Raw genomic sequence first — 71,642 nt, 5'->3', positions numbered from 1 at the left:
GTATATTTTCCCTCATTAAGTGTAATCTTGGGGGGAAATTACAACATAAATATAATAGGGAGAATATTAGAGAAGAGGGAGTGGATGGGTGAGGGAAGGGTGAGGGAGGGTAATTTGGGATTGACTATAATTAAGGTAATTATGCAGGATAACTCTGCAGAAACAAATATACCATTATTCTGTATAATTAAAATGTGCTATTGAAATGATAAAATGCATATTCAAATAGCATAATAATATTTATATTGTAGAATTGCTCACATTAATTACTTTTTCCTTGAGATTCTCAACACGATCTATCAAATACTGATCATTTGTTGTCACCGTCTTATATGGCATATTATTATTACCTTTTTCTGCAAATGAAAGCATGTTCTGTAATTCAACACAAAAGTGGTGCCAATTATAAGCACTACAGTGTTCTCCTGATACTTTTTTGTTTCTATGGCCCAAAGATGGCATGATGGTATATGGAAATTACCTTTGACTCATAGATGATGAATTTCCACAAGTATGGAGCAAGGAGAGATAGCAGGAAGAAAAATATACAGCAGAAATAGAAAATAAAACAAAAGCAATAGAAAAATAATGGTAGTTTGGTATTTTAAAAGATAAACAATAAGGATAAATCTTTCAGTAGGTGAAAGAAAATAAGAAGACACAAAATCAGAAATGAAAGAAGAGCTATCACTACTGTCATCAGAGATTACTATGAATCATTATATGCCAACAAATTGGAAAATTTAGCAGAAATGAAGAAAGTCTTAAATATATATAACCCACCAAGATTGGGTCAAGGAAAACAGAGAAGTCTGAAAGACCATTATCAAGTAAGGAGACAGAAAAATCCTTCCAACAAAGAAAAGCCCAGGACAAAGTGGTTTTAAGGGTTAACTCTACATTGAAGATGAATTAAATCAATCTTTCTGAATCTCTTCCAGAAAAGAGAAGAGGGGACACTTTCAAACTCAGTGAGGCCAGAATTGATCTGAAACCATGAGAAGATAAAAATGCCACAAGAAAAACAAAACCCAAAAAACTATAGGCCAATATCCCCAAGAACATAACACAAAACTTTTCCAAGAAGATACTAAAAAACTGAATTCAACAGCACTTTAAAAATTCTATCGCAGATGCTGCTCCCCTCTGCCATAGGTCTTCTCTCGGGTGCAGCTGTACCTGATGCTGCTGCTGCAGTTGCCCAGAGGTCTTTTCTCTGAGTGATGCTGCCGTCTACACTGCTGCTGCCAATGCTTCTGCTGCCCCCTATACCACTGCCACCCCCGAGGTCACCTGGAGGTCTTCTTTCTGGGTGCCACTGCCACCACAGTCACTGATCCCCCACCTGCTACCAACATCACAGAAAACTGCAGCTGCTACTGACCCCTGCCAGCTGCCACCAATCCCCACCACTACTGCTTCCACCACTGTCCAGAAGTCCACTGCCAGGGATACTCCAGGTTTGGTTGCATGTGGCCACATCCAACTGGAGACACCGGCCAAGATCTGAGAGGTTGGGATTGCCAGTGGGTTTGCTGCTACCACCATCTTGGGGTGTAGCTTCCCCTGTTCAGGGAATGCTGGACAGGACCTGGAGGTTCAGTGTTGGGGTGTCTTCCTCCTGGGAGTGCTGGTGGCCACCATCTAGTTGTTCTTTCTTAAGATTGCTCATCCCTGGTGTTCTTTCTCCAAATTTTTGTGACATTGAGATCTTGGGACTACAACATGGCAGAATGCAGGATATCTGAAAGCCAGATCTGTGACACAGAGACTGGCCTTCCAGGACAAGTCTGAGCCAGGCAGTCTAGTGAGAAGTAAGATACAGGGCTGAGAAACTTTCCAATGCCAACAGAGAGAGTTGTTCAATTTTCCATTGAGATTTATTTTATTTATATTTTTTCATCTCTAACATCTCTCCCTACCACATTTGGAGCAAGGTATTTTTCATGCATCAATCTGTTGAGGATGATCATATATGCATGATGTTTGTAGTTCTGTTGTATATTCTTGTATTTAAATTTTTTCACTTTATATGTATTCTTCCTCTCATTTGTCTGTTTTCCTGTATTCCTTTTCTATGTTTTCTCCACCTAACGGCCAATGTTTGTTGGATCATCTTCCACTGTTCCTGTGCATTTTAACTTCCAGTTTCTCTCTTTCTTCCTAATGAACATTGCATCCTACACTATTTCTGTTCTCTCTTTGTCCACCATTTGAAACACTAAACCTTTTTTAGCAAATTTTTGGTTTATGTTGTAGACAGTGATTGAAATCATCCTTTCTGTTTATAGTGAGAAAGCAGTAGATGCCTTGGTGGGTGTTCTTAGATTTAAGGCTCTATATTGTTTACACTGTGTGCTGTTGATATTGGTCTCCCTTTTAAAGGTTGGGTATTGGAAGTCTTCAGGACAATATAAGTCTACAGGGTGGAATCTTCACTGCCTTAGATCCATACAACTTGATGGAAAAACACACAATCAAAATTAAAAGACAAGGGAACAAAGTGCCACAAACATACCAAGATGCCCCAAGAAAAGAATTTACTAACACAATAAAAGAAATTTCTGAGAAGGAGTTTAGAATGTAAATTTTTAAGCTGATCTACAAAGTAAAGGACTGTATAAAGACTGAAATGAAGACAAAATACAGAATGTGAAAGATCACTTTAATATAGAGTTAGAGATTCTGAAAACAAAGCAAAAATTCTCAAAATGAATGACTCAAAAAACCAAACTATAAATTCAATGGAAAGCATCACCAAAAACTAGACCATTTGGAATACAAAACCTCAGGCAATGAAGACAAAACATAATATTGAAAATGATGCTGACCATGTAGAGACAATGGTAAGAATCCATGAACGGAACTTCCAAGAGTTTGGGATAATACGAAAAGACCAAATTTAAGAGTTACCAGGATTGATGAAAGAGCAGAGATACAAACCAAAGGAATGCACAATCTTTTCAATGACATAATATCAGAAAATTACCCAAACATAAAGAATGAAATGGAAAGTCAAATACAAGAGGCTGACGGGACACTAAATGTGCAAAATTACAGCAGACCCACACCAAGACACATTATAATGAGAATGACTAAAATAAAAAATAAGGATAAAATCTTAAAGACCATTAGAGGAAAAAAATTATGTATAGGGAAAAACAACTTGGATTTCAACTGATTTCTCAACCCAGACCCCAAAACTAAGAGGTCATGGAAAGACATATTTCAAACTCTGAAAGAAAATGAATGCCAACCAAGAATTTAATATCTTGCAAAATTGTTTCAGATTTGAAGGTGAAATAAAAACCTTTTTATGATAAACAAAAGTTAAAAGAATTCACAATTAGAAAACCTGCCTATAAAACATTCTCAACAAAATATTCCATGAGGATGAAGTGGAAAAAAAAAAAAACAAAAATCAGTAAAGGGAGGAACTACACTAAAGGAATAGTCAATCAAAGGATAAACTAAACTAAATTAAAAACCAGAAACAAATGAAAATGACCAGGAATACAAATCATATCTCAATAATAACCTTGAATGTTAATGGCCTAAACTCATCAATCAAAAGACATAGACTGGCAGATTGGAATAAAAAACAAGACCCAATAATATGCTATCTCCATGAGACTCACCTCATAGGCAAAGAAAACCACAGACTGAAGGTGAAAGGATAGGAAAAAAGATATCACTCATAGGGATTGCATAAACAAGTAGGAATTTCCATCCTCATATCAGATAAAGTGGACTGCAAGCCAAAGTTAATTAGAAGGGGGGAAAAGGTCATTTCATTATGAAATTATATATCAGGAAGACATAACAATGGTAAATATTTATGTCCCAAACCATGGAGCATCTATGTATATCAAAAAAAACCTTCTCAATTTCGAGAATCAAATAGACCATAACACAATAATACTGGGTAACATTAACACACCTCTTTCACTACTGAACAGATCTTCCAAACAAAAACTAAATAAAGAGACTATAAAACTAAATAATGCAATCAATGATTTTGACTAATGTATTAATGCATTATACTGTCCTATACAACTAATTAGAAAGAATAAATTTTTTAAAATGATGGACTGGGGTTGTGGCTCAGTGGCAGGGTGCTTGCCTAGCATGTGTGAGGCACTGGGTTCAATTCTCAGCACCATATAGAAATGAAATAAAGGCCCACTGACAACTAAAATATAATTTTTTTTTTAATTTTAATGAAATAAATAAAAATAAATCAAAAACTAAAATAAAAATAAAAATACTATTTTTAAGGTCAAAAATATAATTTAGACTTGAGACATATGTGGAATATTTCATCCATCAACAAATGAATACATGTTTTTCTCTGCAGCACATCAGTCCTTCTCTAAAATAAACCATATCTTATGCCACAGAGCAACTCTTAGTAAATACAAAAAAAAATGGAGATAATATCCTCCATTCTATCAGATCATAATGGACTAAAATTAGAAATCAACAACAAAGTAAAAAATAGAAGCTACTGCAACACCTGGAGAATAAATAATAGGCTATTGAATGATGAATGGATTCTCAGTAAAAAAGCAGGGGTTTCCATCCTCATATCAGACAAAGTGGACTTCAAGTCAAGTTACTCAGAAGAGATAAAAAAGGACATTTCATGCTGCTTAAGGGAACCTAAATCAGCAAGATATAAGGATCATAAATATTTATGCCCCAAATAATAGCTAATGCATGCATGTCAAAAAATCCTTCTCAATTCAAGGAACCAAATAGACCACAACGCAATAATACTGGGTGACTTTAACAAACCTCTCTCACCACTGGATAGATCTTCCACATAAAAACTGAAAAAAGAAACCATAGAACTCAATAATACAATCATTGATTTAGTCTTAACAGACATATATAGAATATTCCACTCATTAATGAGTGAATAAACTTTTTTATCAGAAGCACATGGATCCTTCTCTAAAATAGACCAAATGTTATATCACAAAGCACCCTTTAGCAAATACAAAAAAATAGAGATACTACCTTTTGTTCTATTAGATCATAATGGAATGAAATCAGAACTCAATGATAAAATAAAAAATAGAAATTACTCCAAAAGCTGGAGACTAAATAATATGCTATTGAATGATGCATGGATAGAAGACATCAGGTAGTAGATAAAAAAAATTCTTAGAGGTAAATGAGAACAATGATACAACATACCAAAATTTCTGGGATACTATGAAAGCAGTAATAATAGGGAAATTCATTATATGGAGTGTATTCAATAAAAGAACAGAAGTCGCCAAATAAATAACCTAATATTACAGCTCAAAGCCCTAGAAAGAGAAGAAAAGATCAACACCAAATGCAGTAGAAGACAGGAAATAATTAAAATCAGAGCAGAAATCAATGAAATTGAAACAAAAGAAGCAATTGAAAAAATTGACAAAACAAAAAGTTGGATCTTTGAAAAAATAAACAAAATTGATAAACCCCTGGTCACACTAATGAAGAGAGGGAGAGAGAAAACTCAAATTAGTAAAATTCATGATGAAAAAGAAAATATCATGACAGACACTATTGAAATACAAAACATAATTAGAAGCTAATTTGAAAATCTACACTCCAGCAAAATTGAAAAGCTTGAAGACATCAACAGTTTCTAGAGGCATATGATCAACCCAAACTGACTCTTCACTCTCGTTAATTTTACTTGGGATGATTTTCACGACTTCTGTCAATCAAGATTTAGTACTCATCAAACCAAAAATTTTCTCTCACCTTCTCTCATAGAAAAACCAAACACTTCAATGAGTATTGAAAATGACATATTGTGTAAAACAAGAATTACAAAGCAGTTAGCAGAGAACTTCACTGCCATCGTCATCCTTGGTCATCGCTGCTGGGTCCACATACTCGACAATGACACAGTCTCTGACAATGCCACTGGGACCCTCAGCCAGGACACCCTCCTGAGGATCTCCATCCCACTAGACTCAAACCTGAGGCCAGAGAAGTGCCGGCGCTTCATCCACCCACAATGGCAGCTCCTTCATCAAAACGGGACCTTCTCAAACATGAGTGAGCCAGACACGGAGCCCTGCATGGATGGCTGGGTATATGACCGAAGCTCCTTCCTCTCCACCACCGTGACTGAGGTAATAGGTTTCATTTTCCTCTCATGAGTGCTTGACCTGGGTGTGTAGAAGCAATGAAAATAATGGACATGCTTTGAGCCTTTAATTGCCATGTGGGTGCTGGTTCTTCCTTCTTTTTTCAGAACCTATTGATTCTTTATGCAACATGGGACACATCCTTACTGTAATGATAAATAATAAATATGAACCAACTCTCATGGTGCTTCTACTCTTGTGAGTATCACAGTTAAAGCAAGTAAATTGCGTGTCTTGTTAAAAATGTTAGGCTAAGTCAGTAATACCCTGCCTTGATTGCCAATTAGATATATCTAGTGGGTTGATCAAAACCTGAATAGACTGAACTCACAGAGAAGTTATAGGAGAGAGCATACACTGATGCTCAAAGTTCAGAAAATTCTTCAGGGTCCTTGAATGGTCATGGTAAGTGACCAAATTTGAGAACTTCTCATCATGGGTTAAAAGTGATCATTAATGTAACCCACAGGTGGAAGGTAGTCTTCCTAGATAAAATTTTATAAACTGAGGACTGGGTGGTATAATTCAAGTATTTTTGAAGTGGGAAGCTGTAGAAGAAGACAGGGACCTGGTCTATTGAAAACTGCAGGTCGTGAGAAGGGGTTTTTGTTATGCTGGTTTCCTTGTCTTTCAGTGGGACCTGGTATGTGAATCTCAGTCACTGAATTCAGTGGCTAAATTCTTCCTCATGGCTGGAATGGGAAGCGTCATATGTGGCTATTTGACAGACAGGTGAGTGTCTCTGGTTCTCAGTTCTCTCTTCCCATGGGTACTCTCATTGGCTTATGAATCACTTGTACATATAAAAATATTATTGCAGATTACACTGTCCTAGAGATAGCTTTGTTCCCAGGGATCTACAAACAAATGCAAAATTTCCTTCAGTGTGATGAGTGCTACTTTTAAATGTCTGAGTCCCGAGTGCAGAACATCACCATAAGTTGTGGAGGTGTTTTGCCACAGAGTTTGGAAAAAAGATGCCTCAACATGGGATTTGAAAGGTCACACGGAGTTAACAATGGAGACAGAGGAAGATGTATCACCACACTGGATCCAGCCTGCTTGAGTGTGCTGGTAGGGAGAACAATGTCAATGATGCTCAGGAGCATTGTGCTCTGTCTTTCCTGAATACTGCACCAAATGCTTCTGGTGCCCAGGGAACAGTCATCGTGTCTGAGTGGCCAATGCAGGATGGGTGGAGAGTCCCATTCCTTCTGCAGAGTCCATAGCAACACGTCATTTGTGGTGTGTGGGAGGTGATGCCAGTCACCTTCAATTTTGCTTCTGCAAAAACAGCTTTTTAAAGATGACTTTTTCAATCATGTAGGGTATTTAAGCTAATGGCAACTGGTGTCCCAATTTGTGGTATGAGAATCTTGACCCTGTATCTTTAAATGTCTGTTTTGAAATGACAGGAAACCATTGCCCTCGTTCTTTATTGCCTATTACTTACTTTTTGAGGCTATGGCATAGTCTTTTGTAGCTTTAATTGCCTTGTACTAATCACTGCTATGTAGAATTTGTTTTTTTAAGGAATTAGAAATAAAGTTATTGAATACTAAGAGTATTCTTGGCGGTTAAATAGTCACTCTTTTATGTGTCTTATTAGATCTTTATCATATCCTGAGGTTATAGGCATCTTATATTTTTAATTTCACAAATGAAATTTGACATCGGTCAGTTCTAAGCATGTACAATAAATAAGGTTGAAATCTTCAAAATAAAATGTCCTCAACAGTGGCCCATTATTGCATATAGGCAAGCATTTGTGTGACTAGAGTCATTTCTTATGGATCCCAAGCATCCTTTTTCTATATTTTTGTCTAACTTTTTATTCCTTGCCTTATGTTAATAAATACTGTTAAAATAGAATTTCACTTTACTTATATACTGACTTTGTGAACTGCCTTCCTGAGAAATTCACAAATGAAGAACAATTTCATAAAGAGAAAATTCATGAATGAAGAATATCCAACCTGAAGAGCTAAAAAGTAATACAAATTAAAGGTAAATTTTAAAAAGTCACTAGCATGCAAGGTACTTCCAGAACACCAAGGAGTTCATTCACATATGAACTATTGGAGTCTCAGAAGGAGAAAAGAGAGAGTAATGGACTGAAAGAGTATTTGAAAAAGTCTTACAATATACAAATATTAGTAGTTCTGGAGTTTTACCTTAGATCACTAAAATTTTCTGTTATATTATTGTATCATCTTCAGATAAGATTGTTTAACTTGATTTTGCATCTTTGCATCTTTGCATCTTTGACTCTTTTCTCCACAGTAGCTAGGACCTACAGAACAATACTAGGTGAAACTTGTGAGAGCTGACATCCTGGTTTTCTTGATGATCTTCAGTAAATGCACTGTGCTTTTCCATCCTGAGTGTGACATTAACTATATAGAGGTCTAGTAGTTTCCCTAAAGTTTCAGGAAGACTCATTTTATTTCTAGTTGTTGAGTGCTTTTCTAATGAAAGATTTGGGATTTGATATCCAATCTTCTTTGGAGAATAATGTATCTTAATCCATTCTGCAGGTCTAACAAAATACCTGAGACTGGGTAATTGATAAATAATAGAATTGTGTTTCTCACAGATCTGGAGACTGGAAAGTCCAAGGTTGTGACACAAACTGATTGGGAAACTGGTAGGGACTTGCTCTCTGCTACTTATATGGCTTCTTTTTGCTGCACCTTCACATGGGACAGGAAGCCAAGAAGGTATTGTGGAAGGGGCAATATCTCATTCAAATGGGAAAAACTCCTAGAAATGATTTCTAAGGAAGCTGAGGCATCAGAATTACTAGAAAATCCCTCAAATAAATGGTTTACATCATCTCAAAAAACAAGAGATCATGGGAAAAGAGGTATAGAAAGTTAGCAAAACAATGTGTGGTAAGTGAGACTATCAATAATAAGATAGAAATTATAAATCAGGGAACAAACAGAAATCTGCAGGTGAAAAGTTCAATAAATGACTAAGAATCAATCTGTGAACTTGAATAAAGAACAGTAGGAATTATCAAGTCTGAGGAGCCCAAAAAAATTAAATTATAAATAACACTAGATTGAAGATAGTGGCTGGCATGCAAGGGACTGACGGAGCACCATGCAGTATGGGAGTCTCAGAAGGAGAACAGAGAGAATAGGGGACCGAGAGATTATATGACAAAAATCTCACAATATACAGATCCCATTGTCTCAATAAAATGTAGGTAGGTGAAGCCAAAGAACTTCACTATGACACATTATAATAAAAATGTTTAAACTCAGGGTAAAAGAGAGAATCTCCAATGAAGCAACAAAGGAGTGTTTTTTCACATACAATGGATCCTCAAAAGAATATTGAATGATTTTTCTTCAGAAAACATGGAAGCATCTCAGCCTCCTCCTCTCACTAAGGGTCATTCTACTGTGTTACCAATGCATCTGTGAAATCATGTTTTATAAAACTAGACGGTTGAATTTATGCATCTTAATTTACATATAATTTAAATGTGCTCTCTCTTTCTCTCCTTTGGTGTTCTTACCTCTATGTTTTTGGGATGCAAACACGTTGCTCTTTGTATTTTTAGTTCACATTTCTAATTGCTACACAGTGCTCAAAGGTAGGGATCCATAACAGTGTTCATGAGCCTTCTTTTGGGAATGGACTACCAGATTACCACAGAATGTTTGCCACTCTAACCTAAGGAAAAGGTCCATTTATATGAATTTTTCCTGTGAGAAAACACATGTTATATTTTTACATATCCATTTGTTGCCCAAGACCAACAAAGCCAAACTCAGCAGATAGGGACTCTTGACCAACCCATCAGCAACTTGGATATACCACTTTCAGATGTTCCTATTATACCATGCTAGCCATAACCTGTGCATTTCTAGAGTCCCAAGGGCTGATTTCAATACTTTATACATGACATCAGTTCTCCATAATGCTATGTGTATAGTTTAGTGCAAGAGGTATTTGATGAGTTAGTATCTCTAACACTGCAGGATCTCTTATGCAGCTTGAACTGGTGTCAACCAACTGGTAACAAATTGAAGAAGTTTCAGTCACATGGTATCTATTAAAGAGGGAGAGTTGCTTTTGAGAATATCTGCTGTTATTCCTTTGTGGATTTTTTTATAGGTGTGAAGTGCCATCTTTGTCCCAAGAATTACTAATTGTTATTGTTCCAAAATCCCATCTTTCCCTTTTCCATAGGTTTGGGAGGAGGTTACTTAAGACATGGAGTCTATTCCAGCTGCCTGTTACCTGGTAGTCATTCTGACTGGGATAAGATGGAATCTCAGTGTAGTTTCAATTTACATTTGCCTGAAAACTAAAGATGTTGAGTATATTTTCATCCATTTATTGGTCATTTGAATTTCTTCTTTTGAGAAGTGTCTGCTCAGTTCATTTGCCCACTTATTGATTGGGTTCTTTGGTTTTGGGTTGTTAAGTCTGAGTTTATGTATTTTATACATTAATTCTCTATTAGAAGAGTGGCTGGCAAAATCTTTTCCTATTCTGTAGGCTCTCTCTTCACTCTGATAATTTTCTCTTTACTTCCTTTACTGTGAAGAAACTTTAATTTGATAAAGTTCTATTTATTAATTCTTGAGATTATATCCTGAGTACTGAAATCCTATTTAGGAAGTTGTTGCCTGTGGTTGACTTGAAGTGTTTCTCTTGAAGTTTTTCCTTCTAGAAGTTTCAAAATTTTCAGTCTTATTTTTAGGTGTTTAATCCATTTTTTAGTTGATTTTTTGTTCAGGGTGGAAAAAGGGACTGTTTTAGTCAGAGTTCTCTAGAGGAAAAGATTAACAGGAACTTTGATTATAAAAAGGGGATTTATTAGAGTGACTTAAATGACCAGAAGCTTGATAGTCCACAAAGGCCATCTGCAGGTTGGAGAGCTGAGGAACCAGTAACTGCATAGTCCAAGATGCTGAAGCCTCAGAAGAAGAGGCATCAACAGTGCTACCCTAGTCCAAGACCAAGACTTCTGGAAACTCACTGGAGAATCACTGGCAGAGCCCGATTTGAAGAGTGAGGAAGCGAGAATCTGATATCCTCAGGTGATGGTAGCAGAAAACAAGAATGGTTTCAAGAAGAATGGAGTTCATATCTGCTGCTGCTTCCTTGTTCTTCCAACTCTTACTTCATCCAAGCCACCATCTTATTGGATGGTACTACCCACACTTAGGGAGAGTCTCCAGTTCAGTTTGCTATCCCACATGCCAATTATTCCTAACGACATCTTGACTGACTCACCCAGAAGCCTCTTAATCATCTGCATCTCTTGATCCAATCAAGTTGACAATTCAAATTAACCATTACAGGGACCAAGTTTCAATCTTCTACAGGTGCAAGTCCCATTTTCCCAGCACCATTTGTAAAGAGATGGGATTTTGTCCAGTGCATGTTTTTGACACCTGTGTCAAAAACCACGCGATTGTAACTGTATGGGTTTGTCCTTGTTCTCTATTCCATTGGTCAATGTACCTGTTTTTATGCCAATACCAGGCAGTTTTTATTACTCTGGTTCTGTAGAATGTTTTGAAATTGGGTATTGTAATTCTTTCAGCATTGTTTATTTTGCTTAGGAATTATTGAACATTTGGGATCCTTTTTGCTTCCACGTGAATTTTCTCATTGCTTTTTCTAGATCTGTGAAGAATATCATTGATATTTTGATGTGGATTTCATTGAATCTGTAGATTGATTTTTGGTAATATGGCCATTTGACAATATTTTCTCAATCCATGAACATGGGAAGTCTTTCCATAGTCTAGTGTCTTCAGTCTTTCTTCAGTGTTCTATAATTTTCATTATAGAGGTCCTTTGCCTCTTTGGTTAGTTGTATTCCAAGGGTTTTTTTTTAAAGCTAGTATAAATGGAATTGTTTTCCTGATTTCATTTTTTGGCTGGTTCAGTATTGATATATAAAAAAGCTGTTGATTTTTGTATGTTGGTCTTGTATCCTGCACTTTTTTGGGTTTGTTTATTAGATCTAGAAGTCTTCTAGTGGAGTCTTTAGGATCTTCTAAGGATAGGATCATGTGATCTGCAAAAAAGGATTACTGTATTTCTTCCTTCCTCTTTGTATCCCTCTTATGTCCTTTTGCCTACTTGCTCTGGCTAAAATTTCAAGTACTCTATTGAACAGACGTAGTAAGAATGGACCTCTTTATTTCATTTCTGATTTTAGAGTAAATATTTCCAGTTTTCCTGATTCAGGATATGAATTTTTCACATATAGTCTTCACTGCATTGAAATAAATTTCCTCTATGTATCCCTAGTTTCTTCAGTTCTTTTATCAAGGGCATTGTAAAATTTTGTCAAAGACTTTTTCTACATCTATTGAGATGATTGTGTTTTTTTTATCTTTATTTCTACTTATGATATGCATTATACTTATTTATTTGCATATTTTGAATGATCCTTACATCCCTCCAATTTGACCATGGTGTATGATATTTTTAATGTGCTATTGAATTTAGGTTGCAAGCACTTCATTGAGGATTCTTATGAATTGTTCATCAAAGATATTGGTTTGCAATTTTCCTTTTTTGTTGTTGTATCCTTATCTGATGTGCTACCAAGGTGATGCTGACCTTGAGGAATTAATTTGAAAGTGTTCCTTCCCCCTTTTTTACATGGAATAGATTGAGACACATTAATTTTAGTTCTTCTTTAAAGATGTATTCAAATTCAGCAGAGAATTCATTTGGTCCTTGGCTTTTCTTTGTTGGGAGACTTTTCATTTCATGTTTCAACTGCATGTTGAGGATTTTTATACTATCTTGGTTCAATTTTGGAGATCAAATGTGTCCAGAAATTTTTTCATTTCTTCTAGATTTTCCAATTTATTAGAATATAAGTTTTCAAAGTAGTCTCCAATGATTCTCTGGATTTCAGTGACATCTGTTCCAATATCCCCTTTTTGTTTCTAGTTTTATTAATTTTTGTATTTTCCCTCTTTCTTTTGGTTAGTTTGGCTGAGGGCTTATCAATCTTGTTGATCTTTTCAAAGAACAATCCCTTTCTTTAATAATTCCTTTGTATTGTTCTTTAAATTTCTATTTCATTAATTTCAGCTCTGATATGCTTTATTTCTTTTCTTCTACTAGTTTTGGCTTTGATTTGCTTTCATTTTTCTTGAGATGCATTATTAAGGTATTTACTTGAGAACTCTGTTGTTGTTGTTTTTTTTATTGTAGGCACTCATGGCTGTAAGCTTCCCTCAGAATAACTTCACTGTAACCCACAGATTCTGTTAGACTGTGTTGTCATTTTAATTTGATTCTAAGAAATTTTAAATTTCTTCCCAATATCTTCAGTGACCCATTGATAATTCAAGTGTATTGTTCAATCTCCAGGATATGGAAGCAACCTAAATGTGTATCAACAGATAAGTGGATTAACAATGTGGTGTATATACACAATAGAATAATACAAAGTCTTCAAAAAGATGGAATTTCTGCAATTGGGACAATGTGGGTAGAACTGGATATGTTAATTATGTTAATTAGCTTGATTGGATAATAGGACCCTCTCAATATCCCCAGGAAAAACATTTGACAGAATCTGTCATTCATTCAAAAAAATTCTACCAATTGAAGAGTTTCCTTAACCTGAAAAAGGGTATCTATGAAAACCCAACACAAAAAATAGTGAACAACCAGACCATGAGTGAGGCAAGTGTATCTACTCCCATCACTTCTAATCAATATTTTTCCAAACATGGATCACATGCTAAGGAATGGCCTCTCTGCTTATGAGAGTTTGCACCACTTCTAATGTTCCACAGGTGGCAGAAAAATTCATCTTATGACAATCTTTGTGTATGTGCCCCACCATGTCCTCTCCCTGTTAGAATAAAAAAGGTCATTGGCTCACCTCAAGAATAGGAATATACAAAGACATTCTATTGTACAGGTTACTGCCACATTCCTCCCAAATGAGGCCTTTGATCCCACAACTCCACCCCACCCCAAATGTAATTGCCTGCAAATTATTGAGCATAGCAATCAACTGGATCTCTCTGATCCATCTCTGCTCAGCCCCAAGTTAGGACTATTTGCAGAGGGAGAAGTCTTATGGACCAAGGTTAAGTGTTGGGCTGGGCATGCAGTAGTAAACTTGCAAGAATCCTTAGAGACTAAAGCACAGCCTCCTAGAAGCTCAGCTGAGAAGATGGACATCATCACCCTTACCTTCACTCTCCCTGGCTGAGAGAAAGCAGCTGGACATGTACACAGATTCATGACATGCCTTTGGGGTAGCACATTCCCATGGGGCCATGTGGAAAGAAAGAGGACGTCTCGCTATAGACAATGGAGAAGTCAAACATGTCCCTAAAAACATGCAGTTATGAGAGGTTGTTTAAAGCCTCTCGAGGAGGCAATAATATGTTGTTATGACCAACAGATGGTCTGGAGAGCCTAGTAAATATGAAAGACAAACTGGCTGATGGAGCATCCAGGCAGATAACCAGGATCGGTGACTCCACAGACCTCATTGGACCTCTGCTTCCCCAGAATGACATCTCAAAATACACCTTTATATACTGATAAAGAAAGGACTAAAGAATGAGGCTTCACCTTGACCGAACAGTCCCTGAATGGAAATGCAATGCTCAGGGAGTGATTCAGATTCTAGAAACCCTTCTGTAAACTGACAAGACTTCCACAACAGCACTGATTGGGTAAGGGGATGCCACCCTCCAATGCATACAGAAATATATAATAGAACCCAATTTACAAGAACTACTCAACTAGTACAGCAAGTGGGGATGGGAACAATCCCTGAAGGAAGCAGGTGGACCATCCCAAATGGGATCCTCACTCGAACTGACTTTGGTTGTTCTCTCTAAAACAAGGGAACGTTAACTTAAACTTCATCTGACCTGTAATTAGAACACCAATAAAAAACAATATTTTGAATGTGGGGAAGGGTCATTATTATTGGGGAAGAATAGAAAATCATACCATACAGTTGTCAGATCCCTTCTGTGAAGCATGGGGTTTTTCATGAATACCATGGGAATCTAGTGCAGGACTAACAATACAGCAAGGGTAACCCTGAACAGGAATTAAATTTGGGTACGAATTGCTTTAAAAGAGGCTAAACCCCAATATTCCAAGTTAGAGGTGGCAGTTGATAAGTGAGGGAAGCACGTTATACAATCATACAAAAGTGGATAGACATGTTCAAAATTTACAGAATGGCTTGCTTATGCCTTCAGATCCTCCAATATTTATACCTCCAGGTCACCCCTCCCTTCTCACCTTCAATAGAAATTAGCGGAGCAGCCATTACCCCTTAACCCACAAGAGTTGGGATGGAGTATTGATGGTGCAGAAAATTGTGGCCACGCCTATGGTTATCATTCACTAGAAAAACCCCCGCCTCCCTGAGAACCCAGACCTTGTCAATCATTGAATCTAGCAGCACAAAGTTGACTTACCTGAAAAACTTCCCTAATCTCTCTCCTCCCCCTTGAAGAAGAACAGAAATCAACAGCTCTCCAACTACGAGGTTTCATCGATCATTTCACCCCAAAGATAAAAGCTATTGTCTATAATTTAAAAGAATACATTTTTTTAAAAAGGAGCTTAAAATTTGTGATAAGCTTGTCTAGTCCACTGTATTCCCAGTCTTCCTGTCTTACCAAATACATTTTTTTTCCTCGCCCTTCCAGGGACTTTTCTTGGATTCATTGGGTCCTTTTCATGTGATGAGTGATCAGAAATGGGTTTGTTAACAGGTCAGACATCACCTTCAGAGCATGATAATGAACCCAACTTGCTAAGGCATGAGTAGGCGAAGGGAACCTTTAAAGAACTGAGGGCTGTTTCTGAATCTCGAGGTTCCACCTAGTGGAACATTGTAGGAACTGCACCTTTGAGAAAAGACCAGAGCCCCAGGCAATTCAGTGAGGTGATGGATGTACCAACATTCAGAGACCATGACAGGGAGAGTTATACTGAGGCAGCGGCTAGGGGGACAGACTGCCTTCCTCCTGTGATAAGTAAATACCATCCTTGGGGAAAATAAAGAGAAACAAATATTCTGAAATGCCTAAATTAAACTTAAACTCAAAATAACTGTGTGTACCAAACTCATCTGCCATGATGCAGAACTGGGGTTCTAGGTGAGGTGAAGCTGTATTTTTGCTAAGTTACATTTTTTGTACAGTCTAGTTACTTATCTTTAAATAAAATTCTTTATGCTATATGCACACCATTGAGTAAAATCTGAACACCCCCCAAAATGGAAATTGTCCCCATATTAGCTTACAGAATCTCATGTAATGTAACAATGTTAAGTGCAGGACAGGTAATACCATGGTCACACCATGCCATGGGATGGGAGTCTTTTTCATCAGTGAATCTCCGGAAACTAACCAAGTGCCCAGTAGGTGTGGTGGACACTGTGGTGAACTGCCTGCTCCCCACAGCCTTCAGAACTGAAGCATGCCAGGAGGGTTAGTGGCTCTGTCCTCTCTGGGAGGGTCACCGCCCTCTTCCTTGGTGTCCTGCATCGACAGACTAATGACAGGAGGGTGTAAAGTCTGGGCCTCTTGCCTCTGTTCAGGGAAACACCATCGGGCCTTCTCAGCTGCAGTGCTCCCTGTGGGTTGGTTTAGGCCTTGGCTGTGACTGTCTCACAGTTCAGCTCCTCCCTCTGCCCAGTCCTGCCCACAAACCTTAGGCTCCAAATCCGTTTCCCCGGGAGCAAGTTCTCTATAATGCTGAATTGAACTGAAACCGCAAACCATGAACCTCAAAACACGTATTTCCTATAGAATGACTTAAGGGGGGAAGATCTGTTAATAAGTGCTACCTACGTCTCATTACTAGGAAGCTTTTCGAAGGAATCCCAGCCATGAATCTGAACAGAAGTAGGAGGACAGTTCCGTGTGCCACAGCATATCCTGGGTCCTGTCGGAAGCCAATGTGCAGAGGCCCGAAATCATGAGATAGTCTGGGGTCATGTGCTGTCTCCATCGCCAGCTTCACCTCTTCTCCACAGCGAGCATGTGGTTCTAAAGAACTGAGCCACCACGTGACCTTAAAGCCAATGCCATGAAGCCCTGGATCCAGCTGCACTGTCTTCTACTCCAGGATTTGACAGCCACTTAAACCAGAACAGTCCTCACTTTGCTTAAGCTGTTTTGTCGAGTTTTCGCACTTTGCTTAAGCTATTTTACTGAGTTTTCTGTCCGTTTGTTGCAACTGAGATGATCCTAATTCAGTTCTACTCATAAGCACAAAATGACGGAGAGGGGAGCAAACCTCACAGGTCAGCACTGTCTTTCATTCAGCAGTGGAGTCAGGCATCGGATGGGCTCACTTTCTGGGTAGAAAATGGCCCCCGGTGACAGAAGAGGTTTGGGGTTTCATAGGTCACATGGAGCAGTGGCTCGTCAGTTTGGGCTTTCAGGAACGAGGCTGCAAAACTTTGAGACTTGTTTTTACTGGGTGGGGGGCTTCAGTGCTCAGTGCTCGGTGCTTATCTTGTCCTCTGGGGGTGGTCGGACTGTCACTGGGGCAGGATTCATATGTAGCTTTACTGTCCCTGGGAAAGAACTTCCTGGGAAAGGATCAACGTTTTCTGCTCTTCCCAGGGACCGCTACTTTAGGATTGATGTGTGTCTCCTTCCCAGGGATTGTCTTGTCACTAGGAAAGCATTTCCCGGGGAAGGGTCAGTATGCCTTGCCTTCTCTCCCCCCGCCCCTCCTCCCAGGTCACACTGTCTTGAAGGCTGCCATTTCCGCATCTTTCACTACTTGAGCGTCAGGAATGCCTAGAGACACAAGATTAAATGAAGGTTCTTATCCCATATTTAGGGCTTGGCAGGTCAAGCCTTCTGTATATTCCTTTTTGTTCCCCCACTTTTCTTAACAGCATGTCTGCCCAGATCCTCGTGGTGTGAATTCTGGGTTCCTGATGGACAAGACGAACCTCCCCAGCCCAGGGTGCCTGGGCCGGGCCTTGTGGTGTAGTGGTCCTCAGTGAGTCCCCAGAAGGCCGCTTCCCCAGTGACCTATAAACACCACTAAAGTACTATTTCCCTGTTGCCTTGTGAAATTCTCAGGCACCGGGAGAGGTGCCTCCCAGCTTCCCTGGACATTCACCAATGGGGCAGAGAGGTAGTGGAGCACAGAGCCCTCAGCATCTGCATTTGAAGGAGCCATGCAGAAACTTCTATGGTCCCCTGAGCTGAGATGGTGGTAGAACCTGCTCCTACTGCAGTTGGGCCAGACTGGGCTCCATGGGGCACCAAAGCCGCCCTCCTGATAAGTATCACCGTCCAGGTGAGCTCTGCCAGAGCCACAAGGTTGGTGGCCTCTGTGTGGCATTAATCCACGAAGAGGTTCAGATGTTCCATGGCCCCCTGGTTGCTCCAGACTGACATGCCTTGTTATTTCAGGTCTCATGAGCAGACACTGAATGTGGGTAATCACAGCTCAGCATGTGTTAGCTTTCTGTCACCATGACAAAATGCCTGAGATAACCAACTTTTAAGGAGAAAGGTTTATTTTGGTTCATGATTTCAGAAGTTTCAGCCATGGTCAGTTGGCTCCCTGGCTTTTGGGCCTGTGGCAAGGTAAAAGAGTATCAAGGTGGGAGCACAAGGCAGAGGAAGCTACTTCCCTCATGGAAGCCATGAGGCAAAGAAAGAGACAGGAAGGGGCCAGGATCCCAATAGCCCTTTAAGAGCCTGCCCCCCAATTACCTAACCTCCTTCCATGAGGTCCCACCGCCTGAAGATTCCACCACCTCCCAGTAACAAAGAAGCTGGCAACCAAGCCTTTTAAGAAGGCTTTTAAGACATGAGCCATTTAAGACATTTATCTAAACCACGGCAGTACCTATACCCTCCTGAGACCCTCCATCCCAAAGGTGCCACAGATCGGTTTTGAAAATGTATCCTACTCACTAACATCTACTACTACTCACCTAATAGCCAAGACCTGATTTAGGATTATCTGCACTTGACTCTACCCTGCTCCTGATTGCACAGCCCAAACTGTCCCTAGAGAGATGCATCTCTGGCCCCTAACTACCTTCTCTTCGTTTCAGTCTCTTTGTTTCAGCCTCTTTCTTCCACCCAGGTGGATGGTACCACTCTAAAGATTTACCTGGGCAAGGCACAGATGAAGTTGCTTCAGTGGGGCCAGCTGTTGGGGGGGCCACTAAGGCTGAAATGGAAATAATGAAAAAAAGAACACAGAGCCATGGTGTGAGGGAAGGTCCTCGTAGAGATGTTTCCACAGCATGGAAGACAGTACCTGGAACTACTATGAACACCCAAAGAACGTCGCTACAGTTGTCGTTGGTCTGTTCCCATGAGCCGTGAGCAGAAACTGTCAAAAGAGCTTCCTGTCTAGAGAGGCCCCTCCAACTGCCTGCCCAAAGTGACAGACCCTGTTTTAGTCCCCCTTTTACCCTGAGCAGCAACATCGCGCCTGAAGAGCGGAATCTGCTGCTAATGAAAAAGTGTGAAGGCCACTGCTCTGGAAAAACCAAGCAAGGTCACAGGGTCCTTATCTTTCTGACTCAGGACTCACCTGACCACCACTCATGGGTTCAGCAAAAGATGGGTAAGTCATCATTCATCAAGACAGGAAGACAAAAAACCTGTAGCCTCCAGGGATTTTTTTTTTCAAAAGTTCTTCTTAAATGATAGTTATACTCCATTTGTGCACAATGAATAGAATTTAAAAAAAAGAGCTCTTCTTATAGCAGAACTAGAAATACCAGAAATTAATCATTTACAAAGAACTCCCCCATTGCTATATAAACTCAGTAGTGCTTTGACTTTGAACTTTAAGCAATCACTAAAAAAACAAACATAGATCATCCGACAGCTGCCAGCAGATGGACTGCAGACTGCCAGTGGAGCGCCAGCTGCCTGCTGTTGTCTGGTAGTTCACTGTCACAGTACCTGCAGGTTTGATTACACATGGCTGCTGCCATTTTGAGACAACAGCCAGACCCCGTAGGACCCCTGGCTGGACTGACTGACAGCCCCGTCTCCAGGATCCCTCAGCCCGACGGATCACTCCCTGCCTCTGGGGCCCTCACATCGTCTGACTGCTCCCTGCCGCCAGGACCCCCACCAACTGACTGCATCCTATCACTGGGACCCCAGACCGACTGATCGCACCCAGCCTCCAGGATCCCACAACCACACCAAACACACCCGACCTCCAGGATCCCTGCCTAACCAACTGTACCCACCTCCAGGACCTCCAGCAGACCACGTCCACACCCCAAGATGCAGCTCCACATTTGCCAACACATTTGGAAGCCAGAGCGGCCATCTTGAATAATCCTAGAGCTGTAGCTCCGATTTTTAGGGGCAAATCCCATCCTGAGTCACTTGCTGGGGACTTAAACTCATTGTCAAATACCTCTCATGCATCAGGCTACTGAAGACTGGGAGGTCTGATTACTATATGACTGTTATACTGTAGATTTTCTTTCTTCTCCTTATTGAACAATTATAAGTTTTTACTTCTTTACTTTTTTTGGCTCTCTTTTCCTTCTGTTTACTTGTTTCCTCAGAATCTCTTTCTCCCTTTTTGCATGCTAACATCCAATTTCTTTTGATTACACTCTCACCCTTTCTATTATCTAGAACTTCTGTATATTCTTTTCTTATCCCATTAACAGCTACATCCTACATCCCTCTGCATCCCCTTTGTCCTCCATTAGAAACTGCAGACATTATTGCAAATCTGTTTGTTATACTGAAGATATTTGAACTCATTCTGTTTGTTATGACAATTTTTTTATTGTCCTCATAGGGGTTATTTGGTCTAGGATTGCATAGTGTCTGAATTGGGCACTGCTAATATTGATCTCTCCTTAAAGAAAAGACTTTGGAAACCTATAGGGCCACTATAAGCCTATAGGGGGAAATCTATAATATCCCAGATCTGCACTGCTAGAGGGGAAGATACATGAACAACATGAAAAAACAAGGGAAGAAAATGATCCAAACAAATCTAGCTTCTATATTAATAAAATCCAAAGACAGTATGGTAGAAGAAATGTCAGAAAAGAACTTCAGATTATACATGATTAAGATGATTTGCGAAGCAAAGGATGAGTTAAGAGAGCAAATGCAGGCAATGAATGATAATACCAATAAGCAGTTGAAAGAGCAACTGCAGGAAGCAAAAGATCATTTCAACAAAGAGATAGAGATTCTCAAAAAAAAAAACCAACCAGAAATCCTTGAAATGAAGGAAACAATAAACCAAATAAAAAACTCAATGGAAAGCATCACCAAAAGACTAGACCACTTGGAAGACAGAACCTCAGACAATGAAGACAAAATATTTAGTCTTGAAAATAAAGTTTCCCAAATAGAGAACAGGTAAGAAATCATGAACAGAATCTCCAAGAACTATGGGATATCATGAAAAGACCAAATTTAAGAATTATTGGAATTGAGGAAGGCACAGAGATACAAACCAAAGGAATGAACAACCTATTCAATGAAATAATAGCAGAAAATTTCCCAAACCTGAAGAATGAAATGGAAAATCAAATACAAGAGGCTTACAGAACAACAAATGCACAAAATCACAACAGATCCACACCAAGGCACATTATAATGAAAAAGCCTAACATTCAAAATAAAGATAGGATTTTGAAGGTTGCGAGAGAAAAGCATCAGATTACATATAGGGGGAAATCATACGGATAGCAGCCGACTTCTCAACCCAGACTCTAAAAGCTAGAAGGGCCTGGAACAACATATTTCAAGCTCTGAAAGAACATGGTTGCCAACCAAGAATCCTATACCCAGCAAAACTAACCTTCAGATTTGAAGATGAAATAAAATCCTTCCATGATAAACAAAAGTTAAAATAATTTACAAATAGAAAGCCTATGCTAAAGAATATCCTTAACAAAATATTCCATGATGAGGAAATGAAAAACAACAATGTAGGTCAACAAAGGAAGGAACTACCCTAGAGAAAAACCCCTCAAAGGAGAAACTAAGCAAAGTTAAAAACCAAAAATAAGCCCAAATGACTGGGAATACAAATCATATCTCAATAATTACCCTGAAAGTTAATGGCCTGAACTCATCAATAAAAAGAGATAGACTGGCAGAATGGATTAAAAAGAAAGACCCAACAATATACTGCCTGCAAGAGACTCATCTCATAGAAAAAGACATCCACAGACTAAAGGTGAAAGGATGGGGAAAAAACCTACCACGCACAGGGACTCAGTAAAAAAGCGAGGGTTTCCATCCTTATATAAGATAAAAAGTGGACTTCAAGCCAAAGTTAGTCAGAAGGAATAAAGAAGGACATTTCATACTGCTTAAGGGATCCATAAATCAGGAAGACATAATGAGAGTAAATATTTACACCCCAAACAATGGTGTATCCCTGTACATCAAACAAATCCTCCTCAATTTCAGGAATCACATGGACCACAACACAATAATTCTGGGTGACTTTAACACACCACTGTCACCACTAGATAGGTCTTCCAAACAAAAACCAAACAAAGAAACCATAGAACTCAATAACATAATCAATACCTAGACTTAATAGACATGTATAGAACATTGCATCCATCAACGAGTGGATTCACTTTCTTCTCATCAGCACATGGAACCTTCTTGAAAATAGACCATATGTTATGACACAAAGAAGCCCTTGGGAAATGCAAAAAAATAGAGATACTGCCTTGTGTTCTATCAGATCATAATGGACTGAGAGTAGAAATCAATGACAAAATAAAGAACAGAAATTACTCCGACACCTGGAGACTAGATAATATGCTATTGAATGAAACATGGATAACAGAAAACATCAGGGAGGAGATAAAAAAAAATTCTTAGAGATCAAGGAGAACGACGATACAACATATCAAAATCTCTGGGACACTATGAAAGTGGTACTAAGAGGAAAATTCACTGCATGGAGCACATTCCAGAAAAGAATGAAAAGTCAACAACTAAATGACCTAACATTACATCTCAAAGCCCTAGAAAAAGAAGAAGAGAATAACAGCAAAAGTAGTAGAAGACAGGACATAATTAAAATCAGAGCTGAAATCAATGAAATTGAAACAAAAGAAACAATTCAAACAATTGACAAAATGAAAAGTTGGTTCTCTGAGAAAGTAAACAAAATAGACAAACCCTTAGCTACACTAAAAAAAAGGAGAGAGAAAACTCAAATTACTAAAATTCATGATGAAAAAGGAAATATCACCACAGACACCACTGAGATACATAATGAGAAGCTACTTTGAAAATCTGTATTCCAACAAAATAGAAACTACCGAAGACATTGACAAGTTTCTAGAGACATATGCTCCTCCCAAACTGAACCAGGAGGACATACACAATTTAAACAGATCAATATGGAGCAATGAAATAGAAGAAGCCATTAAAAACCTACCATCCAAGAAAAGACCAGGACCAGATGATTCTCAGCTGATTTCTACAAGACCTTCAAAGAACTCATTCCAATACATCTCAAAGTATTCCAGGAAATAGAAAAGGAGGGTACCCAACCAAACTCATTCTATGAAGCTAATATCACCTTCATACCCAAACCAGAAAAAGACACATCAAGGAAAGAAAATTTTAGATCAACATCCTTGATGAATATAGATGCAAAGATCCTTAGGAAAATCCTGGCAAACCATATCCAAAAACATATTAAGAAAATTGTGCACCACGATCAAGTAGGGTTCATCCCTGGAATGCAAGAATGGTTTAACATCCGTAAATTAATAAACATAATCCAGCATGTCAATAGACTTAAGGATAAGAATCATATGGTTATTTCAATTGACGCAGAAAAAGAGTTGGACAAAATACAACACCCCTTCATGCTCAAAACACTAGAAAAAATAGGGATAGTAGGAACATAACTCAACATTGTAAAGGCTATTTATGCTAAGCCCATGGTAACATCATTCTTAATGGAGAAAAACTGAAACCATTCCCTTTAAAAATGGGAACAAGACAGGGATGTCCTCTTTAACCACTTCTATCCAACATTCTCCTTGAAACTCTAGCCAGAGCAATTAGACAGACTAAAGAAATTAAAGGGATACGAATAGGAAAAGAGGAGATTAAGCTGTCACTATTTGCTGATGACATGATTCTATATTTAGAGGATCCAAAAAACTCCTCCAGAAAACTTCTAGACCTCATCAATGAATTCAGCAAAATAGCAGGCTATAAAATCAACATTCATAAATCTAAAGCATTTTTATACGCAAGCGACGAAACAGCTGAAAGGGAAATGAAGAAAACAACTCCATTTGCAATAGCCTCAAAAAAAATAAAATATTTGGGAATCAATCTAACCAAAGAGGTAAAAGATCTCTACAATGAAAACTACAAAACATTGAAGAAAGAAATTGAGGAAGACCTTAGAAGATAGAAAGATCTCCCATGTTCTTGGATAGGCAGAATTAATATTGTCCAAATGGCCATACTACCAAAAGTGCTATACAGATTCAATGCAATTCTAATTAAAATCCGAATGATGTACCTTACAGAAATAGAGCAAACAATCATGAAATTCATCTGGAATAAAAAGAAACCCAGAATAGCTAAAGCAATCCTTAGCAGGAAGAGTGAAACAGGGGGTATCACAATACCAGAACTTCAACTATACTACAAAGCAATAATAACAAAAATGGCATGGTATTGGTACCAAAATAGAAAGGTAGATCAATGGTACAGAATCGAGGTCATGGACACAAACCCAAATAAATACAATTTTCTCATACTAGACAAAGGGACCAAAAATATGCAATGGAGAGAAGACAGCCTCTTCAACAAATGGTGCTGGGAAAACTGGAAATCCATATGCAACAGAATGAAATTAAACCCCTATCTCTCACTCTGCATAAAAATCAACTCACAATGGATCAAGTACCTTGAAATCAGACCAGAGACCCTGCATCTTATAGAAGAAAAAGTAGGTCCAAATCTTCAACATGTCAGTTTACGATCAGACTTCCTTAACAGGACTCCCAAAGCACAAGAAATAAAAGCAAGAATCAATAACTGGGACAGATTCAAACTAAATAGCTTTCTCTCAGCAAAGGAAACTATCAGAAATGCGAAGAGAGAGCCTACAGAGTGGGAGAATATCTTTGCCACTCATACTTCAGATAGAGCACTAATTTCCAGAATATATAAAGAACTCAAAGAACTCTACAACAATACAAATAACCCAATCAACAAATGGGCTGAGGATATGAACAGACACTTCACAGAAGAAGATCTACAAGCAATCAACAGACATATAAAAAATGTTCACATCTCTAGTAATAAGAGAAATGCAAATCAAAACTACCCTAAGATTCCATCTCACCCCAATTAGAATGGCAATTATCAAGAATACAAGCAACAATAGGTGTCAGCAAGGATATGGGGAAAAAGGTACACTCATACATTGCTGGTGGGGCTGCAAATTAGTGCAGCCACTCTGGAAAGCAGTGTGGAGATTCCTTAGAAAACTTGGAATAGACCCACCATTTGACCCAGCTATCCCACTCCTTGGCCTATACCCAAAGGACTTAAAATCAGCATATTACAGAGATACAGCCACATCAATGTTCATAGCTGCTCAGTTCACAATAGCCAGATTGTGGAACCAACCTAGATGTCCTTCAATTGATGAATGGATAAAGAAACTGTGGTATTTATATATATAATGGAATATTACTCAGCCATAAAGAATGATAAAATTATGGCATTTGCAGGCAAATGGATGAAATTGGAGAATATCATGCTAAGTGAGATAAGCCAATCTCAAAAAACCAAAGGATGAATGATCTCGCTGATAAGCGGATGATGACACGTAATGCGGCCTGGGAGGGGTGCAAGAATGGAGGAAGGAGGGACTGTATAGAGGGAAAAGAGGGGTGGGAGGGGTGGGGGGAAGGGAAAAAATAACAGAATGAATCAAACACCATTACCCTATGTAAATGTATGATTACACAAATGGTATGCCTTTACTCCATGTACAGACAGAGAAACAACATGTATCCCATTTGTTTACAATAAAAAAAAAAGAAAAGAAAAAGAAACAGCATGAGGGCGGGAATGGGCTGAGGCCAGCAGAAGGCTGAGCCTGGCTCCTCCTCCCCTCGGGCTGTGCTCCTCCATCCACATCCTACGGAGACTCTGGTACCATCCTTCTCAGAATCTTACCATTTTGAACGATCTCCCTTACCGCAGGACCTCGGGAAATCCAGTCCTCTCTCAAAGATTTCCAGAGGTGGCTTTTGTTTCAAACCAGTATGGAACCTCTGTGCTCTGCTGGTTTCCTATGGAGCATCCCTGGTGGCCTGGAGCCTCTTCTCTCTAAAGCTACAGCTTTCTTGGGTACTGCAACTGTGGACACTGGCTCTTCTCTGTAGTCCCCAAGCACAGCTGATAGCAAAGTTTGAAGAAGGCAACAGGTGACAGAGCCTAAAACTGGGAACTGGACATGGTTGGTCTCTGTTCCTGGTCTCTGGATCCCTCCAGTCCTTTCCTCTGCAGCCTCTGGCCTGCACCTCTAGTGGTGGGATCCTTCCTACCATTTGCATTTGGCATCCCTGACTGACACGTTCTCCACTCCTTATCTCCCACTCCCAGCGAGCAACACCAAGCCCCTCAAGGCCATAACAACCTCTGCAAAGGTGTTTCCTGACATCAGCTTTCTTTCACTGAAACATCTGGCTGGCATGCAGCCCTCGCTGACTCAGTAACACAGTAACCCTGGGTCTCCCTCACCACCAGGGAAGGTTCATGTTCTCTTGGTTCCTCGCTTTCCTTACAATTTCTTCCTTCCTGCCCCTCTTCCTCCTACTATCATCGGTGAGCATGTGCCTTTGTCTACAAAACTAAAAGGCCTCACCCAAGATGCCTCACTCAAAACAGAGATTTCCATTTCTACTCTAGAATGCAGAAACTGCTACAGGTTTAAAAAAATAAATGAATGAATAAAAAATTTAAAAAAACCTCTAAGAAACCCTCACCTCCCCATCTTCAAGATGTGTGATATGCATTACAGGGCTCCCGAGTTCAGAAGCAGAAGGGTCTACTGTCCAGCAAGTGGCCTGTGCCCTGTGTCCCCTGCTGCTCTGACTCCTCCCAACTGACTCAGAACTTCTCCTCTGGTCAGCCCAAACCAGTGCTCACAGATTCAGGCAAAGACAGGGATTCACAGGGCTTGGTACTTGACAGACACTCAAAAATGTCCTTTCCATGAATGAGTGAGCACAGCCCCCGATACTCCAGAGTTTGTCTGCTCCACAGAGTTCAGATCAGACCAAAGCCAGAGATGCCTTTCTGCTCCAGATATAAGCAAGGGATGGATGAGTTTATCCTTCAAAAGTCACTAAACACTTGTTGGTGGGTGAGATGCTGTTAATCAAACAACATCCAGTTAGTTTGGTTAGAGATTAATATGGTCCATAAATTCAAAACCATCTTGAGATTAAAGGGTTCACTAAAAATAGGACAGGGCTAGTTTGAAGTTAAAAGGAACAGACTTCATTAATTATTATAAATTCCTGGTACTTGGAAGTACCAAGTCTCAATATAGATCCCATAATGAGTAAAGAGATGGAAGAGGTAATTGGAAGTTCACTGATTTTCCAAGGGTGCAGAAATGAGGGCTTGCTCTGTCTACAAGCATCCAGGACTATTCCGCAGGTAAAGAGAGAGGCTGCTTAGGAAGGTAAGAAAGCAGGCCAATGAAGACACATGCCCAGACTCCAGCATCCAGGACGCAGTTGAGTATGCATTGTGAAGAGGCCAAAAAACTGAAGCGTCTCATTGAGAAAGGCCACCAGGCAATCCTAACCAATCTTATCTGAAACCCTGCCAGGGTTTCACCTTGCTGTTCTCTTCCACGTGCTGGGTATTTTTGTGTGCATCTCCAGAGCCACAGGGGAACCGGGCTCTAGTTTTCTTGGGTGGTCAGCCTAAGAAACGGCACAGCTCCTTCCTCCCCAGATGGTCAAGTTCAATGGTCCGTGAAATGCCTCACACAGGGCCTGGCGCATAACAGACACACAGTAGAGAGGGGTTCTCCCCGTTTTGAGAGTCCGTGGTCACATATATTGGGTGTATTTCTGGAGGGGGAATTGGATACATTCTAGATTCTTCCAGAAGCTCACAATTTTCTTAACAGGGCCATTGAGAGAGGGAGGCAAGGGAAGGAAAAGAGGCATTCTCTTTATGCAGGTGCCGGTAGGTTTTCCTCGATGTGAAGTTTCCAGCACTTTCAGGCAGTTACTGGTTTGGGCCTGATGCTGTCCACAACAGCTGAGATGACCGCACCTGCTGCCTTTGCTCCTTCCATCAGGGCGTGCTCCACCTGCAAAGCACAGCAGGTCACAGGGCAGTCGGCACCCACTCTAGCCTGGCACTCTCTGCTGCCGCTACTCCCCCATTCCCCTTCAGGAACCAGACTGCCCAGAGTCTTTTCCCAGAGAAGGAACCAGTCTGTGGGTTCCTGTGGGTTCCTGTGGGGGAAACTCAGAGCCAGGGAGGGGAACTCACTTGGACAGAACTGCAAAGTAATCTAATATCCAAGGTTAGCCCTGGGCTTGGACACCCTGGCTCCTGGGCCCAGAATTCCTCAGAAGGCCCCCAATCGTGGCCTCGATCCTTGGGGTCTTTTCTTCACATACGAATGCTCATGGGATGGGAGATCCCTCACGTCAGAGCCCACCTGGCCCCTGGCACTGGGGAGCACACAGAATGGAGTGCAGGAGCAGAGGGTACAGAGACCAGAGGAGGGAGCCCAGGAAGCAACAAGGGGACGGGGAGCAGGTTGGAGGCCTGGCAATGCTCACTGACAGGAGACCAAGAGTAGGATTTGAGCCCAGTCTGTTCAGAAATCATAAAAAACAGAAGAAAAAAAATGGAAAAATTGTGATCCGCCTTTAAACCTTGATGTTTTGCATCCAGTTAAAAGGGAACAATACACACTTCCTTGGTTCATCTCATGAGGTTTTATCAAGGGTCAGCTACTAACAAGAGCAGCCCAAATTCTTACAGATACGTGGGCTTCCAGATCTCTTTTGCGTGTACTGTATGTACCACATTTAATTCATCACTGCCTACACATCAGGGAGTGGGGGTATCACACGGCCAAATGCAACAAGAGACAGGCAGGCAGGTACCAGAGAGGAGCCGGCAGGTGGCACATCACGCCCCTGAGAGCCACAAACAGGTCCTGCAGAGGCTCAGTATGCAAGAACACTGGACCGATGGCCTGATAAATTGGTTGTTCAAGAAAAGCTGGAATCCAGATCTCTTAATGTAAAATTTCTATATTTTTCAATGTTGGCAAGTAACTTTAAAAATACATAACAACAACAGATCATCCAAAATGGGACCAGCAGTCTGCAACTTTAACAATATGGCATCTCCCTCATTCTGTCCCATTTTGGAAAGGAACACACAGTCTCAGAAGTGGAGCAACTAGACAGAGAGACCACCCTGTTACCGGGCTGAGCTGGGACACGGGGGGGGGGGGGGGGGGGGGGGGGGGGAGGTGCGGGGGGGGGGGGGTTCCCCATCAGTCCAGCACTTTTCCTGCACCTCCATGGGGAATGGAGGTGGGAATACTTCCTGAACCACACAGTCCTGTAAAACCAGAAAGCCCAGCTAGCACAGATAGTATAATGAAGCTAGTGACGGCCATCCTGATCCCTGATGAGTTGACAGAGCCCAAGAAAGCTCCAGGAGAAGCCACCATCGGAGCAAGTAGAGCCCCACCTGCTGGCTCCTGTGCACGCCGTATCTGAGGTCGTTGACGAAATGCTCACAGTTCCCTTCGATCAGGCTGTACTGCACGATCTTGTTGACCATGTTCTTGGTGCGCTGGATGATCTTGTCCACCGGCAGGGGCAGGTAGGTCCCGTCCAGCTTGTTGTTGATCTTCCAGGAACACCCCTGCAGCACATCCTCCAGGCGGCTATATTTCACGACTGCGCGGTTGCTAAAGACAGAGGTGATGCTGCCGACCTCAAATTCCTCACCTAGAGAGCAAAGGGGGACAAAGAAAAAGTGGGAAGGCGGCTAGGGGGCGGGGCGCTGGGGCGCTGGCTCAGCCAACGGCTTCCCAGCGGGGTGTGGATCAGACGAACCCCAAGGACCCTCTTTCCAGGGAAGCCTTTTGCCTGCACTCTACACTCCCACAGGAATCTTTTAATATCCACTCCAGACTGACCTGACCAAGCCTGAGGACTTGATTCTTGCTTCCTAACCAGAGTTCACTCATCTCTACCCTCCGGGTAGTGTCAGCTTTTGGGTAAGGGGTGGTCACTCTCACAATCACATGCCTCCCTCTGTGTGGCCATTGTAGGGGCACAGGTGGGGCAAGGCTCTGAATGTCCACTTTCACCAGTGCCCGCCCAGAGTCCCTGGACCTCTATCTCTAGTCAAACATGGGGGTTTTCACAAAGGGTTTGTTTGCAAATGGGCTGCACAGCTTTAAAAAAAAAAGACATTTGAAAGCTGCTGCCTTATCATATTAAATCTTTGGACGGGATAGAGACTCAGAGGGTAAAGAAACTGCTGAAGGCCAGTGCATGGTCATTTTAAAAAACAGCTGGAAGAGAGGACTCTGAATGTTCTCACAAAAACGAATGATAAATGTTTGAGGTACTGGATATGCTAATTACCCTGATGCAATAATTACGCATTGTGCACATGTATCAAAACACCACACTGTACCCCATAAGTATCTACCATTAATGTGTCATTTACAAATGAAACAAAAAAAAAAGGGGGGGGGGGTTTGCTGCAACTACTTGGATAGGCAAACCGATTGCAAGTTGTCCAAGAGCATGAACCCTTGTTCTTCCCTTTATGTATCTGAAGGAAATGTGCTGACTTTCTAAGATCCAGGGGTAGGCAATTCAACATCCGGGAACAGAGATGGCAGAATTCATTTTCATAGACAGATCTGAGGGAGCTCGTAACTGTTAACCATCTCTTTGTTTATGAACTGAGTCTGGGAAGGAGAGGTGGAGAGTTCTTCCATTCTTCAGTTAGGCTCCTAGACAGGGAGGGAGGACAGGAAATGGGGGCAGGAAGTGGGTGGGGCTGAGAAGAGAGGTGGCCAGAGAGGGACTCTGCTCGGTGGGAAGGTCCCAGCAAGGTGAGAGACTGGACCAAAGCAAAAGGACAGCAGGTGGGGATGAGCCTCCACAACAGGCTGTGGCCAAAGGCCTGGGCACAGTATTCTTTGGTAATTTCATTCTGAACAGGCAAGACTTACACGGGACACAAAATTCAAAAGGTGTTGGAGAGTAGTGGCGGAGTGACTTCCTCCCCCACCCCCAACCCTGTCCCCTGGGTCTCATCTCCTGAGGCCACCACTGTGCAATTCAGTTTTGTTTCCCATCCTGTTCCAGTACCTCTCGGCTCAAATCTCCACTAAACTTAGATTCACTACAAGTTCAACTTGAGGCTGGAGTTAATGCTGCTTTGAGAAGAGATGAGCCCTGGTCTACATTTGGGGTGGAGCATCCTGGGGCACACTGCAGCCACAGGACTGCAAGGTGAGGAGCAGGTGTCATGGGTGATCAGGAGCAGGAAGCAGCATTTGGGGACAACAGGAAGCAAGTGAGATGTAAGCATCCTCCCTCTCGGGGTATTCACAGAAATATGAGGAAGGAGGTTGAACTGCTGTTGGTACAGAATGGAGGCTCACATTCTTAAATCTGTACTCTGAGAGGGTGCTCTAGAGGGCCAGGGAACTTGGGGACACTCTGTATTTGTGTCCCTCTCAGGCTAGACACTCAGTGGCTACTGGTGAACAGAGACCAGACTCTACTTCACAGTTAATGAAGGTCCAGGAATGTTCCAGGGTGTTTTTGCCAAAGAAAGGCAGTAGCTGAGGAACACAGCAATCGATTCTACTTCTGTTTATACTGATAACAGCAATGTCACTATTCCGGTAGTGCATCCTCTTACTCGGGGGAGCCAGATGGACCACATAGTCATCTTCTACGTAGATGGCCCAGTGCTCATAGCCAATTCGAAAAATCTCAATCAGGTCTCCGGGTCTGGGTTTTGGTTTGACCTGTAATAGGGGGAAAGAAAGAAAGATAAACTGCACATACCCAAGGAACTCCCAAGACCCCTCTGGGAGATGAGTGAGCTACCAGTCATCCTATAGATCCCCTCCCTGAAGTTTGTCTCTCAACAGAAAGAAACCCAAGCTGGAGGAAGCTCACAGAAGACTGCAGGACCCCTCCCCGCTACCATCCACATGACCAAGCTGTCAGGGCTGTCTGCACCCACGATCACGCACGACCTGGGCTCCGCAAGCACCGTGTACCCCCTAGTGAGTGGCTGGGCTACTTGCAGCATTTCTCCTTTGACGTGCGCATGCTGTGCTTCATGGGTGGAAGGCCCGCAGGGGCACCGCAAGAGGAGGGGCCCTGCAGAGTTTGGGGCCAGGAAAGGCAGGACACTGGCCAGTGGTATGAGGACGGCTGACCAGTGGTATGAGGTAGAGCTCTGCCTCAGCAGGGAGCCCTCAGCCCTATTCACCCTGCAGTCTTGACCTGGTCATAACGCTTCTGGAGTCCACTCAACGGGGAAGCCAGGCCTGCTTGCACACAGACTGCGCGCCAGCTCCAGCCTGGCAAGATCAGCGAACCTGTTATCAAGGGAGTTGGGTCACATCTCCCCAACAAGCTCTGAACCTCTTCCACGGGTGTCCCTCCTTGAGTACTCTCCCTCAGCGCTGGGAGACCCTCGTTTCTGTAATCGTGGTTTCATAATTCTTAAAACTCCTCCTTCCATCTTCTGATTGGACCCAAACTACCAATAGACTGTCTGTCAAAGAGGAGAGAGTGTCCATCTAACAGGGATTCTGTGTGTGTGTGTGCATCTGTGTGTGTGTGTGTGTGTGTGTGTGTGTGTGTGTGCACACGCGCACGCACGCACATTCCTAATTTTGTCAATTTGAGTTCTTTCTTTCTATCTATCTATCTATCTAAAGATTTGTCAATTTTATATTTTCAAAGAACTAGTTTGTGGCTCTGTTGATCATTTTTCTATTCCTTTGTTTTCTATTTCATTGGTTTTTGTTCCGACAATTATTTTCTTCTTTGTCATTGCTTTGGGTTTACTTTCCAGCCCCTCCATCCTAGTTTCCTAAGGCAGGAGATTGTTGAGTCCTTCTTTTCTAATAGATGTATTTACAGTTATAAATATTCTCCTAAGCACTGCATTTCATAAAACTTCATGTTTTGTTTTCACTTTCATCCAGCTCAAAGTATTTTCTAATGTCTCTGCTTCTTTTTTGACCCATGAGTTATTTTAGAACTGTTTTATTAATTTCCAAATACTATGATTTCCCAAACTGATATGCTGTTATTGGCTTCTAACTTCTAATTTAATGCAATCAAATAAAATATTTTGTATTATTTCAATCCCTTTAAATTTACAGAGACTTGTCTTATGGTGTAGAATATCGTCTACATTCATGTACGCTTGCGATGAAGTTCTGCTGTTACCACTAAGTGTCAGGACAAGCTGGACTGTCATTCAGATTTTCTATATTCTCATTGATTTCTTGTATAGTTGTTCTGTCCATTATTGAGAGTGGGATGTCGAAGTTCCCAAACTATTATGACTGAATTGCCTACATCTTCCTTCAATTCTATCAGGTTTTGCTTCATGCACTATAGGGTTATGTTGCTGGGTGATCCTATGTTCATAATTGTTATATCTTTCCAGGGATTTAATCTTCTGTCATTATAAACTGTCCCTCTTTCTCTGATAATATTCTGACACTCCTGCTGTAGTTACCATTTACATCTTTTTATATCCTTTTACTTTCAACCCATTTGTGACTTTGCATCCAAACTTTGCATGGGATATAAGTTGACCTTGTGCTACCAAGTCAGATGACCTCGCTTTTTTTGAAACATTTAATAAAATGGATTTACATTTGTCTTTTTGCTATTGGTTTTCTACAAATTGCATGTCTATTTTTTTTGTTCCTCCAATAATCTTTTACCAACTTTTTTGTATTAAATGCATACATATCTTCTAATGTATCATTTTAATCCCTTTGTTGAATTTTTATATTTTTTAATTACCCTTTTGCTGATTGCTCTGTGGGTTGTTACAATATGCATCTTTACTTATCACTAGCTACTTTAGTTAATATTAACTGAATCCAGTAAAGTGTAGGAACTTTGCTCTGGTCTCACTCCTTTCCCTCCCATCTCCCTTGTCCTATTATTGTCGGACATATCTACATATGTTGTAAACCCAATATCATGTTAGAAATATCATTTTATACAAACTTCCATTTTTCAAATTAAGTGAGGAAGGATATACATATTATATATATACATGTACATGTACATATACATGTATTTCATATTAACTACATATCTGTCCTCTCTGGTGCTATTTCTTCCCATCTAGTTTCATATCCTGATTTGAGCTACTGGGTCCTCCCTGCTTTGCACTGCTGTTACCACATTTATTACATCTTTGCACGCTAGAAGACCAAGAATAGAATTGGTAATTATTATTTCCTCCAATTTCCTTTTAAATTAGCTTCATGCTCTTTTATAACGTAATAACCTTTCTGGTACTGTGATGGTGTGGATCTGGAATGTCCACCAAAGGCTCATGTGTGGAAGGCGTGGTCGTCAGTGCAACAGTGTTCAAAGGTGGGACTTTGGGGAAGTGACTGGCTCACGAGGGCTCTAACCTCATTAGTGGGTTAATCCATTGGTGATTTCATAGCTGAATGGACTATTAGGAGGTAGAATCAGTTGGAGAATGTAGGTCCCTGGGGCATGTCCTAGAGGGGTATAGCTTGTCCCTGGAGCTGGTCTCTCTCTCTTCTCTCTGCTCTCCTCTCTGGCTGCCATGAGCTAAACAATGTTCCCCTGCCACACCCTTCAGCCATCATATCCTGCCGTGCCCCAGGTCCACAGCCATGGGGTCAGCTGAGCAAGGACCGAAACCTCTAAAACCGTAAGGCAAAATAAATCTTTTCTCCTTTGAACAGTTTCTAGTAGGCATTTTGTTAGAGACAGAAAACTACAGGTGCTCTGCATTTCTTCATGTGGATTAGAATTACTCAGGTCAGGCTGCCTGCAATCTTGGCCTTCCATGATCGTTTGCCACTGAGATAACCACTGTTTTCAACAGGATCTCCGCCCATGGAACTTTCCACACTGTGCTCCTAACAAAGTCATGTTTCCTCCCGGGTCACTGTCAGTGCTCCTGCTGTGCCCCACCCACCCAGGGCACTCCGAAACCCTGCAGGCCTCTGCTGTTCTTTCTGAGATTCTGAGTTCAGTAGACCTTCTCCAGTTAACGCTTCTCGAGTACTGTACGCTTTTGACCAAACTTCCAGACTCTTTAAGTGGTGCCTTGAGCAATTCTTTCAGGCTTTACTTTGGCTTTGTGGGGAGAGGATGTGCTAGGATCTGTGCTTCGCTATTCCAGAAATCCTGCAGTCTGTGGGAGGATCACTTTTTATGGGAACAAAGCAGATGGTGTTCACCACAAATTTCAGAGAAGGAATCGAGGCCAAGAGAAATTAAGAGATTTTCCCAAAGTCACGTCACACAACCCGGACCAGAACTAGGTCCTAGCCAAACCAAATCTTAAATGGGAAATGTGGTGGCAGCCTAGCACCCGCTAGAGGGCCCCCCAAGCCAAGCTTCTCACCCAGAAAGCAAAAATATAGTGTAGAATTGAAAATGGATTTCATTTTCTTTTGCCATAGGATCAAGAAAAGAGAAGTGGATGTAGCCCTCCCTAAACCCAGGAAGGTGGTACGTCTGGGAGCTCAGGGTTGTGAGGACAGCATGCAATGGTGACACTGATCAGAAGTGACGTGATGGTGGCAAATGGCCTGTGATGGATACGGTGAGGCAAAGGCAGCGAGAAAAAAGTCACAAGAGGGGAAGAGCAGAGGAGAGCTTTCTCTTCCTTTGTGAGAATATTAAAAAGCAACAAGTAGCAAATTGAGAAGATTCTCCTTGTGATTCAAATGTTCATAAGAATGTATCATTTTAAGCAAGTGCCTCTGCCTTGATAAATAGCAGAGAGATCTAAAAGCAATGTTTTAAAATGTCCATGAGGAAGTCTGAATCCCACGCATTTTGAAACTCATTTTTAAAAATTAACACAAGGGGCACAGTGGCTCACGCCTGTAGTCCCAGCTGCTCAGGAGGCTGAGGCAAGAGGAGTGCAAGTTCAAATCCAGCCTCGGCAACTTTGCAAGACTGTAAGCAACTTAGCAAGACCCTGTCTCTAAATAAAAAATCAAAAGGTCTGGGAATGTGGCTCAGTGGTAAAGTGCCCCTGGGTTCTATCCCGGTACCAAAAAAAAAAAAAAATTAACATAGGTTCAAATTTTGCACATGCTGATGCAGGTAAATAGTTGAATTACCTTTAATATATAATTTAAGTACATATAGTTCTTTGATTCATGGATTTGCTAATTAGTTTTTCCATTTGTACGAAGGTAAACTGAGAGGGGAAGATAACTTGCTCTGGTTTAATGTCTTTAACTGGACATAGGCACTGAGCCGAGGCCATTTCTACCCTCTATGCACATGATACCCAAAAGCCCATAGGCCTGTCCTCACTGACATGGTTGCCTAAAGGCCACTAATATCTCAGTCCTGACTCTGGATGAGAACATAAGAAAGGTCCAGGGGCAAAGGGGGAGCAATACATGTAGATGCAGGGGCAGAAGCTCAAATCAAACTCAGCTCTTTCTGGCACTAACCAGGATGGAGGCAGAGGTGGCAACAGCAAAGCTGTGGGGACCGCTTTGCTGAGTCAGCCCATGGGACACCCAGGTGAGACGTGTTACCCTTGAGCCAACCCCTGACCCCAACCTGCTCTGCCTGAGCGCAAACCCCAGCACCCGTGAGTCCTGCCCAGTGCCATTCCCCTCCACCGACCAGCGACTTCCCACAGCACCCGAGGGCACAACAAGAAGCCAGCCATCTAAAGATCCCTCTTGGTCTTTCCGGGCATGAACCTAGTCAATGGGTAGCGGTGCTGGTCTAGGCCAGGAGAAAACCTAGTGAAATCCGACTTCCTGCCATCAGGGATGGAGACAAGCTTTGTGGGACAGGAAAAAGAAAGCCCAGGGACTAGGGCGGGGAGCAGTTGAGGATTTGAAGGAGTTTTCTTTCTTTAACACTCTCTCACCTGCAATATTGCCCCTTGGTGGGGCAGTGAGGTCAAAAACTGAACCAGACGCACAGACTTCGGATTCATCGGAGTTACCCACTCTAAGTTTTCTCCCACTGTGAACTGATCGTATCAGCCTGGTTCTCAGTCTCGATTACATCTTGGGATCACAGTGGAGCTTTGAGAGGGTCTGAAGGGTCCGGAGTATGGCCTGGGTGCCGGAGTTTCAAGCCCTGCCCGGGTGATAGTGAATGTGGTCGAGGTCACCCTGCTTTGGAGACTCTTCCGGGTTCCCCTCCTTCTCTTTACTGTCCCATCTTCCTGGCCTTTTGTGAATCACAGGAACCTATTGGGCCTCCAGTCCCACCGGACGCTCCAGTCTTCAATTCCAGGGTAAGAGTTTCCGAACTTCTCTCCTGGGAATAAGCTGTTACTTCAAAACCCTCCATTCGTGAGCTATTTATTGCCTTTGCCCAGGCTGGCAGCTCAGCTCTGGCCCTTGTCCCATAAGCGGGTGACCACTTGGAAAAATTGGTCTTACATAAGGCCCCCTGGGTAAAAACGGGCTCTGGACGTACTATAAATTCAACAAGTGTGGTGCAGAGAAAGCGGGGGAGAGTTTTTTCTGCCTGTAGCAAGTGACAGGGAAGCAGGACAAAGATCACAAAGGTCGTTATTTTCAATTCCTGGGACTAAAAATATGAAGCCTCTGGGCTGTTTCTGGAACACACTGACTCCTGGCTCAATCCCTGACCAGGCACTGGAGCAGATGCAGAAAGCTAAAAGCAGAAGAAAATCCTCTGTTAGGAACTCTGCTTTCAGATGATCCTGGTTCCGATGATAGCTCAGAAATGATCCTGGAGCTTCAAAAGCCGACATGACAGAAAAGATAAAATATGCATAAGAATAGTTCCCCACCCAACCTCAGTATCACTTTCTGCAGTTGTCATCTGCGGTCACCACCGTCCCAAACTATTAGATGGAAATTTCCAAATTCCATGCAATTTTAATTGCCTGCTGTTCTGAGCAGCATGTCAGATGAGACTGGGAGAAGAAAGGGACCAGACTCTGGTGGAGACTGAGGTCTTTCTAATGTGGGCTTACCAGGAGACAGGAGGTGAGAAACCAGAGGCAGGAGGCAGACAACTCTGCAGGCGCTGGTTGTGAAGGGAGGAGACACAGGGGGAAATGATGGGATCCACGGGGCCTGGGGGTGGGGGCGTCTCCTAGACAGGAGAAACAGCAGCAGGGTAAAACCTGGAATGAGGCTCCCGCAGAGGTGGGGACATGGCAGATGGTAGAGAAGGAAAGTTAATCAGCACCAAAGGAGTCCTGGGGAAGAAAGAAGAGGGGCCCAGATCAAGAGTATGTTGAGGAGTCAGCCTTCACAGAGAGGTCAGGGAGGACCGCTCTCAAGACAGAGGTGTATTCACGTGAATTGCTCACAGCCTCTCCTGACTTCTCCTCCCGACTTCCTTCAGCCACACAAAATGCTCCCAGCCAGTCGGTCTCTGTGCTGCCCTCCAGGTGGACGATCTCCCAGATCGTCCGTCACAGGATTTTCTTCTCCGTGCCTTTGAGATCTCAGCCTGGGTCTGACTTCAGAGAGGTCTCTACCCACCATGCAGTCCAAGACACCGACTGGGTGGCTTGAACAACAGACATTTACTTCCCTGCTGTTCTGGAAGCTGGGAAGTCCAAGATCAAGGTGCAGCAAGGCAGGTGTCGTTCTGAGGACTCTCAGCTACTGTCTCACGGTGAGCTCATGTGGCCTCTTCTTCCCGTGTGTCCACAGAAGGCGGGTGGGGAAGAGAGAGAGAGGACTCCTTGGTGTTTCCTCCATCTCTCTCTCTCTTTCTCTCCCTCTCCATCTCCCTCTTTGTACCAATTGTTTTTCTAAAGGACATTAGTCCTATCAGCTTGCCCCCCTCCCCATGACCTTGTTCACCCTTCACTACTTCCTCACTCCAAATGCGGCCGCACTGATGGCTGCGGCTTCACGCATGGATTCTGGAGGAGACGCACACATCGGGTGCCTAACACCACCTCCGGGCTGGATGTGGAAAACCAGGGAAGAGCAGTTCTGGCAACACAGAAAGCCCCGAGAACAGGAGGAGAGAAAAGACTGGCTCATCAGAGGAAGGCAGAGAAACAGAGGCGGCTGGGGTGGCTGGTACAGGTGAGCCAGGGGAGGAAGACGGAGATGATGCGGGACGCAGGGAAGAGAAAGGAAAAGGCAGAGGATGTCGGGGGTAGGGGTGGGCCTAGATCCATGTCGAGAAATCTCTAAGGCCTCACTTCTAGAAAAGAGCAGGTTTTCCTCACATACTGGGAGGACAAGATGCCTTCATTTCATCTGCCCTCCTCTCTTGGCATGAATTCGTCCTCTACAAAAAGCACTAATTGTATGCATTTTAAAGGAGAGTATATGGCTTGGTGGCAGCAGCAGAAACAGGAGTCCAATAGTTGAAGGGCTGCATCCGGGGCTGCAGAGCCGCCTGGGAGAACCAGGAACAGAGAGAAGGTAAAACCAGTACGCCTGTCAGACACCTGCAGAGACACAGAGCAGCCTGAAGGGATCTGCTACCGCGGGCTTTAGTCACGATACTCCACAATAGAGAAAAGTAACCAAACCATGTGTCGGTGTTATACGGGGTCCTTGTGGGGCGCTGGTAATCATGCTGCTTTCCCCCTTCTACTGTAAGTTCTTATTTTCTTCCCTGTTTCCCCAGATAAACATCCTTCCAAAACTCTGCTGAACTAAAAACCACAAAGCAGCAACGCCACAGATGCCCCGTCTCACGGTTAAGTCAGATCCCTACTTTCATCTCTTACTTCATGTTTTTCCAGTAATATGTTGTTCTACAGGTCTACTCTATGCTTGTAAGGCTACCAAGTGGAATTCCACAGCCAACCCTTAAAAATGCATGTCTACAAAAATTCCCCGAAGAATTCAGGAAGCGTTGAGAGGCAATGGCCACCCTGCGGCTATGGTAACTTTCTGCATCATAAAACTTGCTGAAGAAGTTAACGTGATATGGTTAAACTGAAAACATTTATCGGAACGCTGACCTTGTGCTATGCCATACGGAGGCCCTGTGAATATTCCTGTTACCAACTTGCTCTGTCCTCTGTTAATTTAACTCAGTCCTCAGAAAAAATCGTTTGAACAAATGGTCTTGAAACATGCTAGAAATTGTTGGGGTGTCCTGTGAAAATTCCCTCCCGGGAGAACCTGAAACTCTCATTGGTTGTTGAGCTCGATAATTCATTAGTCTGACAATAAGGTTGTAATGACTGACATATCTATAATCCTAAACCATCAGTCTACAGATTCAATTGATGCTTCCTCTTCTATCGCATAATGAGAACTAAAAACCCATGACTGCTAGAATGACTATCTTTCCCAAAGAGATCAGGAGTCCAATATCACTTCAGTGAAAACAATCTCAGGACCATGGTAAGCGCAGCGGTACTGTACAGTCAAGTTCTTCGGCAGATCCTGAGTCCCTGCAATCATATCTCATGAAAACTACTGCTTGAGGACCCCTTACAAAACACTGGGCCCAAGCCCTTCATATTCCTTATAATCACAAGTCTCTTAAAAAGATACTACATAACATATATTATAATTATAAACATGTGTACCTCCAAGGGATCTGAAAACATGTCTCCATAAAAACTTGTACATGAACGTCATAGCAGTTTATTCACAGTAATCAAAAGGTGGACACAACCCACATGTCCATCAACTAATAAGTGGATAAACAAAATGTATATACATCCAATAGAATACTATTTGCCAATAAAAACCAACGAAGTATGATCCATGCCAAAGCACAGATGGATCTTACAGGCATTAGGGCAAGTAAAAAAAGATAGTCACCAAAACTCACATATTGATTCTACATGCATGAAATGTCCAGAATAAGTAAATCCCAAGGACCAAAACCAAAAAAAAAAAAAAATACAACAACAACAACAAAACAACTCAAAAGAGAATTTTTTTAAAGTTTTTTTTTTAAGTTGAAGATGGCCACAATACCTTTATTTTATTTATTTATTTTTATGTGGTGCTGAGAATCAAACCCAGTGCCTCACACATGCTAGGCGAGCGCTCTATCACTGAGCCACAACCCCAGCCCTCAAACAAGAATTAAAATAATAAAATACAAGTAGTTCTAGCCAATAAGATATAAATACAGTAAAATAGATTCACAAGAAATACTAAAAACATCATCAAAAATAAGAGAGAGCAAACAAAAAACAGATGAAATAGCAAATAAACAATGAAATGATAGGCTTAAATCTAACCATATCAATGGTCATATCAATGGTCATATTAAAGTATTGGAATAAGTAGCCCAATTAAAAGATTTTTAGACTGGGTTACAAAAGTAAAACCCAACTTTATGCTATCTGCAAAAAAAAAAAAAAAAACACTTTAAATATAAAAGCATAAATTGGTTAAAAGTTAAGAAAGATTCAGGTACCTTGCTAACTCTCATCAAAGAAAGGTGGAGTGATTATATAAACATCAAGCAAAGTAGATTTCAAAGCAATGACCATTATGAGGAATGAAGAAGGTAATTTCATAAAGATAAAGGGGTGAATTCATCAAGAATAAATAACAATCTCAAATGCTTTCATGGTGCTCTGGTTTGGATATGATTAATTGTGTCCCCTCACCAGAAGTTTGGTGTGATTGAAGCTTGCTCCTGGGAGGAGCTATGTGGCTTAGTGGGAGACCCTTGGGTCACTGCAGGAGAGCTCCTGGAAGGGACCCATCTGGCACCCCTTCAGTTCTCAAAAGAAGATTGTTACAAAAGTACAACTCTGGCTCCGGCTCTCTCTGCACCCCTGGTTTGAGACTACTTATCCTACAACACTCCAACCATGATGAGATGCCACACTTCACCCTCTCTTGAGTCCAAATCACTGGGGACACCTGCTATTGAACTTTGAGCCTCCCACACTGTAAGCTAAGTAAACCTCTCTTCTTCATAAGTTGGCTGCCTCAGGTACCTCATTGTTGTAAGGTAAAGCTGACTCGTATACATACCTAACAACAGTCCATCACAATTAAGAGTAAACAGCATTGTGCGGAGAAATAAACAAATCACAATTATAGTCAGAAATGTTAATACTCCTGAGTAATAAAACTGATGGAAAATGTAAACTGAAGGCATGAATAACACTATGAACTTGTTTGCCTTAATTAATATTTATAGAATATTCTCTCCAATAATAAAACACAGGTTTTTCTCAAGATCTAACAGAATGCTTACCAAATGGATCACAATTGAGGCCCTAAAACAAGGCTCAATAAATTTAAATGAATTTAAGTAATTCAAAGTATACTTTCTGACCACAACAGAATAAATCATAAATTAATGGCAGAAAGATATTTCAAAAAATTTCAAGCCTTTGAAAATTAAATCTTTTGCCTAACCAATGGGTCAATGAAGAAATCAAAAGGGAAAAAAGGAAGTACTTTGAACAAAAATGAAAACACATATATGAAAACTTAGGAAATTTCACTAAAGGAGTGCTTTGGGGAAAGTTTATAGCAATAAATGCCCATAATAGAAAAAGAAGGAAGGTCTGAAATGAATGACCTCTACTTCTACCTTAAAACCTTAGAAAAAGAACAAATGGAACCCAAACTAAGCAGAATGAAGAAAATAATAAAGAAGAGCGAAAAGTACAGAAAACAATAAAAATAAAATAGAGAACTAGTTGAGAAAAATCAATAAAATTGATTAAAAAAAAAAAAAACCTATCCAAATTGATCAGGAAAACTCTCACCAAACTGATGAGAGGGAATTCACAAAACACCAATATCAGAATGAGAGAGATGACATCACCACAGATTCTATAGATAATATGTTGTTTTTAAAAGACCACTGTGGTTACAGTTTGGGTCTTGAATGTCCCCCACAGGTCTATGTGTTGAAGGCCTGGTCCTCAGCCATGGTGCTATGGGGAGGTGGTGGATCCTTTAGTAAGTGGGGCTTAGTGAAAGGAAGTGAGGTCATGAGGCATGCCCTAGAATAGGGATGTTAGGACTCCAGCTTCTCCCTGTCTTTCTCTTTGCTTCTTGGCTCTCATGGCCTCCTCTTCCACCATGAAGTACTGTGCTGCCACAGGCCCAAAGCAACAAGGACAAGAGATTATGGGCTGAAATCTCTGAAACCATGAGCCAAATAAACCTTTCCTCCTTTTAAGTTTATTTATCTCAGGTTACTTATTGCAGTAACCAAAAACTGACCAGCACAATTATGAACCACTTTACATCAATAAATTTGACAAGTTACTGTACTGAAGTGGAGAAATTCCTTGAAACACATAAACTATGAAAGCTCACTCAGGAAGAAATAAATAACACAAATGTCCCCATAGCTAATCAAGAAAATTGATTTTGCAGTTAATATTTTTCCCACAAAATAAACTCTAGGCCTAGATGCCTTCCCTGGTAAATTCTAAAAAATATTAAAGGAGGAAATCATGCCAATGTACACAAGAGAAATCATGAAGCAGGAATACTCCTAAATTTGTCTTGTAAGGTTATAGTGGTGGGGGTGTTAATATTAATGTTTCTTTACTGATTATGAACCGTTCATTTCCTGAAACTGGTTAACTTTGTCTTGTGGTTAAATAAGAATGATTGTTTTAGCCTGCTCAAACTGATACAGATCCGTGAAACCATGATTGACATATGTTAGGTAACAAATGAGAATGTCCAAGAGGCATATGCTGCTTTGGAGGTAAAGTGAACAATTACAAGAACATAAAATTAAAGATCGATATGTTTTAGGAACATAAATAGAAAAATTTGAAGCAAAACTTTATAAATTGAATCAAACACTACATTAAAAAGTATAATCCATAAAGGTCACATGGAGACCAGAATTGCAAGGTGGTGCAACATTCAAACATCCATCAATGTTATTAAAACTAAAAAAGAAAATGTATGTGATTACCTCAACAGGTACATAAAAAGTGTTTTTTTTTTTATTATTTAACATTCATTCTTTTTTAATTATTATTTTTATTTGGCTTTTAATTTTTTACAGACTGCATTTTGATTCATTGCACACAAATGGGGTACACAATTTCGTTTCTATGGTTGTACACAATGCAGATTCATAACATTCGTTCTTGATTGGAAAAAAAAAAACTTCCAACAAACAAGAAAAGAAAAGGAATTTTCCTCAATCCAGTATATAGTATGTACCAAAAACCTACAATTTACATTATACTGAGTTTAAACACTAAATGCTTTCCCTTTTAAGGAAATTAGACAAAGAGGGCGGGGACGTGTTGGCCGCTGCGACGGGTGCTCCTCCTCCCTCACCCCCTGGCTCCTCCTTTTCTTCCTCTTTCCTTTCCCGCCTGGTCTTGTCCACTTCCCCCAACAGCGGCCTGGATTTTACATAATGGCATGACTTCCCGACACCTCAGGGAAAATAGGGTGCAAGCCCAGAAACTATTTCCCCACCACCACTTGTTGAAAAACTTGATTTGAAGGCGTCTCCGGGTCCAAACAAACGAAAAGTGCCAGAATTTGATGTGTCTCAAGTTTTGCGCTGGAGACCCTTCACTACTAAGTATCAAGAAAAAATACAACTGGAAACTAATCCGAACCTAATTCAAGGTCAAAATGGAACGATTTGTAGTAACAGCAGTACTTGCTGGAAACCGTTCTAAGACTGCTTTGTCTGTGACACCCCTGGATCGTGTCACTGAGTTTGGAGGTGAGCTTCATGAAGGTGGAGAAAAGCTCTTCTGCACTTCTTGCAATGTGGTTCTGAATCACGTTCGCAAGTCTGCTACTAGTGACCACCTCAAGTCAAAGACTCCTACCAAGAGCGAGGCAGAATTTGAAGAGCAAAATGTGAGAAAGAAGCAGAGGCCCCTCACTGTATCTCTTCAGTGCAACAGTACTGGGCAAACAGAGAAAGTCAGTGTTATCCAGGACTTTGTGAAAATGTGCCTGGAAGCCAGCATCCCCTTGAGAAAGCTGATCGCCAGCAGTCCGTGCTTTCCTGTCTCGCCTTGTGAAGAATGGAGGCACCATACCTAAGTCAGACCAGCTGAGAGCAGCATATCTGCCTGATGGACATGAGAATGAGACTCAGCTCCTCAACTCACAAGATTGTTGACAAGGAGGTTACCACCGTTGTGATCAAGATAAATAATGTGGAGTGTTAAAGTTATGTGTTGATTGTGTGGTTCATTTTTATATTTATTTCATGTAAAATCATGTGATTCAGAACAGTTTTGCAATGTGTATATAGTTGCAGGCAAAAAAAGAAAAAAAAAAACTCACTACAAAACTTATTGTTAATTTTAGTCACCAATGGTATAAAGCAAAACTTAGGTATAAGAGTGCCAGGATACCTCAAGTCTGATGGTTATCTTTAAAATTGATGGTTTTTCTCCTGAAATGTTCGTGCATGGAAGACCTGCCCTGCTTTTTTAACCCTGTTGCCATGTATGATTATTCCTTGTGAGATTACTTAATCGTTTGGACTGAAGACTACCCTAGGAAATTGAAGCTGTTGCCAGGCAACACCACTTTACAGTAACTTAAAGAAATTATTTCTGCTTAGAGGATCCTCTTCAAAATGGAAGAGATGGTGAGAAACTGTTCTTATATCTTGAGATTCCCTAGAAGAAGTGAATGTTTATTTCAAACTGTTTTATTTGTATATGAAATAGTTACCTAAGTATCCTTCAGTTCCTCACTGTCTTTTCTCTCCCTTTTTCAGGCTTGTATTCAGTTAGCAGCTTCTAGTGACCAAAAGACTAAAATCTTTCTTTTAATGTCAATGCCAAAAAATATTGGGGATTTTGCGGTGACAAGATTTTAGTCTCTTACTATAAACACAAATTTTTGAACCATAGCTTTCATTTTAAGCATCATCTTAAACTTGCAAATTTTTTTAATGTCTTAGTGTCACTTGAGGACTGATGTTTTACTTTAAACTGGTAGACATTTTATGGTTGACTATCCTCTTTTTATGGAGAATTAGTAGTTACTTTTGGGCTGACAAATAATAAGGAAATTGCTTTCTACACTTTTAATTTTTCCATAAAATTTTATAAGAGTTTATTTAGGTAAATAGACTAGATTAGAAACAAGTTTACGTACTTTCATTTTTATCTGCTTTGCCTCTGGTGGTGTAAAGTTTTTAAACATGAATGGTAAACAACTGGCTAGAAAATCTGGTGAGATTTTTGTAGTGGAGATCTGGCAGCATCCTACATAGCTGTTTGGGTGAGGAAATAGTCAGTTCTGTTAAAGGTCAACCACATTCAGAAAATGATCTCTTCCTGAATCTCCCTGTCCTGTAAGGTTGTAAAAGTAGTGTAGCCCAGCTAAGTTCTCTCCATCAGAGATCCAAATTATATTTTTAAAAAATGTAACAGCTGAAAACTTGAACCAGAGTTTAATAAAAATCATTGATTATTTGAAAACATTCAAGTTAAAAATGTTTATAAGATTTATTTCTGTTACAGAGCAGCAACAAATGATGCCCTGTGTGACTTTTAGAGGGAGTTTTCTTTGAGGTCATTTTTGCCACATATCTTCATTTAAAAAAAGAAAAAACCAAAGTGAGAAAAATACTGAACATCTTAAGTGTCTTTAAAATTTAAGTTTCTAATTCAAATTGTTAGTGGCTGTCTGATTTTAGATTTTGTTTTGTTTTCATTTTTAAAAGACTGCTACTAAAATCACTTGTCAAAATTTAAACTTTTAATTTTTCTCATGTTTGGTTATGTTAAAGTAGCACAATAATATCCTAGAGAAGTGCTCTTATTGGTAAAGCACATACACAAGGAGACCAGCAGCAAAACCCAAAATGTGTTTTGCTTTAAGTTCCTGAAAAGAATTTGCAGGCAACCATGTTTAATTTGAATTTTGAATTTTTTAATATGGTAGAAGATCTAAGAAGCTAGGAAAATAATTGAGTTATATAGAACTGTTTTCAGAATACAAAAATAAGGTTAGATATACAATCATTCCAATTTGTTGAAACTCCATGTGATTCAGACTGCTCCCTATTGTTTGGGTTATTACTTTGCACTACTAGTTACTGTGTAATGGAAGACCAGGTTAGAGCACAGCAGTGATTGATGTTACACTAGAAAAATGAGTAATTCACATTTTTTAGCAGTTATTTCTTATTTGATGATCATTTGGGACCTGTTTATTTTAACTTGTTCTTTCAGAACACATTCTCTATATCTAGGGACATATCCATTCTGTTAGGTTTATATCATGTCCTTAGAAGACTTTTCCATCCTATAGTGGTGGGTGTATTAATATTAATGTTTCTTTACTGATTATGAACCGTTCATTTCCTGAAACTGGTTACCTTTGTCTTGTGGTTAAATAAGAATGATTGTTTTAGCCTGCTCAAACTGATACAGATCTGTGAAACCATGATTGACGTATGTTAGGTAACAAATGAGAATGTCCAAGAGGCATATGCTGCTTTGGAGGTAAAGTGAACGTGTGTACAGAAGCTTTCAATCTTAACTATATAGTGTTAGTGTGATGCTATTCTATTGGAAAAATAGCAAATTTTTTTTATTCTATAAGTTGTATGCATAAACATAAGATTTGTAATGTTTCATTTATAAACTGCCTTCAACACATGCTTAACTTAACTGTTAATAGTGTTTTCCCAAAGTATGGTAGTACGTCTTCCAGAATTTCACTATATGTTTACAGTAAGTAGATCCTAGCTTGTTGAAATGTTGAATTTCTTAATTGGTTTTGTTTTTGATTATATGGGGCATATAGCAAGCCTGAAGGACATTGTAATCATTTTTACAGGGTGAAAATTTAGAAAGATTTTTGTATGAGAGCCTATATATTTTATCCATTATCATCTTTGATTAGGACTTTTTTTTCCCCCCAAACGCTACTTCCAGTTAATGCATTTGACCCTACCGAATTTCAGGGACCAGCAAACCTTTAAAAAGTTCTGCATCTTACCTGTTGTAACCAACTAAGTATCAGTGTGGGATTGTTCTGAAGTATTAATTGCTTAAAAGCTATTTTAAGTACAGTTGTGAGATCTTCGAACTGAAAGTTCCATGTTAAAACTTTTGCCTAAAAGAATTTGTGCATATTAATGGAAAATACCTACAAGCAAAATAAAATTTAAGGTGGCCCAAAACAAAAGCCACAGTTTACCATTTGATGCTTAGTCTTTGTAAGTGCTATTTTGACTCACTTCAACTGCCATTAAATGAGGCAGATAACCTTTAAACATATTAATTTGATTCATTTACATGGAAGATTAGTTCTATAATTTCTTTTAAACCTTTCCTAAAATTTCTTTAGCTTCTGGTCAGCACTGATTAAATGTGAATAGTGAATTGGCTCTTTTTAACCTTGGTTTATATCAACCCATACTATCATAGATTTCTGAGGTAAATAAAGTTCTTATCTAGTGGTATTCTACTTGTTATCCAGAATACTGTATTAATTAAAATTTTACCATGTTCAAAAAAAAAAAGAAATTAGACAAAGATATCTGTTAATGCCTAATAAGCATTATATAGAAGGTTCTAGCTAGCATAATTTAAGAAAAATGAATGCATCTAGATTGGAAAGAAGTGAGTGAAGCTGTCTTTATTTACATTTGATATGAACATCTGTCAAAAGTCCAATGGAATCCATCAAAGTAAGTTACTAAAGCTAGTAAGTCAGTCTAACAAGGTTGAAGAATAAGAGATAAAAATACAAAACTAATTCCATTTACTAGCAACAACCAAAAATCGAATTTTTATGTTAAATTTGAAGGGGGGTGGAGTACCAAGGATTGAACCCAGGGGTGCTTAACCACTGAACCACATTTCCAGCCCTTTTTATTTTGAGACAGGGTCTTGCTAAATTGCTTAGGGTCTCACTAAATTGCCGAGGCTGGCTTTGAACTTGTAATCCTCCTGCCTCAGCCTCCCAAGTCACTGGGATTACAGGCGTGCACCTATAGGCCCAGTTTAAATTTTTAAAAATTCTAATAGCATTCCAATAATATTGAAAACATGAGATACTGCCCAAAGATCCACAAATATTCCAAAAGATGTAAAATATATGTACAATGAAAATTATAAAACATTGCTAATATAAATTAAACAAGATCTAAATAAAGAACACTTTTTTTAGTGGTGGGATGTTTCCATACTGTCATTGACGATTTTCTAAAGATTCAGTGAAATTTCAATCAAAATCTCAGCAGACTTTTGTTAGAACCTAGAATGGACAAAAAAAATTTGAAAGTATTAAAAAAAAAAAGCAGAGTTGGAGGACTGATATTACTTGCCTTCAAGAGTTATTATAAAGCTACAGTAATCAAGACAGTATGATATTGGCTTCTCAATAGACACACAGAATCAACAGAACAAAACAGAGTCCAGAAGGGGACCCTCAGTATATGACAAAAACACAAAGGCAATTCAATGAAGGAAAGACAGTTATTTTAACAACTGATACCAGAACAACTGTATATTCTTAAGGGAAAAAATAAACTTTGATCCATACGTCACAAAATATACAAAAGTGAATTCTAGATACATCAAAGATGGAAGGGTAAAATATAAAAACTATAAAATATCTAGGGGGAAAAAAAAAAGGGAAATTTTTTGTCACTCTGAATTAAACCGAGACTTCTTCAATACAATACCAAAGACACAATTGATAAAAGAAAAAATTGGTAAATTGGACTTCATCAAAATTTAAAAACTTGTTCTGAAAAGATAAGCCACAGAGAAAATAATGTAAAGCATAATCTAGCGAGGGATTTATATGTAGAAATTATGAGAAATTATGAAAACATACAAACCAATAGAAAAAAAAATTGACCACAGATCTCAATACTTTGACAAAGAAGATATACATGGATACACATGAAAATATGTTCAGCAGCATTCATCATAAGAAAAATGCAAAATAAAACCATAATGAGATATTTAACATCTACTGGAATAAATGCTGATGAGGATGTGGAAAAACTGGAACGCTCAGACACTTTTGGGGAGAACGTAAAATGACACCTCTCTGGAAATCAGTAAGGTAAACAGACACCTGCCTTTCATAGCATCACCCATGGAAAAGAATGTACATGTCTGTACAAATCCTCATACCCAAATGTCCACAGCTGCTTTATTCATAGTAACCGACAATGAGAAACAACCCAAATGCCCATCTACAGCCGAATCAATAAACAAATCAGGATACATCCATACAATGAAATAGTGCTCAGTAATTTAAAAAAAGAAGAGTACTGACAAGCAACCACAAGGATATAACTCAAAATAATCACGCAAAATTCTGTGAAAGAAGATGACAAATAGAGCACATACAACATGATTTCACTCCATAAATCTCTAGAAAATGCATACTAATCCACAGAGACAGAAAGAGATTGGTTGTTACCTGGAGGTGGGGGCATGGTAGGACAAGGGAAGGATTATAAAGAGGCAAATTAAAAAAAAAAAAAACTTTGGTACTTGATGGAGATGCTCACTATTTCAGTTGTGGCAATGGCTTCACCATTATATACGTATGTCAAAAGCTATCAAAGTATACATTTTAAATATGTGGAATCAAATATGGGTCAATTATACCGTGGTAAGATTGTTTGTTTGTTTTAAAAAAAAAGCATAACCAACATCCCAATCATTGTGGATTCTTATTAGATGCGATCTAAATAAAATACAGTGTAATATACACAGCAATTTCCAGAGGGTCCAAATACTCACTCCAAGAAAGCTTGCTAGACTTACCTCAGCTGCTTGATTCATTGACGTGCCCTCCCTCTCAGCCTTGGGTGTTGAATCCAACTCTACTCTCTTCTGGGTGGGTGTGGTCTCCACGTTATCGCTGGACTTCTCTCTAAATGATTTTGCAATCACATCCGTAACAACACTATTTCACAATCATTGAAAAATCTGTGTCTCCATCACTTCAGACCTTTTTAAGACCTTGCAGTTTTGACTTGGTAGGAGACATTTCTTTCCTCCAGGCTCGTTTCTGTGAAGCCAATCGCTTTCCTACAGAACGACTGCTACTTCCTGCTTTTCTCCTGACTATTTAAAACGCTAGTTACAGCCATGAGCACTGTGAAAGTGGTCAGGTTCAAAATGGAGCCGCTGATGTCAACCCCACAGAAACAGAGCCGGCCGGAGGGAGGCCACCAAGGGAAGGCTCTCATGCACAAATTCCCCAATAACAGAAACGGGGAATTCCACAAAATAACGACCTTTCATAAAGACCACTGCCACCTGGAACCAAGACTCTCTGCAGGGACGCCTGCCCAGCAACAGGCTGTCCAACTTGGATTAGCGCCACCGTTCTTCTTAGCCCTGGAATGCCCTTATGGCTAGAGGGTATTGTTTTAAAACCTTTTATGTGAGCTTCCTCATCTTCCCTTTAAGTTTCCCCTGACCCCACTGCCTTGGAATACATTCATGGTTTCCACAGCATGTACAATAGTCCTGCTTCTTCCCAAATAAACATCATTATTCTTTAGAGTTGATTTATCCTCCCCTCCCCCCTTCCTTCCCTCCCTTATCTTCCCCTGCCTCTTCCCCTTTCTTCCTCTCCCCCCCTCCTCCCCCTCTCAGTTGACGGCAGCTTTCAGGGTTTCTTTTTTTATTTGTTAATTATTCTTTTTAAATATTTGCCAAAGTGATACTATAATATGGACTGAGAGGCTGCTTTTGCTAAAAGCAAAAACTTCACTTGGGCTTATGAGTGCCAACAACTTGGCATCTTGGGCTTCATTTTGCATCTGTCTCCTTTGCACTGAATCAGTCGACTTGGATTCCAGCGACCGCAGGTCGGAACTGTAAGCACCTTGAGATATGTGGAAACGACCCCCCAAAGCAATGGCAACATTCTCATCGCCACCTACCATGCCCTGCGCAATCTACAATGATCCTGAGATAATGATCAACGAGACCACAGTTCATCCACAAGACTACTGGACCCTGCATACTTCTTTCTGGTACCCCTTGCTACATAATCTGGGTGCTCACATCAATTCCCCCAGAGACAGCTGGAAATAGCCACACTGGTGAAAGTTCCTTTCCTGCTCTTCCCCATTATTTTTTTCCTCATTATTTTTTTCCCCATTTGGTTTCTGGGGTAAGTAGCCAGACTTGATTTGCTGGAGGCCCTTAGTGTGCCCTCTGACCCAGGAATCAGGTAACAATATTTGCACACTAATTAAAAAAAGGAGAAAAAAAAAAAACAGCACCTAAATTTTATAATGAATTATAAAGAGCCTCTGTCTGCCCCTTCCCTTCTCATCCCAGGGGAAAGCCCCCTGAACTCTTCAGTTGTTTCTTCCAATAATTAACTGAGAAATCTTCTTAAGCCACACAGCACTATAGCTGCAAGCAATGTGAAAGAAATCAGCATATTTTGTCCCTTGAAACAAATGTTGCCTAAGAGAACTGAAATGGAAGACGAGACCGTGCCACTGAGATCATCTATTTGAGTGAAATATTTTGAAGTCAAAAAAAATTCCAGGTATGAATCCTACTTCTGGTGCCCGCTATTCAAACTTGAGCTAGTAAATCAATCTGCCTGAACCTTTAAAACGGGCGATATCTGCCTCACAGAGCTGTCCAGAGAGTGAAATGAGAAGGCGTGTGTACACAACCAACCACCAACTCCACTCAAAAATGGCTTGCTTTACCTTTCCCCAGGACTTGGCTCCTCTTCAGAACTACAGGTCTCTTCAACACAGGTCTTCCTCAAAATTCCAGCCACACGGCATTTTTTTTTAAAGGAGGCAATCGTCATATTTTTAATGAAAGTGAATTGAGTCAATCTGCAAGAAAAATTCCATCATTCATTGTTGAGTGAGACCAACCAGCAACACCATAAGCCTCCTACTAAAGGGATTCAAGTTATAGAAGTCTGGAGAAAAACCCAGTGACTAGAAACGGTCGCAAGGTATGCCACAGCGAGCAGGTCCCAAGCCTATGCCACCTGTTACCAGGAGCACGCCAGTCTCCTGCTCGCTACTGTTGGTGGTAGGCTGACTCACACAGAAACCCCCTCAAGATTTGTTTTACAGAACACCCACCAAAGTCAATTCCTCTGTGAAAGAGTAGAGACCCTCTGATATAAAACAAATATGTCTAGTTAAGATTAACCAAACCAAAATGGGTGCAGATGAAATCACTGAGCTGTGCTGACTGTGGTAAATACAAGGACAGTACCCAAGACAAAATAATGTGGCCATGAGTTAAGGACATTGTGACCAATTCTAAGAAGCAACCCATCCCTTCAGAGGCCCCAGAAGCTGCTGGTTTCAGATTTGGGTAGTCTGGTTCCCCACCAGGTGCAGCCTAAAACAGGTAAGTTGGAGCTGACGGCTTGCACTCCTTGTCAGCCTGCCAGGATTTTTTATGGTTTTCAACTTTAAAAATGAGTTTGCTGAAGTCACTCCCCACTACTGCCCCACTTGGCGTAGTGGTCCTGACATGTCTGTCTGTTTTCTTTTTCTTTTTTCCTCTCTTTTCCCAAAATAAACTTTTTTACCTACTTTAGTTTCTGGTGGTCTCAATATGTGTCGATAACGGGACCCCACAACATTTTAAAAGCTTCCTCCCATCCAAAGACCCAGCCCTTTCATACAAAGACTCACCCCTGGTGAATGCTTTCGCCCTGTTCTGATGTGTCCTGCTGAGGTTGCTTGGGCAGGAACTGGACCAGTGCTTGGGACTCTTCTTCTAATTCAGGAGGGGGAAAACGTTACTTAAGCCACAACTGCCCTCTAAGGGGTTGAAACCTGCCACGGGAGTTCCAGCCCGTACCCTGAGCTCTGCAAGTGTGGACTTGGAGCTCAGGTCTAGAACGGTGCCTGTCTCCTGGTTCCTCAATAAATTTTCGGATAAAGGAGGTGCTCGCGAGGGCACAGCTCTCCGATGGGGAGACTTTGGGATTGTCGGGGAGAGAACCTTTGGGAGGATGAAGTAAGATAGGTGAGAAGGGAGTACCCGGATGCCTGGCCCGCTTTGGTTAACTTATTTAACATGATCAAAAACGGTCTACAAGAAGGGGTCCGAAGGCACCGAGCATGCCCAACGACCTGCCAGCACTTGGAAAGCAACCCAGAAAGGCTTCCAGGCCCCCACCTCGTGGGGAGAAGGGGCATTTCTGGGGCCGACCTGGGTGGGGCACCGCTGGACGTCCTGGCTCAGGTCGATAGTCACTTGGCCGGATGCTGGCGGGTTTTCGGGCGGGCTTGAGGCGCGGCAGAGGCAACCTGGCGAGGTGGCGCACGTACTTATCCCTCGCAGCCGGGCTCAGGCCCATCCCGCTGCTGCGGCCCCGCCGGCCCCCAGGTCTCGCAGGGGAAACGCTCCAGGCGAGTTCCCAATCGGCCGGCCGGGGGTCCGCGGAGCCGCGGGATGATGGCACTGGGGCCGGCGCGGCGAGGGACAGTGAAGGGGGGAGGGCAGAGGAGCGTGGAGCCGGGAGCGCAGCGCGCAGTAAACGGCGGCAGGCGCGCGCGCGGGTACAACGGCGCGGACGCGGCGCGGCGGGCGCGGCGGGCGCGTCCTGGAGCGGAGATGGGTGTGGACGCAGGCGCTCGAGGCGCCAGGGGCTCTGCCGAACTTGAGAGGCGAGGCAGGGCGGGGGCTTGGGTGCAAAGGCTCCCCGGTGGCGCCTAATTTGCCTGGAGAGGAGTCTGAGAGCAAATTAGAGAGTTCCGTTTTTTTATTTTAAAAAATTAAGATAAATATACAATGTAATATGCGATACATACAAAATCACATGGAATGTGGTTATTAAAATTGCCCATGAGTACTCCGTCCTGCTTAAGAATTTGAACACACCTGCTACGCATGCTTCACCTGCATTCCTCCTTCGCCCTACCTCCCTGCCCCTGCGCCCTGAGTTTTGTGTCTATGGGGTCCTTGTTTTGCTTTGGGTTTTGTTCGTTGGTTTGGTTTGGCTTTTTGAGACAGAGCCTCACTATGATGAGCAGACTGGCCTCGAACTTCTGGGCTCCAGCCATCCTCTTGCCTCAGCCTCTGGAATATCTGGAACAAGAAGTGCATCCTGATGCTCCTGGCCTCGCCTTTCTCTTTAAGTTTCTAGATCCCTTCTTTGCATCCCTAGTACACTGTTTTTGGTTTTTTTTTTTGGTTTTTTTTTTTTTTTTTTTTTGGTTTTTTGTTTGTTTGTTTTTGTTTTTTTGGTTTTTTGTTTTGTTTTGTTTTTTTGCATATTTGAAACTTTCTTTAAAAATGGTGTATGGTATTAGTAGGTGAAGCCTTTGGGAAGAAATTAGGTCTTGAAAGCAGACCCCTCACGTAGAGGATTAGTGTACTTGCAAAGGAGGCCCCTAGTGTCAGCCAGGGCAAATAACTCATTGCTTTGAACTCCACAGACTTGGACAGTTTGACAGCTGCATCTGGGAAGCTCTCGGTGTGCTGGTCCTGAAAGACACACCCATTTGCAGGTGAATGCTGTTAATAGGGCCCATTCCATGCCTGGCATGGAATTTATGGTTTCGATGGCTTTGAATTCAGATGCCTGCTTCCCTGGGATGAAAGAAATAGTGTGCTCAACAGCCTTGAGGCACCAGCTGTCTGGAGCAGAATAAGATAACCCACAAATAGATAAGCCCCAATTAAACTGTTCCTACTGACTTTGTTTACCTTGAAGAACCCTTCCTGACAATAAATCCCTCTGATGTGCTTCCCTTTAAATAAAGGATTCATGGGCTTTTTCCTTTGCTAGGGATCAGACCCTTCCGGTCTAATCCACCTACCAAGCCCCGACTTGTGAAACTATATTTCTTGTCTTTGTGTCTTTTTTTTCTGAATATTTCTTCAGTCCTTTAATTTTCCCAGCCGACTCAACCCTCCTTTGGTTTTCTGGCCCTTGCTGCCCAGATGGTAGCAAGACCCTAGAGAGCTGGATAGCCCCTTCCATCATATCAGAATGTTGAGGTAGCTGTCTGTGAACCAAGAATCGGCTGTAGGACTTGGACCTCTCAACCTCCTGAGAGAAATAAATCTCTGTTGATTTTAAAGTATTCTTTTATAACACACCAAACAGATAAGAGAAATGGTATCATGCTATATGTTCTCTTCTGCAACTTTCTCCTTTCAAAGCCATTTCTATAATGTATTGTTGTCTAGAATCGTAATTCATTAATTTGTTTTCTTTTCCTTTTTTAAATTTTTTATTTTTGACTGGAATTAAACCCAGGGTGCTGTACCACTGAGCTGCATCTCGTCCTTTTTTGAGACAGGGTCTCACTAAGTTGTTGAACCTGGCCTTGAATTTGTGATCCTCCTGCCTCAGCCTCCCTGGTTGCTGGAATTAAAGGCATGGACCACCATTCCTGGCTCTGCAATTCATTTTCACTGTTATAAAATAGTCTATTATGTGCTTATACGATGATTTATCAATCCAGTGGCAAAGCCACTGGGTTGGCTAGTTGTTTGACTTTCCAGTTTGGAGTTGGAAACAATTGAAAAGATCCCAAAGTGTGCCCTGGTGTATGCATGTAAGAGATCCCATGGGATTTACTGTGTAGGAGGATACACAAATTATCAGTTTCATCAGTTTCAGTTCCATCGGCAACTTGTTAGAATTCTTCTTTATTTTACATCTTCTTCACTACTTAGTACTACAACAATTCCATGTGAGTCAACATAAAATAGTCTTTTACTAAAGTTTTAATTTGCATTTTTCTGGTCACTGATAAAATTGAGACATAGACACACAAGTATATACATATTGGCCACTTAGATTTCTTCCTTTTAAAAAAGTCAGGCAACCAAAACACCATAGAAGAAACTAATAGGAAATGGTTGAATAAATTCTAGTAGATCAAAACAGTGGATTTCAAAGGAGTCATTTAAAAAAGTGCTTCCAAAGCACATACACCCTCTGTGGTATTTCATATGAGGTATTAAGAGAAAGCCCACAGCACAGTAGGATGTTCACTCTTGCATAACAAAGTGCATGTGACATGCACATATATAAAGAAAAAGAGTAAGTATACTAGAAGCAAAGCCCAAAGAAAGACATTCGTGTCTTTTGCATGCTTTTCCTCAAAAATATCTTTTTATTGATTTGCAGAAGCTCTTTGTATATCATTGATATTTACCTTTAGACCATTATACTCATTTGGATATACAGTCAACCCTCCATGTCTTCAGGATCTGCATACTCAGATTTAATCAAACACATTGAAAAAAATAATCGTAATTATATGCTCCCCAGCGGAGCTCAGTGGTAGAGCAATTGCCTGCCATGCACAGGTCCAGGTTGGATCATCCCACACTGAAAAAAAATCATGTCTATATTGAACATTTACAGACTTTTTTTCCTTGTTATTATTCTGTAAGCAATACAACTATTACGTAGCACTTGCACCTTGATCTTGGACTTCCGGCCTCCAGAACATTTAGAAATGTTCTGTTGCTTAAGCCACCCAGTCAGTGTTATTTTGTTATGGGAGCCCTACCCAGGAATACAACCTCCCTCTTTATTTCTCAGCAAACGAACGGAGTCTGGGTGGGGAAAGGGTCCCTCTGACCGTGGGCCACGAGGTCTCTGGTGCTGGGGCTGAGACCAGGATCCAGGTCTGATTCATGCAGGTTCCCATGTCCCCGCTCAGCTGGTGGCTCCACCCTTGGTTTTCCTCCCAGTGTACATAGATCACTCTTCCTGAACACACCCCTGATCAGATTTCCCCACAGAAGCACCTTCTGCCACCCAGTTCCTCCCACCAGCAGGGTCTGAACACACTCCTGGGCTCAGAATCCAGAGTCCGGTCCGTTATGCCCTGTGCCGGAGCTTCTCAGATATTAATGTGCTCCAGAGTCGCCTGGAGGGCATGCTAAGATGTAGACTCCTGGGCCTCGCCTCTGGAGAGGCCTCTTCACGGGGCTGGGGGAGATCCCCAAATTTTGCCTCTCCAACAAATTTCCAAGTGCTGTGAATGCTGCCAAGGAGCACAGGCAGGGTAGCCATGGCTCAAATGCCTTACCCCAGGACCTCGTGAACTCTCCCCTCCAGCCCATACACTTGACCCTTTGCCCAGCTGGTCCTGCCAGGAATTGCCCACTGCCAAGTCTGACACTGTGGTCAGATCCAGGGACCTCCCAGCTCAGGGTAAGTTGAGTTGTGTTACTCTTTGGTGTGTGCCTGTGTGTGTGTGTGTGTGTGTGCGCGCGTGCACCTATTACACATACACAGAAAGACCTTTTGATCAGTTCCACTCCCTGGTACCTTTCCTGCCTCCCTCCTCCCTCCCCTGCCCCCCTTTATGCCACAGGCCACCCTCCTATTTCCATGGCCTCCCTTCCCCCAGCCCCTGGGTTTTCCTGTGGCCTCCCTCCACATGTGAGGGAAAGCATATGGATACTTATTCTTTGGTCTGGTGTATTTTGCTCAAAATCACGGTCTCCATTTCCATCCGTTTCCTGCAAGTGAGATGATTCTGTTGTTCTTCATGGCTGAGTAAAACTCCACTCCAAGGGCAAGTCTTCCTGACGCTCGAAGCAGGACTGGGAGGACTCCTACCACGCAGAGGTCTGAGCCCACTCAGACACAGGCTGCTGAGGACACGGCAGTGGCCACCCTCTTATATGCAGGTGAAGAGATGAGGCCCAGAGAGGAGGCGAGCTGCCCAGGGCACACAGTGCAGGGCAGAGGCTGAGCAGGAATCCAGGTGTCCGGGTGCAGTTCCTGCTCCCCCTGCGGCTGGCTGCCTGCCTGAGCCGAGGCCTGCCTCCCTCCCTTTCCTCGCTGCCTCTTTCTTTCTTTGTGACCCCAGCTGGTCCTTGGCACTATGGCTGTTGCTGAAATGGAGTCACAGGGGACCATAAAACTTGGGAAAAGGAGAGTGGAGAAAGGGCAGGGAAAGGAGGGAAGGAGAAGAGACCTTTAGTGACCAGGGGAGGAAGAATGGGAAGCCCCACCCCCGCCTCCCCCTCCACTGTCCAGGAAGCTGGGGACGGGGCTGCTGCTGGAACCTGCACGCCTGTGCAACCCGTGGTCCGACCCACTGAGGACTCAGGTGAGCCCAGAGAAACAAATCCAAAGAGGCCAGCGTCTGGCTTCCCTCCGTGTGGTCACGAGCTTCAGACCCAGGGGGCCAGTTCCTTGGTGGCTCAGTGCCAGTCCCACCTTGGACGCGGAGTTTCCGCCGACCAGGGCAGTCCAGTCAGAGCGGCAGGCTTTGCTCGGCACCCTCAGGCTGGGCGGGTGTGACTCTGTGGCTGGACCCCACCCTGCCAGGTTGGCTCCAGGCGGCGTTAGGACCCTGCGGAGCGCAGGTGAGACTAACAGCTGGAAGAGCTCCCTGGCCGCTGAGGACCCCGCAGGGGAAGGTGGGTCCTGGTCAGGATCCGCAGCCCCAGTAGGAGCGGCCCCGCCCCTCATGTCACCGGGAGAAACCCTGGACCCGGTTCCTGACAGCTTCATCCTGCAGCCTCCAGTCTTCCACCCGGTGAGCAGCTGCCTGCATCTGGGACTTCCTGGGCCCCAGGAACCTCCCTTGCCCCTGGGCAGGGACTCCCCCTGGGTGCTGGGCTGGAGAGGACCTCAGGCTTGGGCCCTGCTTCCCCAGCACCTGCCCAGTTCTGGAAGGCTCTCTTGAGGTTAGGACAGTGGCTGAGCAGCTAATTGCATGTGAGTGGCTGCTGGACATTGGTAAACTGGTGACCCAAGGCTGTGCCCCTACTGGGAGAGTGGCTAGCAGGATGGGGGAGAGGGTGGGATCCTTGCAGGGGACACTGATAAGTGGGAAGGGTGGCCTCATCTCCAGCCTGGAAGGGACAGTTCCAGGGGAACCTCCCAGCCAGAGTTGGGGTTGGGGGTCCCTCTCCTCCTCCTGTTCATGAGACTTGAAGCCAGGCGATGCCCCAGGGGACACCCCGCGAGCACGCACTAATCCTGCCTTCCCTCACTTGGCGCTCTCCTCCCCCGAGGGCCTCAGATAATTACACACCCTGCCTGAGCAGTGGAAGCCTCTGAACTGCTGAGCCCTGCTAAGCTGCAGGTGGGCACTGGCCAGTGGGGACCCTGGCCTTCTGTGTCCCCCCAGGAGCCTGCAACATGGACTGAAGCGGGTGCCCAGGCCCCAGGACTGCTTGCTTCACAGGCTGGGGTCTGAGGCCGGGAGGGCAGCGCTGGGCACTCCAGCTCCTTCTGGGTGGTTCAGGTGCGCACTGCTGGGAGTTGGAAGCAACGCGTGAAGGCCACCCTCTGAGGCTGCCCGAGTTTCCTGCTGCGCCGTCCACACTCCTGCAAACAGCTCTGCGGGGACCCACAGTGCCAGGCGGGGCCCTGAGCCCAACAAAGGGAAAGATGAGGCTTCAGCTCTTGGGAGGCCTGTGGCCACCCAGGGAAAGCAACCAGAGAGGCAGGGACTGGGACGGTGTGGGGTGTTTGAGGAAGGCCAGGAGGAAGGCCAGGAAGCCTGCGGGCCACTGCGAGGTTCCCCTCAGGCTCCTCTTGAGGGTCAGCTCTCAGCTCCAACTCGTCCATGCTTTTTGCCTCAAGGTCCCACACTCTGGCCATTAAACAGTCCTCAAGAAGCCTCAGTAGCAGGCTTCTGGGGACCAGGGTGGCACCAGTGAATGACAAGCTTCAGTGGGAACACAGCAGCCTGTTGCACCCTGGGAGCTGGGGACGGCTAGCTGGTTGGTGCTGCAGGGGAACCAAAGGGGCTTCCCCAGCATGATGCAGCTTTGATTTGTCCAAGACAGGCAAGATGGCGGAGGAGGGTGTTTCAGAGAGAAGGGATTTTTTCCTGTAAGGACGTTTTCTGTTTGGGGTAGGAAAGCTGATTGGTCCTGTTCCTCCCTCCCCACTCGCTGGACATGGGGTCCCTTGGTCCTTTCTCCAACCTGCATGCATGGTTTCTTCCCTCCTTCAGGTGATTCCGTATGTCACAACCATTTTTGGTGGCCTGCACGCAGGCAAGATGGTCATGCTGCAGGGCGTGGTCCCGCTGCGTGCCCACAGGTAAGAGGGAGCTCAGCTCGGGCGGCATCAAGTCAGGGGCTCCTCTCTGCTCTGGGAGCTCGGGGGTCTCCGCCCAGAACAGCACTTGAGAGCCGCCTCCCCCGCCAGGTTTCAGGTGGACTTCCAGTGTGGCTGCAGCCTGCGCCCCCAGCCGGACATCGCCATCCACTTCAACCCCCGCTTCCACACCACCAAGCCCCACGTCATCTGCAACACCCTGCTCAGCGGACGCTGGCAGAGGGAGGCCCGCTGGCCCGGCCTGGCCCTGCAGAGAGGGGCCGGCTTCCTCATCCTCTTTCTCTTTGGGAACGAGGAGGTGAAGGTGAACGGAAGGGGTGGCGTCCAGGGTCCTGAACTTGTCTCCTTCCACCCATCCTTCCCTGGACCCACAGGGCAGCTGGAAAACTGGTGCTGGCTCAGGAGAGGCCTCGACCGCCACGGTCAAAGGCGGCGCTCCAGCTGCCAGCGCAGGCTCAGCCTTTCCTTCACGGGGAGGCAGGTGGATGCTGGGGGAAACCCAGGCCTGAGCGAGCTGTGCCCTGAGTCCCCAGCCCCTCTAAGCCACTGAATGCCTCAGCTCATCAAATCCACCCTCCACCCTGTGAGGGGGCACTTCATCCCCATCTTACAGCTGAGGCAGCAGGGACAGGAGAGGGCTCTCGGCAAGACCCCGGCCTCTGAGATGAACTCCTGCAGGAAAGACAAGGCTCTCCAGAAGCCTCAGGACCAGGCAGCCAGGGAGAGCGGGACTGAGGGCGAGGACAGCGCCAGCCTCTCCAGCCTCGCTTTCCTCCCTGTCAGTGGGGTTGAGGACGATGCTCTGGGTCTGCTGAGAAGGGGACGGGCTTGCTCGGGGGCAGGGAGGGACGTGGAGTGCCAGCGCTGCCCTCTGCCAGCTCTGGGACCTTGGAAGGCCCCTAACTCCTCTGTACAGTGTGCTCACCCTGCGGAGCTGTGTGAAGCCACATGAGGACACCTCTAGGCTGAAGTCCTTGCCAGAGCTTGGGACACAGTCATGAGCCCGCGAGGCTCAGCTGCCGCTGAGCCTGGCCCCGTCTGCCTCTCCAGGTGAGTGTGGATGGACGGCACTTTCTCCACTACCGCTACCGGATCCCGCTGTCTCGGGTGGACACCCTGGGCATATTTGGTGACATCTTGGTGAAGGCTGTTGGATTCCTGAACATCAGTGTGAGTGCTCTTGGCCCAAAGCTTGGGGTGTCATGGCCCATCGCCGAGCAGGCCTGGGACCCTCACACCCACCAGACCAGGGGACAGAGAGGCCTATAGGCCAGGAATAGCCCAGGGGCAGGGGTCCTCCGAGGTGTCCCATGTGAGGGAGGTGAGAGAAGAGACGGTGATGGCAGAGAGGGAGCAGGAGCTGGTGGCAGGGTCTGCTGGCTGTGGGGTCAGGTTGACGCTAAGAGCAAAGGCCAGAAGGGCGAGATCTGGCACGTGGGCCCCCAGGCTGGGCTCGCCGGCTCTGTCATTCTCCCCTGATGGACTGATTCAAAATACAGGTCTCTGGGACCTGCCCCCTGAGTCCCATTCAGTGAGTTTGTGGGCCTAGGATTTGGCAGGTTCCCAGCACGAAATCCAGGAGCCACTGAGAGGCTGTGTGGGAAGCAGGGCAGGGCGGCTGGGGCCAGGCAATGGCTGCGGGGCAAGCAGGGATCCTGGACGTTGTTCTCCTCTTTCTGGACAGCCGTTTCAGGAGGGCAGCAGAGAGTATCCCACGGGACACGTGAGTCTCTGGGGGCAAGGCTGGGCCCTGTGGTCGGGCAAGGCAGGACACACCAGTGGGTCAGTCCCTGCTCCCCTGGGGGGCCTGCAGCTGCACTGCTCGGGTCCAGCTGCCTCCCTCCTGCTGGGGTCGGCATGGACGGGGCTGGCTCCTTCCAGCCCAGGGTCAGCCTGGACTTGCCTCTGCCAACCACCTCCAGGGCCAGGAGGATGGGTGGGGACAGGCTGGCTGGAGGGGCCAGGACCCTAATCCCCATCAGGAGTCACCTTCTGGTTGGAGCTTTCTGTTCTCAGTGACCCTGGGAGGAGGCTGGGGTGGCCTTTTGTGACAGAAGGGGAGACTAGGCCCATGAACTTGGTCCAGGTGTGGGATGACCAATCCCCTGGCCAGTTCTTCCCCAACATCCCAGGGCTGGTGGGCCTCTGGGTTCAAGAGGACCCACTGGGGCTCCAGTCACTCACCCTCTGCTGTGAGCGACACAAACCCCAAAGCATGGCCAGGGTGGAAGGAGGGTAGTGAGAGGGACCTTCCCCAGGCAATACCAATGGCCTCCTGTGCCTTTCCTTCCCGACAGCCCTTCCTGCTGCAGAGTCCCAGGCTGGTGAGTGATGCTCCCTCCTCGTGTCCCCTGGAGGTTGGCCTCCTCTCTGCTCCCTCAGGGCTGGGTGGACCACCTGGGTAGGAGGCTGCGAGCTCCCGGGGGTGGGAAATGCCCCTGGTCTCGGGGTTTCCCTTCCTCTGTGGGAAACTGCAGCTGCGGTGGGCCAGGCAGCTGCAGCTGAAATCCGTCCTCATTTGACCTTTTCTCCACTTATTCTGCACAAAGATATTTGGTGTCTCTGTGCCAGGCCAGTGTCAGGCTTCACGACAGAGGCACGCAGCCGTCCTAGCCCTCCATCCGGCCATTGCAGCTCAGGTCACAGCTCGGGTCAGGCACATGGTGCTCAGACACTGGGGCGCTGGGCTGGGCCTGGACGCAGGGGACGCTCTCAGCAGCCTGTACCAGTGTCCAGTCAATGAACAGAGCTGCATTTCCCTGTGCGGCAGCCACTCGCCTGGCCCATGTTGCGCCCTTGGCCCTGGGGGTAGCCCGTGCGGCTGTTCCTGGAGGCAGGCGACCCTCCCTGAGTCTTCCCGTTGTCCCCGCGTTCCTTCAGCAGGTGCCCTGCTCACGGGCTCTTCCTCGGGGCCTCTGGCCTGGGCAGGTCATCATAGTTCGGGGACTGGTCTTGCAAGAGCCCAAGGAGTAAGTATCCAGCAAGCGTCACCCGCTTCGTTTCCCAGCGCTGCCGTTTCACCCCTCCTTCCGGCGGGAGGACGGAGGAGCAGGGAGATGGCCTGCCCAAGGCCACAGAGCCATGGAACCAGCGGGCCCAGCAGCCCCAGTGCAGGAGCCTCTTCCCTCCTGGTGCCTCTGCTCAGCCTCGAGCCCTGCATCTCCATCCAGGAAAGGGCCTGTGCAGACACAGACGGAGACCCCGAGAGAGGAGGTGACCTTCCAGAGAGACCCAGTGCTTCTTTTAGGAACAGCCAGGGCCCCTGAGTGGGGAGAGAGTCATGGGAAGCCAGGACTTGGAGGCCAGGACTGGGAGGGACAGGACTGCAGGGTGCTGCCCGGCTTCTCCTCCAGGGGGCGCACACGTCCCGAGCTTCTGCTCAGGTCTGTTCAGACAAGGGCCTGCCAGCCCACCTGGAGCAAAGGCACTGGGTGTTATGTCTTGGGAGACCACATTGCCAGGAAACTTGCCACCTGTGCAAACTTAGGGCAGCGGCTTTTCCTCTCTGTGCCTCAGTTTCCTTATTTGTAAAGGGTCTAATAATCATGCTGGCTTCAGGTTGGTGCTTAAAATAGATAGTACCTGGCACCCGGTGCGTGTCCCGCCTCGTGGGTGGTACCGCGTTGTCTTGGAGAAGGCAGGGAGGGGAGCGAGGCAGCACCCTGTCCTCTCCCTGCTTCGTTGCCGTCTGTTTTTAAGTCACTGACACCTACACCTTCCCTGTGTGCTCCTGATCGCACATAAGATGCGTGCATGAAGCCCATCCTGGCTAGTATGGCTGCGAACACAGGCGGGACTCATTCCTGGCTTGCCTCTCGTTAACTGTGCCTGCTTGGGAAAGTCTCCTGAGTCTGAGTTCCCCATCAGATGAAGGAGGGTAATGTCGAGGTGATGGGAAATGATAAGGTGCTCAGTGATCAGGTTGGCACCCCCCCCCAGAACTTGGAGGCATGTGGGCACGTTCATACCCTGTGTCCAAACCGTGACGCTGGTATTGGTGACACAGCAAATAACCTAACTGCCATCTCACGGGCTGTCGATGCACATTTCTCAGAGGACAGACAGGCCACATAAGTAGGGAGGACCAGACTAGGAGGGGTGCGGAGTGGGAAGACCATTTCCCAGGCCCAGTCACGCCCGCTTATTCTTAAAGAGAATTTGCAAACCCTCTTTTACATAACCTCTGTTGGCAAACAGGTGTGAATTTACAATGGAGAACACTGTGGGCCCGCAGAACCTTCCTCAGGCAGGCCTGCTGAGGCGTGGGCGTCCCTCAGACCCTTGCCTTCTGGGTCCTTCCAACATTCAGCCCTTGCCTGCTCCTTCCCACAGCTGGAGATGTGGGAGCCTGGGCCTGGCGTGGAGCCACTGGAGGCCTCAGAGGCCCTCCCCAGGAGGCCTCTCTCGACTGTCCCTCGGGCTGCGTCCTCTTTGCTCCCACCTGCTTCTTGCTGGGATCCAGCCCACAGCAGCTGCAGGGGTGGAGAAAGGTCACTTCAGAAGACACAGAATAGTCTGGGGGTCCTATTGGGAGGCAGCAGGCAGGCAACAGAGAGACCCCCCAAACTGGAGTCATGAACCCTGCCCATGTCCCAGCCTGAGGCCCCAGGGCTGCTCCTAGTAATGGAGTCAGTCCCCTAGCTGGCTGTCCTCACCTTGAAGTGGCCCATAAACCTCACAGCACAGGCTTCTGTGAGGATTAAGGCAAAGGCAGACCCTGGTTCCTGTAGGACACCTACTGTGCGCCAGGGACTTGCTACTCTTCAGGGACATTACCTCCTTGGTTCCTACTTGTTTTCTTTGTGTGTCCTTTTGAGGTTAATTTTGTGTCCTATAATAATATTTTAAACAAAAGCTGTCATTTCAGTACTTACTACGCACCAGGCGCTCTTCTAAGTTAACCCTTACATTATTTAATTCTAGCAACAACCTCTGAAAAGAGACACAGCACTCTTACCATCCCTGAATGACGTTAACTGGACACAGAGACATTAAGCGACTTGCCCGAGGTCACAGGACTAGAAGGCAGCAGGGCCAGGGTGGAGCACAGGTACCTGGCTCTACCCACTAGGCTGCCTGCCAATACCTAAGACCATACTTGGCAGGTTACTGAATAAATGTCAGCTACTGTGTCATCATCCCTGTCACCCCATTTTTCAGGAGACAGTTTGAGGCTGAGGCCGGGTAACACCCCGACCCCCAGTCAGGAGACTGCACCTCAGGGATCAACCTCAGGTCCTCTGAGCCGCCACGGGTCCCAGGCAGCAGCCCGAGCCTGTCAGAGGAGCACAGCTCTGGAGTCTGCTGCATCTTCCAGAGCCTGCTGCTCCCTCAGGGGCTTCAGCGGCCTGAGGACAACGGAGGCTGATCCCCTTCTCTGGCCGCTCCTGCAGGTTCGCTCTGAGCCTGAGGGACGAGGCCGCCCGTGCTCCTGTGACACTCAGGGCGTCCTTCACAGACAGAACGCTGGCCTGGGTGTCGCCCTGGGGACGCAAGAAGCTGATCTCAGCCCCCTTCCTTTTTCACCCCCAGCGATTCTTCGAGGTGGGTCTGATCCAAGCGGACACACCCCTGCGGGAGGGAGAGCAGAGCGGAGTTTCCAACGTGATCTGGAGACGGGGCCTATCCTGGCAGGGTAGATGTCATCGGGCTGGGAAGCCAGGCCAGCCCAGCAGAGAGCACCTCTAGGCCCTGGCCCTCAACCCTCCACACTGCGGCCGGGGTCTGGGGCCCAGTAGCCAGGCGTAATGAGCGCAGGCGGGGCCAAGCATCATCTGTGCAAAAGCTCCCCCGGTGGTTCCAGTGTGCGGCCAGGGTGGAGAGCCCCTTCTCAGTGGGAGGCAAGTTCGGTTGGGGAAGGTAAACTGAGGCCCAGGGTCAGTTAACAGCTTCGTGAGGGCCACAGTGGGCTGGTGACAGATGGCCTCTCTGGGTCTCGCGTTCGCATCCTCCAAGGGGAAGAGGCTCCAGACGGGTAGCACAAGAAGCAGGCAGTGAGGGTCTGCTGCAATCCCACCACCCACTCAGGCCTCCTTCCCAGGTGCTGCTCCTGTGCCAGGAGGGGGCGCTGAAGCTGGCACTCAATGGACAGGCTGTGGGCACCACCAGCCTGGACCAGCAGACCCTGGAGAGGCTGCGGGAGCTCCAGATCCGTGGAAGCATCCAACTCTACTGTGTCCACTACTGAGGAGGATTCCAAGGGGACCCGGCCAGAGAGAGGAAGGCCAGTCCACTCCCAGGGCCCATGGACAGGCCCACTCTGCGGCCTTCACTAGACCCTCCTCCCGCCACCGTGGTGTCAGGCCTGGTTCACGTCCGGGTCACAAGCCTACGGCTGCAGGGGAGCTGGGCCCCCAGCAGAGGAGGCACTGGGGGTAAAGGTGGCTCCAACTCTGTCCTCCACCAGGGGCCTGGATTTGGGTCATCTTCCTTCAGGCCCTAGCGCCCACTCATGTGGACGGGTTTTGCGGCCTGATAAGAGTAGTGAAAAGTACAGTTGTTTAAAGAATTCAGACATTTATTTCATTCTTACCTAGAGGTTCTGGAGAAGGTGGCCCAGGCCATGGGACAGCTCTGCCCCTCCTGCCCTGGAGCTCTCTGGCCCTGTCTTAGACGTCACTCTGCCGTGACCAGGCCACAGCCCCGGCCATGTTGTTGGAGCTCCGCTGCTGCCCTGTCTGGGTGTCGGCCACTGAGGAGCCACAAGGAGACGAGACCCCCTATTTCCTAAGCCCAGGCCCGGGACCGAGGCTCTCTGTCCACGCTCCCACCTCATCAGCAAGCGCTCGGTCGTAGGCGTGACCTCTGTCCAACGTGACGCACACCTCAGCTGCTCACGACCTGGCCGGGTCCCTCACAGGGCCACACTTCAGAGAAGCTCACTACCACCAGCCCAGGAGGGAGAGAGCCCCACGCCTGCCGGTAACCCACAGGGAGTTAGTGCTGCTCACATGGTCACCTGCCCCACGAGCGCCTGTCAGTCAGCTGGCCGTGCAGCCCACGGAGGTCCACAGGTCGCCATCCAGCCTGGCACGTTGTGCTGGACCAGCTGGGCTTGTGGAGGACACTCTGGCTCCCACGATGACAGAATGACAGACAATGCCTTTCTAGGAACTTATCCTCATCATTAAGTGACACGTGACTGTTTTTAGCAGAATAACTAGACCAGGAAAAAAAAAAAAGGAAGGACATTGAGAATTTGAAGCATATAATGGAGCAGCTGAAATGAACAAGTATTTTTAAGACTTGGCACCGACATGCAGAGTGCAGTACTCTGAATAGGCTTCCCTGTCTCCAGGTTCCAAGATTGCCTTGAAAAATCTTGTAGATTCCCCAGAGTATGGATTTCATAGCAAACATGCCCCGACTGTAGTCCAGTAAGACTGGAAATCAGTGAGAAAGACCACTGAGGAGGGGCCACCTAGAAACCGAGGTTTCCAGAAGGTCCAGGTCACCGAGGAGAAGAGGCAGGGTGGAGGGGTCAGGAACAGCGGATCCCAGGCCCCAGCAAGGCAGGGGGCAGGCAGCTCAGCCTCGCCCGGCTTGCCCAGCTGGCGCTGAGCCCGTCCTGGGTCCCCATCCTCCTTATGGTGAACCCGACAGGCCTCCCGGTGCTCTCAGCTGTTTCTGACCTTTTAATTCTCCACAAGAACTTCTGGAAGACACTTGTCAGTTTCCCCTAGTAACTGTGATGGGCTGAGAGATCAGGCTCCATGAGAATGTTATAGGCCAGACTAAATGACTAAACAGACTCCATTTTGCTCTAAGACTCCCTGTTATGTAGGAAATAAGCTTCTTCCATGGGAACACCCCGCCTCTGTGCCCATCGTCAGTTACTTGGTGTGACCTGTTTAATAATATACAATGGCAACTCCTATGTAGTGAAGAATTGCTCTCTTTTGATTCCTATTGCTCTTAACCAATGTACCATGTGAACAGTGATTGTGTGGATGTTAGTAACCATTCTTTAGTTTGTACCTAGGTAAGGGTCATTTTGACCCACTTCCCCCTCTGTTGATGATCTCATGATGTTAGTCTGTAATTTTGAATCATAGCAACAGACACTTATGATTGATGTGATTTTTGGTATAAGAACCCCTACAACTCTGTGGTCGGGGCTGTTCTTCCAATAGCCATTTTTTGGGGCATTGTGTGAGACAGTCAGCCGGCCGGCTTAATAAAGACTCTCAAATTTATTCGGTCTGTACTTAAGTTGCGTCCCATAACAGTAACAGTTCTTGTCGTCGTCGTTGGTAGAAGTGAACTGAACGTGTGGACTTGCAGTGGCGAAGGACGTGCACCTCGACCTTGCTGCCTTTCAGTCGTAGACAGGCTCTCCCACTTTATTGAGTCGTCTTTCGTATCTCTCAGTGGGTTCTACTTCTTCGACTTTTGCCAGCGCCTGCACGGTTTCCTTAGACTCATGCCCAGGCCCTTGGTAGCTTGTCCTCAGTGCTGTACAGTCTTTCCCTTCGCAGGGCTCCTTCTGCCACGTGGTAGAAGCAGGCAGCACAGGGGGGCTCGACGCCTCCCTCTGCTTCCCCTCCCCCTGCTCGCCTCCCTTCCTCTCTTCCTTTTCCTCTGCTCCTCTTCCCTCTCTATATGTTTATATATTTTTTTCTTTTTAAAAATTATGCTTGGTTGATGCTGGTACAAAAATGCACCGCCTTTATGGATGAGTCTCTTGTTTCTAGCAACGTTGCTGGATTCTTTTAGTCCTTTGAGTAGACAGCCATAAATGCTGGTGAGGATGTGAAGAGAAAGGCTCCCTTACACACGGTTGGTGGGATGTAAATTAGTGACCCCACTATGGACATCAGTATAGAGTTTCCTCAAAAAACTAAAGAACTAGACCTACCAGGAGATCCAGCTCCACCACACCCGGGCACATGGTTGAAGGAATTGAAGTGGGCGCACCATGGAAACACCTGTGTACCTGTGCCATCGAGGCAGAGTGCTCCACAGCAGGGCATGGAATCAGCCCAGGTGCCCGTCAACAGGTGAATGATAAAATGTGGAGTCTGTACACGATCGAGTTTTATTCAGGCACAAAGAAGAACGAAATGGTGGCATGTGTGGGAAAATGGACAGAACTGGAGACCATAAAGTTGACAAAATACGTCAAGCTCAGAAAAGTATCCCGTTTTCTCTCGTATGTGAAGGAAGGAGGGGAAAAGATAGAAAGATCACCATGACAGTAGAAGGGTGACCTTTAGGGAAGATGAGGCAAGCCAGGGGGAGGGAGGCAGAGAGGGTCAGGAGAGGAATTGGGGGGTGAAAATGACCAAATCATGTGCTATGCACATATGGTTAGGCCACAGTGAAATCTGTCATTCTGTTCCATTAATATGCACCCATAAAATATTTACAAGGTGCTCTGATGTTATTCTGCCTTAAGGTACCCAGAATAAATCCCACTAGAAATTGGTGAAGGTTTAATCAGTACGTTGCTGCAGCCCATTCACTGATATTACACCTATGTCTGCATTATATTTTTTGGGGGGTGCTGGGAGTTGAGCCCAGTGCCCTGTGCTTGTGAGGCAAGCACTCTATGAACTGAGCTATATCCCCAACCCTTCTTTGTTGTTTTCTGCTGCTCATTTTATGGATTGTGCTCTTATCTCCATTGTTCCCTTCCTTCTGACCGGGTTTGGACTTATTTGCTCTTTTCTATCTTCTTCAATTGGAAACTCAGTATACTGACTTGCAATTTTCATCTCTCCTAAAACATGCATTTAGTTCTTTAAATACCCTTCTCAGTGCTGCATTAGCTCCAACTCACAAATGTTGATACTCTGAATTGTGATTTTGACCCTTTAAAATATGTTTTAGTGTCCATGGAGACTTCCAATTTGACACATGGTTATTTGGAAAGGTAGTGTTCATAGCAATTATTGGAGATTATTCTACTTTCTTCTATTATTGAGTTGTAGTTTAATCCCATTTTTTGGAGGAAGTATATATCGGATGATTTCAATTTTTTAATTAGTAGGGTTTCTTTTTTTTTTTCAAAGATCTACAGCAATGACCACATTGTGAATTTCTTGGGCTCTGGAAAGGAGTGTGTGTTCTGCTACTTTGGGTGAAGGTTCAGTGAATGTCAATTAGGTCTGACTCTGTGGTAGTGTTGTTTAGTTTTTTTGGATTCTGGATGTTGTTGTTGGTGACAGGCTCCATCACTTGTGCGAGAGGAAAGTCAGGTCTCCAGCTGCAGTTGCTTAT

The 71,642-nt window shown here is 44.0% G+C and overlaps 2 protein-coding genes and 1 pseudogene across 4 annotated transcripts; 2 read left to right on the top strand and 1 right to left on the bottom strand.

Moving 5' to 3' along the window:
- Window positions 1-28,315: 28,315 nt before the first annotated feature.
- Window positions 28,316-54,914, bottom strand: Plaat5 (phospholipase A and acyltransferase 5). Its single transcript, XM_047518343.1, has 7 exons — window positions 54,572-54,914; window positions 54,049-54,133; window positions 53,092-53,226; window positions 51,173-51,281; window positions 32,147-32,255; window positions 29,942-30,204; window positions 28,316-28,532 (listed from the first exon to the last, which is right to left on the bottom strand). Exons 1-7 carry the CDS (start codon window positions 54,717-54,719, stop codon window positions 28,440-28,442), a joined length of 942 nt encoding a protein of 313 aa, XP_047374299.1. The 5' UTR covers window positions 54,720-54,914; the 3' UTR covers window positions 28,316-28,439.
- On the top strand, window positions 45,030-45,681 carry LOC124959878 (CGG triplet repeat-binding protein 1-like; annotated as a pseudogene).
- Window positions 54,915-59,363: 4,449 nt separating the features above from the next.
- Window positions 59,364-68,036, top strand: Lgals12 (galectin 12). 3 transcript variants are annotated; one of them, XM_047518111.1, is made up of 10 exons: window positions 59,364-59,451; window positions 59,673-59,883; window positions 61,315-61,403; window positions 61,512-61,725; window positions 62,472-62,591; window positions 63,106-63,144; window positions 63,719-63,745; window positions 64,302-64,390; window positions 66,815-66,965; window positions 67,462-67,608. In XM_047518111.1, the coding sequence occupies exons 2-10, from the start codon at window positions 59,815-59,817 to the stop codon at window positions 67,606-67,608; spliced, it is 945 nt and encodes a 314-aa protein (XP_047374067.1). In that variant the 5' UTR covers window positions 59,364-59,451; window positions 59,673-59,814. The 3 variants fall into 3 exon arrangements, with proteins under 3 accessions (XP_047374067.1, XP_047374064.1, XP_047374066.1); XM_047518108.1 differs by lacking the exon at window positions 64,302-64,390 and having other exon boundaries at window positions 61,512-61,719; window positions 67,462-68,036; XM_047518110.1 differs by lacking the exons at window positions 59,673-59,883; window positions 64,302-64,390 and having other exon boundaries at window positions 59,385-59,451; window positions 67,462-68,036.
- The last annotated feature ends 3,606 nt before the right edge of the window (window positions 68,037-71,642 follow it).

Source organism: Sciurus carolinensis, chromosome 11 (genome assembly GCF_902686445.1).
Source record: "Sciurus carolinensis chromosome 11, mSciCar1.2, whole genome shotgun sequence".
NCBI lineage: Eukaryota > Metazoa > Chordata > Mammalia > Rodentia > Sciuridae > Sciurus > Sciurus carolinensis.
The sequence above is the reverse complement of the archived record's forward strand: the minus strand, read 5'-3'. Positions and strand labels throughout refer to the sequence as shown.

Coding starts and splice junctions, on each gene's coding strand:
- Lgals12 (XM_047518108.1), top strand. CDS start 59,815: ATGTCACCGGGAGAAACCCTGGACCCGGTTCCTGACAGCTTCATCCTG. Junction 59,884..61,314: donor AGCCTCCAGTCTTCCACCCG/GTGAGCAGCTGC, acceptor TCCCTCCTTCAG/GTGATTCCGTATGTCACAAC. Junction 63,746..66,814: donor TGCTGCAGAGTCCCAGGCTG/GTGAGTGATGCT, acceptor CCGCTCCTGCAG/GTTCGCTCTGAGCCTGAGGG.
- Plaat5 (XM_047518343.1), bottom strand. CDS start 54,719: ATGGGCCTGAGCCCGGCTGCGAGGGATAAGTACGTGCGCCACCTCGCC. Junction 54,134..54,571: donor TCCAGCGGTGCCCCACCCAG/GTCGGCCCCAGA, acceptor CTCCTGAATTAG/AAGAAGAGTCCCAAGCACTG. Junction 28,533..29,941: donor GCGTGCACAGGAGCCAGCAG/GTGGGGCTCTAC, acceptor TGTGCTTTGCAG/GTGGAGCACGCCCTGATGGA.